At 40.2% G+C, this 72089-nt stretch overlaps 2 protein-coding genes across 2 annotated transcripts; one reads left to right on the top strand and one right to left on the bottom strand.

Moving 5' to 3' along the window:
- Positions 1-750: 750 nt before the first annotated feature.
- LOC147618521 (uncharacterized) lies at positions 751-1258 on the bottom strand. Its single transcript, XM_086775177.1, has 2 exons — positions 1120-1258; positions 751-1040 (listed from the first exon to the last, which is right to left on the bottom strand). The coding sequence occupies exons 1-2, from the start codon at positions 1256-1258 to the stop codon at positions 811-813; spliced, it is 369 nt and encodes a 122-aa protein (XP_086631303.1). The 3' UTR covers positions 751-810.
- Positions 1259-44486: 43228 nt separating this feature from the next.
- LOC147618520 (uncharacterized) lies at positions 44487-47021 on the top strand. The gene is made up of 3 exons (XM_086775176.1): positions 44487-45065; positions 46305-46379; positions 46463-47021. Exons 1-3 carry the CDS (start codon positions 44912-44914, stop codon positions 46816-46818), a joined length of 585 nt encoding a protein of 194 aa, XP_086631302.1. The 5' UTR covers positions 44487-44911; the 3' UTR covers positions 46819-47021.
- The last annotated feature ends 25068 nt before the right edge of the window (positions 47022-72089 follow it).

Here is a 72089-nt window from a genome sequence, read left to right as displayed (position 1 = left end):
GAGAGAGACCACTTGCATAGACATATATATAGAGAGAGAGAGACCACTTGCCATACCATTGTTTCACATACACACACACACACACACAGTCGCTGTGAGAGAGATCACTTGCATAGAGATAGAGAGAGATAGTTAGAGAGACACACACACTCACAGAGAGATAGACAGAGAGAGAGAGAGAAAGAGAGAGAGAGAGAGAGAGAGAGGGGGGTGGGAGAGAGAGACCACTTGCATAGAGAGATAGAGAGAGAGAGAGACCACTTGTCATACCATTGTTTCAGACAAGCACACACACTTAGAGAGAGATAGGGAGGGAGAGAGAGAGAGAGAGAGAGAGAGAGAGAGAGAGAGAGAGAGACCACTTGCTCTATAAGCTCGTTTCATAATGCCATGTCATTGTGTGTGTGTGTGTGTGTGTGTGTGTGTGAGAGAGAGAGAGAGAGAGAGAGAGAGAGAGAGAGAGAGAGAGAGAGAGAGAGAGAGAGAGCACTTGTATAGAAAGACAGACATTGTATATATTTTAGCATTCCCTGATTCTACACATATGCTCACACACTTATAGAGAGATAGACAGAGAGAGAGAGAGAGAGAGAGAGAGAGAGAGAGAGAGAGAGAGAGAGAGAGAGAGAGAGAGAGAGAGAGAGAGAGAGAGAGAGTACATTATGTGAAATATGATTCAATTATATAAATGTTGGTCAAAACAATGATACAATCTTTATTGTTGGAGACTCCCAATAAGTAGTCAATGTAAAGGGAACAACTTCCAAGTAACACTTGTCCTCCCATATCCTTGACTACATAATCTTGTTGCTAAGCTACAACTTTTCGTGCATTAAGATGAGCCTCTTGTGCTTGTAATATCTTTGGAAGCTTAGTTGCATATGCTTCTTTATCTTCTAACACCATCATGTATCGACGCATGTGGCTCCCAACTAATGCAAAAACACCTGTATCTCCTCCGTATTGCACGACAACATCATTTGTTTTAGTGTATTGTTTTAAAATCTGCCATAGGTTATAGTGTCCACATTCCATCCCACCTGCAACAATCAGAGAACATTGAGTTGAAAAAGAAAAAGCATAATCAAAATCAAGTTTGAGAGATTAGGGTGGTATTACCTCTTAATGGTTCTCCATTTACGTCCATTGTCCAATCATTGTTCTCAATTGTATCAAACCATGTGTCTTCTACGGGTCTTGAGATAATGAATGGATGTGGTTTCTTCCATACAATCACTAGCAAAGATCTCACCAACATAGTACCTCTTGTATCACTTAATAATATTAAATACCATTCAATAACACTTTACCGCTCATCATTTACTTTCGCTAATTTACCTTAGCGTGAATTGAAACATTCTTACATAAGCGGTAAATAACTTTATAAGATTATAGCACCAACCACATTTCCCGCTTGGACACCTTCTCCTTCATGTGTGGATGCCAAGGGAGCATCTCTAGGTAGCATCTCGTTGATAGGGTCGTGTCGCGCACGCTTAGGTGCCATCTTTGATTTTTCATCGAAAAAACAAAAAATCAAGGTAAATTAAGCATTATTTTTTATCTAGAGATACCATAAATGCATTACTAAAATTTTCATCTAAAAACCATTAAAAATAGGCCTAAAATGGCCCTATTTCAAAAGTAAAAATTTTCCTATGTGATTTAAAATCATAAAAGTGTTATTCTATGGCTAAATAACACTCCATTATTATCTAACCAAAAAGTAACTTATTTAGCTATCTTCCCCCTTAGAAAATAATTAAAAATATTATTTTTAATACATTTAATATGTAAAAATAAAAGTAATTTTCCATGGGAAAATTACTATGCGTTCATAAAGCCTAGGACCTTTGATTTATATAATTAAATGCATAAGTGAATTAAACATGTAATTATGGCTAATTTCCTAAGAAAATTTCACCATTATTTTACTACTTTTAAACATTAAAGTAATGCAAATATAAAATTTGACATTACTTATGCATAAAGGAGTATCCAAATCTAATTATCATGAAGTTGAAAAAATAATAAGCATAACCAATACATAATCCCAAATAATATAAGAAATTCTTATATTATTTTTATGATAAATAAATAATTAAGCAAAATTTTGGAATTATGCGTGTAAGAGAGTAATCTCATAAGAGAGTAGTATAACATTATGCGTGTAAGAGAGTAGTCTCATAAGAGAGTAGTATAACATGAGCACATAATAAAACAACATAAAATTTATCATAAAAATATAAAAATCAAATAAATCTTACTTACCACGTAAGTATTTCGCTATGTAGGAAAATATTCACAATATTTCCCGCGAGGTGATGGCCTTCCTTCAAGCTTGGGGTAGGATTCAAGCTATGAAAATTTTTAAGTGTGGGGGGGAGGGCCTATTTATAGGATTTTTGGGCTCTTGTGACTAGATTGCCAACTGGGATGACACTGGGCAATGACTGCACAGGTTACTGTAGGAGGTCAAAATGGTGCATTTTTGTGATTAGCCTACTTTTAGAATTGGATTAACTTGTAGCCTACCTTTTGGTAGGATCTTTGACCTCCAGCCTCAGCCTCCTTAGCCACTTTTTCTGACCAATCACATTCAAGTTGCCTTTTTTCTTAATTACATAGCCCCCCTTTTTAATTAACTTTCCCAAGGTAGCCCACTTTGGCCCCTTTGACCAATAGGAAACAGGATAAAGTTGACTTTCCATTTTCCCAGCTTGAGATGCCTCATGGACTCAACCTTGTCCTCTTATCCTCTCACATCCTAAGGTTCATTTATTAAATTAAATGGTACACACTTGAACAAGAATGATTGAAAAAGACCCATCTTTATTTATGTGACAAATCTGTACATGATAAGTTGGGATATATACAAGGCTCAGTAATGGGGACATTACATTCAACCCCCCTTAGAGAGTTCAAGATGTCCTCATCTTGAGAACAAGTAGGGGAAAGAAAGTTGCAAACTCCTTCTAACGATCTTGAGCGACTTTGATATCCTTGTGGTACCAACGGTAGATATTGAATCCAACTTTGATTCTCCCTGCTACAATATGTTCTCAAGATATCTTCTATAACTTGATTGACCTTCTCAGTCTGACCATCAGTCTGGGGATGATAGGCAGTGCTAAAACATAGTTGTGTTCCTAGGGCTTGGAACAATGATGACCAAAATTTTGAGGTAAATTTGGCATCACGATCGCTCACGATCTGCTTTGGTAACCCACGTAACCTAAATATCTCCTTGACAAAAAGTCGAACTATATCCGAGGATTTGAAAGTTGTCTTCACAGGAATTAAGTGTGACACCTTGGTAAGAAGATCCACTATGACCATGATAGAGTCATAGCCTCCTTGGACAGTAGGAAGTCCTCTGACAAAATCCATGCTAATACATTCCCACTTCATCTGAGGAATGTCCAAGGGTTGAAGCTTACTAGGCATCTTAACTCTCTCCGCTTTAATCCTTTGACATTCTAGGCAGCTCTTGACATAGCGAAGAATATCACCCTTTAATCCCTTCCAGTGGTAGCTTCGTCGCACTGCATTAAGCATCTTGGTGTAGCCTGGATGACCGGATGTAGGACTATCACGAGCTTCATAAAAGCTTTCTTCAAGTCCTGATTCCTGGGAACACATAGTCTATCCCTAAATTAGAGACAATCACCGCTAACCAAGTTTCCTTGGTCTAGTGTCTTGACATCTCCGTCCAGAACAAGCTTGTACAAGTCCTGGTATTCCTCATCAAAAATTCCAAATTCCTTCATTGTGGCTAAGATGGGATTATCAGGCAGGCAATGAAATAGCATAGAGAAAAGACTTGCGGCGGCTAAGTCCATCAGCCACTATATTCTCTTTCCCCGGGCGATATGTGATGTCAAATTCAAACTCATGAAGCAGTTCAATCCATCTTCGTTGTCGCATGTTGAGACTTTCTTGAGTGAAAATCCATTTCAAGCTCTTATGATTGGTTACGAGCTGAAATTGGCGACCGAGAAGATAATGCCTCCAAAATTTGAGCGCATGCATGACCGCTAGAAGCTCTAGGTCATGAGTAGTGTAGTTAAGGTCATAAGATCTGAGCTTCTGAGAGCCGATTAAAGCTGGCTGGGGCATTAGTGAGTCCAAAGGACATAACTATAAATTCATAATGCCCATATTGAGTGTTTAAAGCTGTCTTGGGAATATCTCGCTCCTTGATCCTAATTTGGTAGTAGCCTGATCTCAAATCCAACTTTGAGAAGATCTTGGCATCGTGAAGTCGATCCAAGAGTTCATCGATGCGAGGGATAGGATACTTGTTCTTCACTGTGACCAAGTTTAGACCCCTATAGTCTATGCACAGGCAAAGAGTACCATCCTTCTTTTTCTAAGAAAGTACGGGTGCTCCTAAAGGTGAGTTACTAGGCTTTATAAACCCTTGCTCTAGTAGTTGTCTAAGTTGCTCCTTCAGCTCAATAGCCTTGGGAAGAGACATCTTATAGGGCCATCTAGAAACTGGTGAACTTCCTGGGATAACTTCAATCTCATGATCTACCTCCCGTGATGGTGGTAGTTTAGTCAATTCCTCGGGAAATATACCCCAAAATTCACTCAGCCACTCAGGATCATTACCTGGATTTGGATCTTCTACTTTATTCAGCTTGACCACATAGATTTGTAATCCCTTCCGAGCTCCTCTAAGCAAGTTGCTAGCCTTAACTAGACGTACTTTAGGCTTCCCATTCTTCCCCTGAATAAAAACTACATTCCCAAATTTATCTGTGAAGGTCACACTCCCCTCTTTACAATGAATACTGGCATGATTAGCTATGAGCCAACCATTACGAGTATTCCATCGTAGATGCCTAAGGGTAGGGGCCTGAATGAACCACAAGTAGAGTATCCTCCTATCTAAAATTGTAGGTCATCTACTGAGTGACGACAAAATCTCCTTCCCTTTAGCTAGCTCTATCCTCAAGCATTTCTCAAGCATCTTAGCTCCACGCACACATGGCCACCCCCTTTGAGAGATTTTCTAAGTTCTTATCCACCACCTCATGGATAGGCAGGGGCAAACTATATCAGATGTTCCACTCAGGGGCCTTTTCAATAGTTCCTAGCTCATAGTACCCGATAATATAATCACTTATAAAAATCAAGATGGAATCTCCGTTGAAGATCAGCAAGATCAACCAACAGATCCATATAAAAGAGCCATGGACTCATCCATTAAGGACTAGCAAGGTCAGTCAACCAGATCCATGTCCGGTTCTAGAAAACAACTCTTACTCCTCGTTCCAATATCTTCCACGACGCACGTGTGGGTATCTTCGGCGACCCAGAGCTCGAGCATCGTATGCACCCTCTAGGATCCTTCGTAGGTCACCTGCGCTTCACTCATAGGCCGCTTCCTTAGTCCCTCATCCACCGTACCGGAAGCTCACCATTTAAATCGAACTGAGGCTGGTCAAGACCTCGGCCGACCATGCTATGCGAGATGTCCTCCGTTGACTCTCCGTCAGCTGTTGCAACTTTATCAGTTAGGTCTCCACGACCTTAATCACAAGACGGTCAAAATGCTTCCCCAGCATTCTTGACATAAAACAGTCATTTACAAACAAATCATAAATACAGTTTCTATAATGAACTCTCGTCTTTCCACATTATCCCTCATCAGTACACATTACTTATTCCACATTCCATTCATATGTGTACTCATTCTCATCCAATGACATCATTTTCTATCTCATCACCTCAGATTCATTCACATCACATATCATTTATTCACATCCCAATTCACATGTCATCACATCTCATCCATTCACTCATATCGACGTCACATCATTTCACATACACATTCGCATTCATTATTCCACACACATCCATATTTGTACATCCACATCCAAATATCCACATCCGCATTCATACATACATATCCATATCCACATCCATACATCCACATCCACATTCATACATCCACATCCACATCCACACGCATACATCCATTTTCACATCCACATTCATACATCCATATCCACATCCACATTCATACATCCACATCCCCATTCGCATTCATACATTCACATCCACATCTACATTCATACATCCATATCCACATCTACATCCACATTCATAATCCACATCCACATCCACATCCACATCCATACATCCATTTCCACATCCATACATCCATATTCACATCCACATTCATACATCCACATCCACATCCACATCCATACATCCATATTCACATCCACATTCATACATCCACATCCACATCTTCATCCATACATCCATTTCTACATCCACATTCATACATCTACATCCATATCTATATCCATACATCCATTTCTACATCCACATTCATACATCCACATCCACATCTACATCCATACATCCATTTTCACATCCACATTCATACATCCACATCCACATTCATACATCTACATCCATATCTACATCTCATACGCATCTTATCACATCCTGTCACATCTCATACACATCTTATCGCATCCTATCATATCCCATACACATCTTATCACATTAGATACACTTCTTACCTCATCCCATACACATCTTATCACATCCTATCACATCTCATACACATCTTATCGCATCCTATCACATCTCATACACATCTTATCGCATCAGATACACATCTTATCACATCCTATCACATCCCATACACATCTTATCACATTAGATACACTTCTTACCTCATCCCATACACATCTTATCGCATCAGATACACATCTTATCACATCCTATCACATCCCTTTTACATGTTATTACTATTTAATAGCTCCCTAGATTAATACCGATAATAGAACTTTTTCTAAACTTCAGCCACTTGGTTGGTTTAAATTAAAGATTCTTTTCTGACGACTAATTTTCATATTGCTTCTCAATTCTTCAATTGAATTTTATTTCATATTCTTCTTTTTGAATAAAAGAATTCATGGGATTTATAGAAATCAATTCTACCCATATTTCTTCATTTGGTAAAAATAACCATAAATCAAATTTATACTAAAAATTTCTCTTCTTCCCATTTAATTTCTAGGATTCCAATTACCATGGGAATTCCTCTTTTTGCATTTAAATAATTACATTCCAATGTCCTGGGAATTCCTCTTTTCCCATTAAGTATTTCTCATATAATAAATTCATCTAATTTAAAATATCCATTATTTCAATATGTTAGAAATTTCTCTTTGCCCAACTAAATGAGGGAATTCCAAATGTCGTAAGAATTCCTCTTTTGACATTTAAATATTTCTCATAGATAAATAAATTTATTTAAAAAATTTATCTTTGAAATTAAATGAATTATCCCATAATTCCAATATGATAAGAAATTCTCTTTTCTCATCCAATCATGGAATTTCAATTGTAATGGGAATTCCTCTTTTAACATTTAATTATTTCTCATAGATAAATAAATATCTAAAAATTTATTTTTGAAATTAAATGAATTATCCCATAATTCCAATATGATAAGAAATTATCTTTTCTCATCCAATCATGGAATTTCAATTGTAATGGGAATTCCTCTTTTAACATTTAATTATTTTTCATAGATAAATAAATTTATCTAAAAATTTATTTTTGAAATTAAATGAATTATCCCATAATTCCAATATGATAAGAAATTCTCTTTTCTCATCCAATCATGGAATTCCAATTGTAATGGGAATTTCTCTTTTAACATTTAATTATTTCTCATATATAAATAAATTTATCTAGAAATTTATTTTTGAAATTAAATGAATTATTCCATAATTCCAATATGATAAGAAATTCTCTTTTCTCATCCAATCACGGAATTCCAATTGTAATGGGAATTCCTCTTTTAACATTAAATTATTTCTCATAGATGAATAAATTTATCTAAAAATTTATTTTTGAAATTAAATGAATTATCCCATAATTCTAATATGATAAGAAATTCTCTTTTCTCATCCAATCATGGAATTCCAATTGTAATGGGAATTCCTCTTTTAACATTTACTTATTTCTCATAGATAAATCAATTTATCTTAAAATTCATTAATTATGCATAAACTTAAAAATCAATATTTCTATGATTACAATGAGAATCAATCAATTTATCTAGGATGATAATTCCTAGAATATGGTAGGAAGTCCTCTTTTCATACTTTGAATGAAAATATTTTATGTGTAATTTTTACAAAAATTTCATCATAGCTCCGCTGCTATTATTGATAAATCTCAATTTATTCTAAAGGAATGAACTTTAACATTATGGATAAGATTAGAATGATCCCTAATTGGATCATTAACCCATTATGGATTTAATCATAAATTTTCATGAAATAACTAGCTTAAAAGTATAAAAAAGCCACTAATTTGGCCTCCAATTAAACAAGCATAGAATTTATTCTTGGATTAGGGAAAAGCTTCATGAGAAGCTTCATTTGGATTCAGAATAGGTCATGGGAATGACCATTCTTTGAGTGAGAGAGAGAAATTACATAAAAATCATTAAAATTAAGCATAATTAGAAATTTATGCATTTTCTTACTACCATTCATCAATTAACTTCAATAGCATTAAAAATCCATTTCAATTAAGCTTCTCAAGCTTGAGAGGGCTTGAGAAGAGAGAAACATTGAGAAATTATGAAAAAAGATCAAAATTCACACTTTACCTTACAAATTGCTTGATTCTTTGGTCACAGTAGAGGCCCCCAACCCAATCAATTGGTTTAGTATGTTGATGGAGCCACCAATGGAGATTGAAGAAAGAGGAAAGCTCCAATTTCTTCAATTTGGAGAGAATTTTAGAGAATAGTAAAAATTATCATTATTTCAGCATAATTCTGGTATAGTAAAATTCTCCTATTTTTTTCAAAGGACTCAGGTTCTATTTATAGGAGAGGGAGGCTCTAACCAAGACTAACTGATTTCTAGAATTTTCTAGATTTCAGTTTGGTTGAATTTGGACCAGATTTGGACCCAGTTTGGTTACTTTTTGATTCGGTTTGATCTAGGAGAGAGGAGAGATCAAAATATCACATTATTTTTTAGTTTAAAACTCATTCAAGCATGTGAAGTAGGCACCTCCTTGAAGGGACTCCCCTTCCTTACACAAGTGTCAAAATGGAATCATTATACCCAAAATATCTCATTTTTTTAGTAATACTCATAGTTTTTTACTAATAAACCTTGTACATAGTCAACTCTTCATCTTATGTGAACATTTACTCATTTTTGGGTATTTTTCTTTTATAAATTGGATTTATCCCCTCCCCACACATGGATTGATCCTATTGGCCCATAGGAACCTTAATTGCACCATAATCTAAAATTTTCTGAAAATCTAGACCCTTAGACTAAGGTCCTTTATACCCATTTCCAATTAATTCCAATTGCACATTGGAAAGTTCTTTTTGAATTTCTGTTTCAGGGAAATTCATTTTAGACACTAAGAGGATTTTTATATCCAAAAATATCTCAATTTTAGACTATCTCTCTCTAGATATTTTCTCTCTCTAAGTCAAAACAGAGTAAAATAGAATCTTTCTTTTATTTCAGAGAGGGGAATAATTATAAGATCAGAAGGGAAGATTCTTACACCTAAACCCTCAAAAAGCTGGAGGGAGGAATCTTACACTTACTATGGTTTATCACTTCAGAGCATACTTCATTTTTGAGAGGTTTTTATGCAATTGCATTTCATTCACCAATAATGCATAAATTCTTATAGAACTCTTTTGTAAAAAATGACTAGAACACGTGTTATATCAAGAACCTCTATCCTACCCCTTGAAGACATAGAGGCTATGGGTGGTAAATTCCTCTCAGAAAAGGTTACTGCTACCTCAGGGGAGATGATCGGCATCTGCGTCTATACCACACCCACCTACATATCCTGAAGGAGGAGAAGTACAGAAGCACCCTAGTCATCATGGGCTTAGGAAGATTGTTGGATATGCTTCCACTTGGAGTGGATCTTCAGGCTTGCACTGACTTCATAGCCACCTATGATACAAGTTCCCAAATTGGCATCTTTATAAGCCATGATGGGCTAGAGATAGAAGTTCATATAACACAACAGTTAGTAGTAGAGCTGATGCATTATAGATGGATCAAATAGCACCAAAGGTTACCCCAGTCTTGCTTCCTGCATTGAAGACAAATAAGATCATTCCAGAAGGGGCAAAGAAGGGATTCAAATACAATGAGTTTCTTAACAAGGAGTTGGCAGTCATATTGTAAGGCTTTGACTTTCTGACTACATGGACACTTACGGATCATGTCCACCATGTTAGTCATGTAAGAAAAGCCTTGTTTCCAATATGTCTACACAAGTCTTATAGATGGGCTAAAGAAGAAGCAGTCGATGCTCTGCAACCCACATCTACTCACCAGGATCCTCTACTTTTTGGCTTCCATTCCTTACTATAGCCTAACAACAGCTTCCCTCAAGGCATTGCGCGCACCCCAAATTCATCTTGCAGAGATCAAGGAATTACCTTTGGGGCACCCAATAGATGAAGATAAAGAAATAGAAGAAGAACAACAAAGACCAGCCAGCTCCACTGTGGGTGAGAGGCCTCTACCACTTTACGGAGGAACCTCATCAAGAAAATCTAAGTGATGTTGAAAGGCCCCTAGCCCCATAGAAAGGCAAGAGCAACAAAAGGAGGATGACTCCCTGTATGAAATCATAGATGTCTTCCAAGGAACTCTTTACAATCGTAAGCGTCAAGGTGAAGCTTCTAAATACTTCAATTCACTCTCTTGAAAATTATAACATCTGGATGTTTTTCACGAAGAAGGATATCCTGAGAAGGAAAAGGATCCTTCTCAGAGTCCAATTGGTCTTAGTGATGCTCTAATAGTCAGCCAACATATGCTTCTACGAGAATATCAAGAGCATCACATCAGAGAAACAAAAGCATATGTGGACTACAAGAAGATAAACCAGATAATAGGGGAGTATGAAGAGGGATTGAAGGAAGCAGCAAAGCAAAAAGAGCATGCCCAATAAGAGCTGGTAGCTACCCAAGCTGAATTGGAAAAAGCTTTGCAAAAGCTAGAGGATCTCAAAGAGGAAGTCTGTCATGAGCAAGAGCAAAAAGAGGAGCTCACCACCCTAGCCAATCAATTAGGGAATCTGAACAAGGAACTCAAGGATGAGGGGGCCAGGCAAAAGGTTGTGCTTGACTCAATTGTGGAGGAGTGAAAATCTTTGGAAACACAGCTCAGAGACTGTACATCACAGCTTGAGGCATGTAAAAAGGAGAATGCAAGCAAGAATGAAGAAATAGCTCGCCTCAAGGTGTTTACCCCAGAGAAACATGCCCAAGAAGCAATTGATTTTGCAAACCGGTGCCTGACAGTTGTGCTCAATGCACTCAGAGCCATAGGACAACTTTTTTGGGAACCCAAAACGGTGTCACAAACACTGGAGCTAGCACAAGGTAACATCACGGTGGCAATGATGAAATATGCCATCAACATATATGCCTTGGATCAGCTTGTAGAAAACTGAAGATATATGGCAAAGAGACAACCCATGATTTCCAAGGGCTGAATGGTACTACATCCATGCGGTCTTGGAACAAACTCTCCAATGGTTCTAGCAGGTCATTGAAGATGCTGAATTCTATGGCATGAAGCTTTCAAGGAGACCAAGATATTATAAGGAGCTCTTCAAACAACTTGAAAGCATCAGGAGGACCTTAAAAGAGCATGAAGCCTCACAACCCCCTCCACAGGAACCTTATCAAATTGGGGAGTAGGAGTTCGAAATTGGGAAGCACCGAAGCAGGATCAAAGAAACAGAAGGGAAAGCTGGAAGCAAGCGGAATCCTAAAAAGACTTATTTTGTACTTTAAATTTTTTGAAATCCGGTCCCCAATTTTTGCCGGATCTTTGTAATTTCATTATTTCTCGTCAAACCTTGTAATTTATTAAAATCCCAAAGTAGGGGGTTAGAAAATAGGTGTTTTGAGTATCCCGAGAGTGCCAAAACATGTTTGAAATGGCCTAGGGTCATAGTATGGGTGTCCGGACACCTTTTGAGACCCATTTCTCTGTAGACGGTTACTTGGGAAAGAGAAGGCTACTTTTCCCATTTTGGGAAAAGTAGCATTGTTTGGGAAGAGTTCTACTTGAGCCCAACGTGGGAGCATGTGGATGCCCAAGTAGTTGGGTAATTTTACCCATACTAGGGCTCGCGTGAGCTTGCTCTAAGTAGCCCTTCCTTCAGTAGGCTAAAAAATAACTATTTGACAAGCTTCCAAGGAAGAGGACTTTATTGCATTTATGGGCAAGAACTTGTTATATTATAATATGAACTTTTTTGTCCTGCCTTTTGTAAGGTCTTATGTTGGTTACTTATTGGAGAAGTGTCTGTAGTAGTGCCATGCTAGATTTGGGTGCAGGGGTCCTTACACACCACCGTAAAATGTGTACGTTGGCATCCTACTAAACTCCAAAAGTGGAAGAGTTTTGGAAAACTATATTTATGCTCCTTTCCATGTGTCTTATGGTGATCTTGATGTACATGTTTTTTTAATACTATTTATATATTAATGTAAGCTACCAAGGTTTGTATTTTAGGTGCATGGGTCCCTTAGATCTTTTCACATATTCTTATATTCTTATATTGGTAGTTCTCTCTCTCTTCTTTATTTCTCTCTCCCTCTCTCCTTTTAAGTAGGTCTCTGTAGGTGTGCATGCATGGATGTGAGTATATATGTATGTTTGTGTGTGTGTGTGTGTGTACATGATTAATTTTAAGTTGTTTTATAGGCTGCCCCCATAGGGGCTCAAAACTATATACTTGACAAGTTATTGAAGGTTGAAATCTATGTCAAATGTACTTTTTACGTGCTGAGTAGAGTATAAGATCCTAGAGGGTATTAGTCCCCTCCCTCTACATCCACTAGTCACAACAGGTTGACAGGTTATAGGAGCTGAAGACCCTCTACACTTTTCGAAGTGGAGGGTCTATGGGGGCGGCCTCTTACCCTCTCCATTAGATGCTCACTCAAAATGTGAATTGATATCTTCAAAGTTAACATATCCTAAATGTTATTATCTTAAGCTTGTAAACATCTTTTTTATCTCCTTTATACATACACTCAGGGATTATAATTAATATGATCACTAGGATTTTTGGGGTAATAACTCACGTGAACAACTTATTCACATATTCACCTCTTCACATGTGAAAATATTTTAGCCAGTTTTGGTAACCTGGTAACCCACACAAACCCCGTCGGCCATTTCATATCCCCGGCGGGGCCCGTCGGGGATCTCATTTCCTCGGCGGGCCCCATCGGGTCGTCAGGAACCCCGACGAGGTATATTTTATATATATAGGATCCCTAGGAGGCCCTTTAGGGATTCATTTTCTGCACTTAGAGAGAGAGTGAGTGAGCACTTACTAGGTAAAAAGAGAGAGAGGAAGAGAGAGGTGGGTGCATGGTCGTGTATGCGCCAACGTGCATGGTCGTGCATGGTCGTGTATGCGCCAACGTGCATGGTCGTGTATGGTCGTGTAGAGAGAGGAAGAGAGAGGTGGGTGCATGGTCGTGTATGCGCCAACATGCAGTCGCAATGCGCACAGATGTGCATCGGTGCCTGCCATGATCGGTGTGGTGTGTGCGCATAAGGCCATGTGTTAATCATATGGTGCTTATCTTTGGACACTTTGCCGGTAACGTGGTAGGTGAGTGTCCCTTGGTAAGTAATGGCATGCCATTTTGGTACTCATTCGGTAACACGACAAAGGAGTATCACTTTGGTGTTGTCGCCTTTCCTTCCCCTTGTACAATTGTATGGGAATTTGGTCGGTATTAGAGAATGGGGAGATAAGTCGAGCAAGTTTACCAGTCCCAAATTGGTAGAGATCGCTCGAGCGCATATTCCCAATAAAGAGTAAGTGTATTAGTTAATTGCTTCCTCTCTCTTGCATATATCATTTGTGATTTGGTTCACAAGAAAGTGTTTATGATAGTAAGAAGTTTTGAATATATAAACTTTCAACTCTAGAAAATGCAAAGTGGTCGATATTATAGCAAAAGGCGAGGTTGCAATGAAAGAAGAAAACATGCCTCTTTCGGATGCAAAATTTTTTGTATGGTTACGTAGCCATGTGTATTGGTTCTAGTTGACTCAATACACACTCCAACTCTATCATAAGTTTGAGGAAAGCTCACCTGCCCCATCAAAGATTTGCCTCAGCGAGCTGCTCAAGATTTCGATGTGAGTATTGTTGAGGCATTGAAGGAGTTTAGAAAGCTACACTTCGACAAGGCTTTCATTGCTTGGAAAGGGAGAATGCATGCAACACTTGATCCTGAACATCAACCACGCTTGCCATGTACGACAAGGAGACTTTTTTACAGGTACATGACTATTAACTTTTAAATTTCTATATGTCCTATCTATTATATCTCTTGTAATATGCTACAAGTTTTATTGGCAGGTGGTGGAAAAATGGGACTTTCCATAGGATTATGCCACCGGAGCACCCATCCGATGCATGGGTACCTTTTCTTCTAGTAGCAAAGAGAGGGAATAGAGGTGCCAAGAAGGACAAAGGTAAGAAAGTTGTCACAGAGGAAGATGCGTCCCCATCATCATTTGTAGCTGAGAATCAAGGTACATAGAAGAAGAAACGCACCACCAAAAAGAAGAAGAGGGGACGTGTAATGTGGGAGGGCAAGGATGATGAGGAGGATATTGCCCATGAGAGAGAGCATGCATGATCGTGACAAGGATGCTTGTACACGAGAGGAGGATGCTCGTCTTGAGGAGCCCACGCAGACTAATGTGAATGATCAAGAAAACTCTCGAGATGATGATGAAGAGTTGCTTGGTATAAGTAAGTATTATAAAGTGACTTTGCGCTGTTTTTGTTTAGAAAGCTTTGTCTATGTATTGGGATGAACAACCCCCTCAACTTGTTTTTGTATAGACTTTATGCAACAAGATATTGAACCTCTCCACTTGGGCCTACTCTCCAACATAAACTACCTTTGTCTTGCATTACTTGGGAAAAGAAAGCACAAGTATTTATGCATATATGAAAGTACTAGAGAAAACATATGTGTAATTAATGTAGTTACTTAACCTTATATAAATGTTTACAGAAATTTATCTATTTTGCAAAGATTCATGGGATCTTTGACTAGTAGTGGATGCATGGATGCTCATGATAGCATTGGAGGGTTCAAAATGATATGGGCAGATTTTCCCACTGGCCTTGCTCTTTCCAAGCCAGGAAATGCAACTCCTAGTCGGAATGTGTTTGGAGAAGACCTCGTAGAGTCTACATTTGTGCTTGTAGAGCAGAGTATCTTCTTCGGAATGGTACTATGGTGTGCACTCTATGCATAGATCATTTGGGTATGGTGGTGAGAGAAGAAGAGAGTAGCGGGTTTTAGTTGGTGAGGACTTTGTTCTTACATGTATCCAAATTCATGTATTTAAATTCGGAGTATGGTGGACAAGATACGGTAAGTAATTTATGCTTTGTTTAGTAGCATTTAGTAATTAGAGATCTTTGATACTACTAATATAGTAATGTGAATATAATATGGTGCAATAGGTATCTACATTAGTTATCACTTTCTTCACACACAAGTCTATGCTAGCAATGGATGATCGAGAGGCTGGCGATGTTGCAGCGAATCAGGATGGTTTTGAGGCGAACCATGATATCTTGCAAGAGTTAAAACCTAAGGAGGATCCTTTTCCATACACTGTAAATAATGCAGCAAATCCCATTCGGTACATTGTGGACCGTAGTGAGGCTTTTGGAAGGTGAAATCATGTTATAAAGATTATTCGTTGATTTAAAATATGCTTTCCTCATACATATTTTGTTGTAAGTCTCACCCTCTCTTTTTTTGCTTGTTTTCATTCCATAGGTGGTTACTTGGTACCTTCACAAAGAAAGGTGATATTGTGTTGGATTGTTTTGCGGATACAGGGAATCCTGGTAGAGCTTGCAAGGCACTACATCAACATTGTGTCAGTGTGGAGATGGACGAGGAGTGCTTCAATACATGCATATGTCCTATTTTGAATTGTCCAGAGGATGTAGGGAGGCACAAGTTCAAAGGAGCAGTTTCAGAGTTTAAAAAGAAGGAGATTGAAGAGCAGAATCACGAGAACTCTTTTGTATTGGCACAGCAACAACACTATCCTACCCCACTTCATATTCCCATGAGTCCTACCAAGTCTACAGCCTCCTCATGGACACCCGGATTTTCCCATGAGACAAGTCACAGACCTACCTTACGTTCATATCCTCTCCCATCTTGGCAACCACATGTTGATATGGCTAGACCCATGTATCCACCTCCTAGACCCATGTATGGTGTTCCTCACACACAACTTTCTCACTCTCTACCTCCTCACATTCAACCTCGTCAATATTAACCTTCTCAACCCCTACCTTCTCATACCCTTCCTCCTCACATGTGGCGCCCTGTGTGATTTCCTTTTGTACTTCATTATTTTGATTGGCATAATGCAGATTCCTATATTTAGTTGCCTCTCATTGATGTACTATTGAATTTCAAATTTGATGTTCTTGAAAGTCGCTACTTCTTTGAATACCGATTATGTGTCTTTGTCTATTATTTTGGTAGTACAATTACAATATGCAATTCATAGAGACAGAGAGTGAGAGAGAGAGGGGGGGGGGACATATGGTATCATTTTCTTTAAAATGACGTTTGAAGTCAATATTAGGTAATTTGGGAAAAATCTCACATTTTGGGAATCAATTACTCCATATAGTTTTGGACATATATTAAACATACTAACTCCAAATTTGTCGGAGATCATAGATTTAGATTCTACTCTTCAAGATCTTTCCGATGATATGTCACATGAGGGGGTTTTGACAAACTTTTGGACAAGTTCACCATGCTCCCATTTTTCAAATGGGAATGGGATTTTTCCCAAATTATCTAATATGGTGTTTTTGGAAAAAAATAGTAACAAGATATACAAAAAGGAGAAAAGGAAGATAATAATTAGATGAGTGGGATAATAAAAGAAAGATAGAAAAGTATAGTGCTTTGTTTAGGCATTTAGTGCTATAAAAAGAGCATATAATCAAGTAATTTCATTTAGCACACTCTCCATCTCTCAAACAATAATCTTCACTCTCCATCTCCCTCTTCTTAAGCCACAATATTAGACTCCCTTATAATATAACCTCTAACCTTAACTCTTCGTCTCCCTCTCCGTAAGCCACACTGTTAGACTGTCTTATGCCATCTCCATCTCTTTAAGCCACGCTCTCTCTCTCTCTCATTCTACAATCTTAACTCTCCATCTCCTTCTCCTTAAGCCACACTGTAGAAATGAAAATGGTACACTCCAACACTAGAACCACAGTGAATTATTATTAATGTTATTATTTTTTTAAAGAAGATAAATATTGCATTTTAAAACCATGAGTCGTGCAAAAACCATGTACAAAAACCATGGGTAAAAACCAGGTGTAAAAACGATGGGTAAAAACCATGGACAAAAACCTTTTATAAATACACATCTTACAATCAAATTTTCACAAGGTTTGTTACGTCTCTCTCTCTCTCCCTCTCCCTCTCATCACTTTCTTAAACTATTCCTCTTCTTACTACTTTAGTCAAATGGCAGCACGTAGGGATGCCCCTCAAAATGTGCCTGCTACAAGGGAGCCACCAATCTTAACTACAGCGGCCCAGAAGGTGCAACAATCCATAAACCATTGGGTTTATTACATAGGTGTCCAAGCTAAATATAATACAACTCCTACATTCTTAGAGGTACAACAATCCACCCAACGGATGGAGGCTACTCTCAACAATATAGAGACCGTGGATCTTACAACAGTGGATAGCATTGACGACTTCACAATGCTTTCGTATGTCACCATTTCCTTGTGGAGGGATATAGGATATGTGCGAAAAAGAGAGGGAGATGTTCTGAGGGAACATATCAACACTCTTGAAAATGAGTGGAAGACTTTCTTCAAGGAGGAGGCAAGACCGAGTGAACCTGAGGTCATAGATGAACCTGATGATGAGTATATCTTAAACATAATTTATCTCTAATAGCCTATGTATCTTTGCTTTGGCAATGAATTAAGTAGCTTGTATTTTCTAGAAGTATAGCTTTCCTCTCTCTCCCATCCCCTATAACCCTAGCTTGTATCTTTTGGAAGATTTTTATGAATAAAAATGTTAAAGCATGTTTTGTAAGAAATTGTCTAATTATCATGTTGTGGTTGAGTGAATCCTATTCTAAGGATACTCAAATTGTAAATTATATAATGCTACAATATGCACACCTCACTATGAGAGTACACCCTAGTCTATGTTAATAGTATCATCAACATGTGAGGGTTTTTATAGGAATTCACAATTTAAAACCATGAGTGTCAAAACCAGAGGTGTCAAAACCATGTCCTCAAATCCTTGGGTTAAGTTTTGATAGTGGAATCCAAAACCATGGGTGTCAAAACCATGGTCTCAAATCCTTAGGCTAACTTTTCATAGTGGATTTTATGTTTGTACAATTGTAAAGAAAGCGACCTTTGTTCTTGGAGAGAGAGAGAGAGTGTGTGTGTGTGTGTGTGTGTGTGTGCATAAGAGAGTGTATGAATGTTTCACAAAAAAATAATCTTTTGAGAATCTGCTCACCCGATGCCAAAAAAGCACTCGCTAAAAATTACTCGCCAAAAACACACACCCATTGATGCCAATTAACATCAATTGATATATATTTAACATCAATTGATGTCAATTGATGCCAATCGATATCAATTGATGTCACTTGATGTCAATTGATGCCAATCGATATCAATTGATGTCAATCGATGTCAATGGATGTCAATTGATGTCAATTGATGTCAATTAATATCAATTGAAGTCAATTCATATCAATTGACTTCAATTGATATCAATTAATATCAATTGACTTCAATTGACATCAATTGGTGCAAATTGCCATTAATTGATGGCAATTGAATTGACATCAATTGACATCAATTGGTGCCAATTGCCATCAATTGGTGCCAATTGCCATCAATTGGTGCCAATTGTCCTGTCAATTAATGCCAATTGCCATTAATTGATGTCAATTAATGCCAATTGCCATTAATTGATGTCAATTAATGGCAATTGATGTCAATTAACATCAATTGACGTATAATTGATATCAATTGGCATCAATTGTTGATACCAATTGGCATCAATTGTTGTCAATTGCCATCAATTGATGTCAATTGCCATCAATTGGTATCAATTGACATCAATTGGTATCAATTGACATCAATTGGTGCCAATTGGCATTAATTGATATCAATTGATGCCAATTAACATCAATTGTTGTCAATTGGCATCAATTGATGTCAATTGACATTAATTGGTATCAATTCACATCAACTGGTGCCAATTGATATTAATTGACATCAATTGATGCCAATTAATATCAATTGATCTATAATCGACATCAATTGATGCCAATTGATATCAATTAACTTTAATTGATGTATAATTGACATCAATTGATGCCAATTAACTTTAATTGATATATATTTGACATCAATTAACTTTAATTGATGTATATTTGACATCAATTAATATCAATTGGCTTCAATTGATATCAATTGACATTAATTGATATTAAATGATGTCAATTAATATCAATTAATGTATAATGGACATCAATTGATACCAATTGATGTCAATTATTATCAATTGCCATCAATTGATACCAATTGATGTCAATTATCATTAATTAGTATCAATTGTCATTAATTGGTATCAATTGACATCAATTGGTGCCAATTGAGATCAATTAACATCAATTGATGTATAATTGACATCATTTAAATTAATATCAATTTATGTATAATTGATGTGAATTGATGTCAATTAATGCCAATTGACATCAATCGATGTCAATTAATGCCAATTGACATGAATTGATGTCAATTAATGCCAATTAACATCAATCGATGTCAATTATCTTTAATTGATATCTTCAATTAATTATATGCCAATTGATATCAATTATCTTTAATTGATATCAATTGGCATATAATTAATGCCAAATTGACATCAATCGATGTCAATTATCTTTAATTGATATCTTCAATTGGTATCAATTGGTATCAATCGATGTCAATTATCTTTAATTGATGTCAATTAATGCCAATTGACATCAATCGATGTCAATTATTATTAATTGATATCTTCAATTGGTATCAATTGATATCAATTGGCATATAATTGACATTAATTGATATCAATTGATGCCAATTAACTTCAATTGGTGTATTATAATTGATATCAATTGATGCCGATTGACATCAATTGGCTTCAAATGATATTAATTGATGCTAATTAACATCAATTGATGTATATTTGACATTAATTGATGTCAATTGATGCCAATTAACATCACTTCATGCCAATTGATATTGATTGACATCAATTGATGTCGATTGACATTAATTGGTTTCTATTGACATCAATTGGTTTCTATTGACATCAATTGATGTCGATTGACATTAATTGGTTTCTATTGACATCAATTAGTGTCAATTGATATTAGTTGGTATCAATTGACATCAAGATGTAAAAGTTGATGTCAATTGATGTCAATTGGCTTCAATTGATGCCAATTAACATCAATTGATGTATATTTGACCAATTGATGCATAATTGAAATCAATTGATGCACATTGACGTTAATTGATGTCAATTGATATCAAATGATGCCAATTGGCTTCAATTGATATCAATTGACATTAATTGGTGTCAATTGATGCACATTGACGTTAATTGATGTCAATTGATGTCAATTGATGTCAAATGATGCCAATTGGCTTCAATTGATATCAATTAATTGGTGTCAATTGACATCAATTGGTGTTAATTGACATCCATTGACGTATACTCGATGCCAATTAAGATCAATTGATGTATAATCGATGTTAATTAATATCAATTAACTGACATCAATTGGTGTTAATTGATCATCAATTAAAAATGAGTACACACACATATTCATGCATATGTATACACATGCATATGAATGTAGTTCTAGAAAAAAAAGAAGATAGATATTTTTTCTAACTTCTAAAATACTCATTCTTCTACAATTCTAACATGAGAAATGATCTCAAAAGGCCCAAAAACAGTAAAAATGATTGTAAACATGACTATAAAAAAAAGTAAATTTTTTTACTGGTGCGATTTTTGGCGCAAATACCGACGTTATTTCTGGTGCAATTATCGGCACCCTGCAAAAAAAATTAAAAATCAAAACCTGAACCTCATTTGCCTTGTTTTTTACCCTCGTGTGTGCGCGCACACACGCGCACACACACACACACATGCATGCACACATACAAAGAAACACAAATACACACACACACACACACACACATCTTCCTTACCTAATAGGTTTGTGTATGTGTAGGTCTTGTTGAAGCTTGAGGGGCACTCTTCTATTGACGATAGCGATGCAATCTCTCCAATCTATCCGGTACGTCTTCATGTCCTTACCCCTTTTTTGTATTCTCTACACACGTACACATACACACAGATACACACACATCCACACACACAATGCATACACACACACACAATGCATATACACACACGCATACACACCTATACATTCACATATACAAATGCATATGTATATGCATATTCATATACACATGTATATGCACATAGATATGCACATGCACATACACATACACATGCATGTGCACACACACATATATGTATATGCATATTCATATACACATGTATATGCACATGCACATACACATACACATGCATGTGCACACACACATACACATGCATATGCACATACACATGTACATACACACCTACACATGTATATGCATATATACATATAAATGCACATACACATATACATACATGTATGCATACACATGTATATACGCATACATATATCCCAGGGGATTCACTAGTAATAATAATGAGACGTCACCTGCGTGCACCAAAAATGGGAAAGTACCTCCTATAGACCATACCTTATAAAAAATACCTCCCCTCCGGACCAAAACCCCCCTCCCTTACACTCACGTGATACCCATACGGAACTCATGGTGAATCCCCCAGGACACATATATATACACATATACATACACATGCATATATGCATGCACATGCATATGCACACACACATAGACATGCACATGCACATGCACTTCATACACATGCATTAGCGCTTATGCACATGTATTAGCACTAATACATGATGCATTAGTACTTATGTGTATGCATTAGTGCTTATGCTCATGCATGTTACGCTTATGTGTGCATTAACGCTTATACATAAGCATAATGCATTAGTGCTATCCATAAATGCTAATGCATTAGCATTATCCATAAGCGCTTATGCATTATCTCTATGCATAAGCACTAATGCATAAGCGCAATTGCATAGAGCAACATGCATTAGCACTTATGCATAAGCACTATGTATTAACGCTAAATACATTAGTGTTTATACATTAGCGCTAATACATATTGCTCTATGCATTAACGCTTATGAATTTAGCGCTAATACATAAGCATCATGCATAAGCGCTATCCATAAGTGCTAATCCAAAAAGCAACATGCATTAGTGCTAATGCATAAGCACTATGCATTAGCGTTAATGCATAAAGAAACATGCATTAGCGCTTATGCATTTAATACTAATGCATAGCGCTTATGCATAAGCGCTATGCATTAAATCTGATGCATTTACCGCTAATGCATAGCGCTATGCATTAGTGCTAATGCATAAGCATCATGCATTAGAGCTAATGTATATGCATAATGCATTAGCGTTAATGCATAAATGCTTATGCATTAGTGCTAATGCATCAGCACTATGTATTAGCGCCTATGCATTAGCGCTAATGCATTAACGCTATAAGCATTAGAAATTTGCACTATGGCGTGTGCATTAGTGCTAATGCACTTGCATATGCACTAATTCAAATGAATATATGCTAATGCACATGCATTAGCCCTTGCATACACATACACATGCCTATGCATAAACGTTTATGCATAGATGCTTATGTATAAACACTTATGCATAAGCGTCTATGCATAAACACACACATACATGCATACACACACACACACATATGCATACACACACACATACATGCATACACACACATATATGCATACACACATGCACACACATACATATATATGCACACACATGCACACACATACATATATATGCACACAGATACATATATATGCCTCTATTTGGTTGTGTTGCACTTACAAGGTTGACCGATGGGCGCGTATTGGAGCGCTACCTAAGCGGGTATCGATACACAATCAATCGTAAACAAGAGATAAGCACATTTGATCCATATGCACAGTTTGTTTACGCTTGTATGTTTCCGTCATCCATATATATGGGTAAGTGCATATGCAACCACGCCTATGCATAGACAAATTATGCATAAACGCTATGCATAGACGCTTATGAATAAGCGCCTATGCATAAACGCTTATGCATAGACGCTTATGCATAAGCACTTATGCATTAGCGCCTATGCACAAACGCTCTATGTATAGGCGCTATGTGTAGGCGTTAATGCATAAGCGCCTATGCATAAACGCTTATGCATAGATGCTATGCATAAACGCTTATGCATAGATGCTATGCATAAATGCTATGCATAGATACTTATGCATAAGCACCTATGCATAAACGCTATGCATAGACGCTTATGCATAAGCATTAATTGTAAGAATGTAAATAGTCAGAGTTTTATGTCATTTAAATTATTTATTGCTTAAAATAAAAGAGGGATGGTGTATTCCCCTCGCTCCGCTAAAGCGGATGCCTCATTTTTTTGGGTCCCCCTGCTCTCCAAACAAAGGAGGTGCTGGCAAAATTTTTCGGCTAGTCTAATGCCATATACACTTATGCGTAAATGCTATGCATAGACATTAGGAATTAGCCATTAGGCGTTAGTGTTAGCATTAGGCATTAGGCAGTAGCATTATCATTAACGTAAGGCATTAGGCAGTAGCATTATCATTAACGTAAGGCATTAGGCAGTAGGCATTAACGTTAGTGTTAGCATTAGACATTAGGCATTAGCGTTAGCGTTAGCATTAGGCATTAGGCATTAGCATTAGCACGTTAGGCATTAGGAATTAGCATTAGGCATTAGTGTTAGGTATTAGACATTAGCGTTAGGCATTTAAGACATATGCATTAGACATTTATGCATAGCATTTTACCATAACGCTTTGACCATAAAGCTTTAACATAACGCTTCTGACTTTATACATAGCATTTCACCATAACACTTTACCATAACGTTAAGGCATTTAGGTATAGCGTTTGACCATAATGCTTTTACCTTAACACTTCACCATAATGCTTTAATATTTAGGCATAAGACTTTAGCATTTAGGCATTAGGCTTTAGCATGTAGCCATTACACATAACGTTTAGGTATTAGGCTCATACATTAGTTAGACATATGCATTAGCGCTTTAGATATAAGAATTTAGGCATTAAGTGTCAAGTCTAAACTTTTATGTTGCATGTTGGCATGGTATTTAAGGCATAACAATTTAAGCATTAGCATTTTGTCATAGCTGTTATGCATACACATTTAGACATAGTATTTTAACATTTTGGCATCGCTTTAGCATTTTGTCATAGCTTTTATGTATATACATTTAGGCATAATGTTAGTGGATAGCATTTGGACACTAAACATTACCACATATTGTTTACGTAAAAATTAAATATTATACGATAAATTTTATGTAAAATTTATTAAGAATTTATTTTTTGACATTTTTAACATCATAAATGAGCTCAAAAAGGCCAAAAACATTAAAAATGACTGGGCACATGACTGTTTTTTTTAAATGACATCGATAATTACACCAAAAATCGCACCGATAATTGCGCTGAAAAAATAAACTACTGACGCAGTTATCGACGTGATTACCGACGTCGCTTTTGATGCGATTACCGACGTCAATACTGGCGATCTCATACCGGCGTAGATACCGGCACAAATACCGGCGACGGTAAGTTTTCGAGCAAACTCATTTGGCGCCGGTAATCACATCGGTATGATGCCCCGATTCTGTTTGTAGTGAGGAGAGATGAGGCCCAAGTTTTAGGCATTGACTGTGTCTGAGATGAAAACGAAAAGTGTATACAAAACAAAACGTTTCTCTTAAGGGGTGGGGTGTGTGTGAAAAACACACTGTCCCCCACATTAATCTAAAAATATTATATTTCTTCTTTTTTATTAAAACTAAATTTGTGTCTTGTCCCCACATTAATGTAAAAATATAATGCTTCTTTCCTTTTTTCTTAAGTGTGTACAAAACAAAACGTTTCTTTTAAGGGGTGAGGTGTGTATTCTTTGAACACACATCCCCCCTGCTAAGAGAAAGAGAGGATGATCTTTTGTATGTATGAGAGAGAGAGAGAGATCCCTCTAAATGAGCTTCGACAGAGCTTGTAGTGATGACATATATATATATATATATATTCATCCCGATCTTCTAAGGGGCGACGCCCACACAATAAAAAAGCACAAGTGTGCGTGTATGAGAGAGAGAGAAAATAAGAAAGCGAGAGGGATAAAAATAGTAAGAAAAAAGCTTAAAATAGAGGAGTGAGAGAAAAGAGAGAGAAAAAGTGGAAAAAGCAGAGGCTCCTATTAGTTCCACCATTTTTTTTACATGCACCCTACCACCCTCATCTTTATAAGCACATGTACCCCCTTTTTGTAATTGCCAAGCCTTGCCAAGAGACAAAAGGCTATTTGATGGAGATGATGGTAGCTCTACCCTGGCCGACGGACAAAAGGGTTTTGATGATGAGTGTTCATGAGTGGCTGCGCCTTGCCGACGGATAAAAGGCCTTGTTAATGAATTAGATGGAGGTTTTCTTTGTGTATTTGTGTCGTTTTTGATGAGGCCTTGTTTTTTGGTGTTTTGTGGAGTTGGATGATGTGTGTGCGAGGGTTGTGAGCGTGTGTGTGTACCTCTCTCATACTCTCTCTTCTTAATTCAATTGCTTACGGCTGTTTAGCCTATTTACGAAGGGTTTTATGCCCATATACACATATACATCATATGTTTAACTCTTGTAGCTGTTGATGTGCCCGGTTCTTGGGTTTTTCGTTGGTGTGTGTGTGTGTATTGTGGGGTGGATGGATGAGGGTAGAGGTGTTTGATGAGTTTGTGTGGATTGGAGAGCGATTTTGTGTGATCGTGTCCAGCTCACGAATAGCTGGTTGGTGCCCCGTGTGTTGTGTGTGAGTTGATTCCAAGCTGGGAGTGGTCATATAGAGGCATTTACGTTGACTGTTCCCACCCTTACAGCTTTTGGTGCCCCCTGTGTGTTGTGTGTGAGTTGATTCCAAGCTAGGAGTAGTCATATAGAGGCATTTCAAAGTGTTCAAGAGACTTCAAGATGGCGAGACATGAGCTATCAAAGCCCTCCAGCATTTGTGCCTTTGAGAGTGGCAAGTGCAGTGAGAATTGAAGAGGTTCGTGAAGAACCAAAGCGAGTGGAAGTGGTTCAAGAAGTGGCTATTGTGCAGCAAGCAGAGCCGAGGGTTTTACCCTTGCAGATTGAAGCGGCGAAGACTCCAAAGGAAGTGGAACCGGTGGTAGAAAAGAAGTCTTGGAACCCATTAGGGTTGGACATGCATGCAAACAAACGTGGTGAAGCAAGGCCAAAGACTAAGAAAGTGACGAAGGGTATGTTTGAGGTGTCTTTGAGAGGAGCCAAAGAAGAAAAAGGTAGAGCATGTGGTGGAAGTGAAAGAACCGGAAAAACTTGTGGAGCATGTGCCATTGGAAGTTGTGGATAAAGAGGAGGTAGATGAAGCTGTGCATGAAGATGTAGCTACTGAGGAGGCTAAAGCTGAAGAAGAAATGCTTGAGGTGGTGTCAATGGAGAGTTTGACTCCTACGTCGGGAAGTGAAGGCAAAGAAGGTGAAGAGGAAGCTGCTGTTGAGGTCATGGAAGAGGATGTGGATGACAAGAGAGTGGGCAAGCTCTACTTTGAAGAGCCTATGTTGCCGGAGGAACCGCATGTGGATGCTATTCACTTTGAAGAACAGGGAATTGAAGAAACCTTGGAGCCGGATGTGGATGCTGATGCCACTTCGGAGCTATCCAAAGACGAGGATGAAGTCTTGGATGAGGACATGCGTGACGATGTGCATGATGTGCCGTGTGAGCTGCTAGTTGAAAGAGAAGACCGCCATGAGGTGACCATGGAAGACTTTGCGGATTTGGAAGGATCGCTAGCTGAAGACTGGAAAGAGGAATGAAAGGATGTGGATGATAAGGATGCCTTTTGGATGACGGATGACGAGGATAGCGTGGAGAATCTGGAAGACCATGCAATTGGGGAACACTTTTGGACTGAAGACTTGCAGATGGAGTATTAGAGTGCCAATTTGGATGATGATGCCTATATGATGGAGGATGGGATGGGGTTTGTTGAAAATGAAGGTTGGATGCTAGAGGATTTTTGGGATCAAACATTGATGCATATGCTACTAGCGGTGGCTATTGAGAGGGCAGTGCAAGTGGAAAAGGATGATTTTGAAGCGGATTTGGAGCAGTTTTTTTCTTTCAAGGAGGGCTACTCTTTGAAACCGTTTGATCCAGGTGGATACATGCACTCGTTTTGCCTGTGGAAGCGTTCGTTTGAGTGCTTTAGCAGGTTGGTCTTTGATCCAGGAGGAGAGTGGATGATGGAGTGGGCTATACCTTATGGCCCTTTGGTTGATGATCGATTACTGCTGAGCATGAATGCTCTAGCAGGCTAGAGGGTGGGCAAACTATGTGGTGTTTTTTTTCAATAAGCTTTTGCAGCTTTGCAAGCACGCAGGAGCATGGACGTAGGCATTTGTATATATGCATGGTGTGTGCATGTAGTTAAATAAGCCCCCCTTAGGTGGCAAGAGCAGCAGCTATGATGGATGTGCAAGCATGTGCTGAAATAGAGGTGAAAGGGAGCAAGTAACAGGTGAGAAAGGTGCACTTTTGGTGCCTTGATAGCAGAAGGCTGGGATGTAGGAAGTAGGTGAACAAAGGCTCTTAAATGTACTTGGATGTGCTGGATACACGCTGCTGAAGATGACTCGTGGATTGGATATGCCAGTAGAAAGTTATGGTGTCCAGAAGGTGTGCACTTTTCATCCGGGGAGGTTGCAGGTGATAAAGGGTCATTTTGGAGTGGATGTTTGATGAGCTGTAAGAGTGGGAAGTGATGGTACCCAGGTGCCTGGATGTATCTGGGAATGTGGTCTACAGGCTTGTGAAAACGGTGTCTCAATTGCATGTGTGAGCAGGGAGATATGGACTCACCAGCTGGAGCCCTTGTGAAGGTGTACAGGAGGTTCAAATTTTTTATAAGTGCAAGAAGCGGGATGGTAAATGTTGGTTTTGGTCGCTTTGGACGGAGGCCTTAGAAGTGGAATGAAGATGCAAGGAGTGTATGGAATATTTCCAGGTATACAGGCTACAAGGCTATCCAGTTGGTTTTTCAATTGAAGTCACAAGCAAGGAGTACCAGTAGGTTAAAGGGGAGCAGTTTGGAAGGTGCACAATTGATTTTTTTGAAGATTGAATCTTATCAGAGGACACTTCGGGCATGGAGTTTGGAGCATCAAATGGATCCATGAGATGGAGCGGAGGCTATGGAGTATTGACGGACAGGTGGACAAGAAGCCTATCAACTTTGTTTGGCTATTGGTAGTCCTGGGAGCAAGTAGCAGAGGAAGAAAAAGTGCTCTGCACTTAGTTTTTTCAAAGGAGGAAAGTTTTTTTTGAGCTTGTTGTGTGGAGAGTCCTCAATAGGCTGACACGTGGAAGGGGAAGTGGCTTGATTAATGCCACATTTGGGAAATTGAACGTGGGCATAACTTCATATATAAAAAATTGGGGCCATTCTCCCTCTGAGCCCACAATTGCGGCGGTGAGTCTGCGGGGGCGGACTGATGTGTGCGCACGAAATTGACGATTTCGTGCACCTTATGCTTGGAGAGAGAGACGCCATAAGACTCACCACAGACGTGAGCTTGGAGAGAGCTCTGTGTGCGCACGAAATTGACGGATGCCGCGTACCTTAACTGCAGCAGTAGACGGTGGCGCCGCCATAAGACTCACCACAGACGTGAGCTTGGAGAGAGCTCTGTGTGCGCACGAAATTGACGGATGCCGCGTACCTTAACTGCAGCAGTAGACGGTGGCGGGCTGGCGCTTTCTACGGTGGAGAAGACGGCGCTGCAGAGCTGACGGACACGGACGGAGCTGTGGCAGGGGAAGTGGCAGCAGTAGACGGTGGCGGGCTGGCGCTTTCTACGGTGGAGAAGACGGCGCTGCAAAGCTGACGGACACGGACGGAGCTGTGGCAGGGGAAGTGGCAGCAGTAGACGGTGGCGGGCTGGCGCTTTCTACGGTGGAGAAGACGGCGCTGCAGAGCTGACGGACACGGACGGAGCTGTGGCAGGGGAAGACTGCGGTGAGTCTGCGGGGAGAGAACTCTGTGTGCGCACGAAATTGACGGATGCCGCGTACCTTAACTGCAGCAGTAGACGGTGGCGGGCTGGCGCTTTCTACGGTGGAGAAGACGGCGCTGCAGAGCTGACGGACACGGACGGAGCTGTGGCAGGGGAAGTGGCAGCAGTAGACGGTGGCGGGCTGGCGCTTTCTACGGTGGAGAAGACGGCGCTGCAGAGCTGACGGACACGGACGGAGCTGTGGCAGGGGAAGACTGCGGTGAGTCTGCGGGGAGAGAACTCTGTGTGCGCACGAAATTGACGGATGCCGCGTACCTTAACTGCAGCAGTAGACGGTGGCGGGCTGGCGCTTTCTACGGTGGAGAAGACGGCGCTGCAGAGCTGACGGACACGGACGGAGCTGTTGGCAGGGGAAGTGGCAGCAGTAGACGGTGGCGGGCTGGCGCTTTCTACGGTGGAGAAGACGGCGCTGCAGAGCTGACGGACACGGACGGAGCTGTGGCAGGGGAAGTGGCTTGATTAACGCCACATTTGGGAAATTGCGATGAGTCTGCGGGGCGGACTGATGTGTGCGCACGATATTGACGATTCCGTGCACCTCATGCTTGGAGAGATAGACGCCGCCATAAGATCAGCTGTGGCAGGGGAAGTGGCTTGATTAATGTGGCTTGATTAATGCCACATTTGGGAAATTGAACGTGGGCATGACTCCATATATAAAAAATTGGGGCCGTGCTCTCTCCAAGCCCACAACTGCGGTGAGTCTGCGGGGCGGACTGATGTGTGCGCACGAAATTGACGATTCCGTGCACCCTATGCTTGGAGAGATAGACGCCGTCTTAAGACTCACCACAGACGTTAGCTTGGAGAGAGCTCTGTGTGCGCACGAAATTGACGATGCCGCACACCTTATGCTGCAGTAGACGGTGGCGGGCTGGCGCTACGGTGGAGAAGACGGCGCTGCAGAGCTGATGGACACGGACGGAGCTGCGCAGGGCTGAGATGAAGGAGGAGATGGACAACTTGGAGCAGGTGGAGCTCGAAGTGAAGAAGATGAAGATTATGATAGAGCCCCTGGGGGGGTCGGCGATTTCACTGACCCCTAGGGGGGGTGTTCACCCGAGAGAATAAGGGGAGGGCTCTTTGGGCTCTTAAGAACAAGGGGGGGGTTCCCACCCAGCGAATTAAAAAGAAGCCCTAAGGGCCAGTTCACACAGCAGGCCGCGGCTGTCCGGCCCAATAAAAAATCATCCCGATCTTCTAAGGGGCGACGCCCACACAATAAAAAAGGACAAGTGTGCGTGTATGAGAGAGAGAGAATAAGAAGAATAAAAATAGCAAGAAAAAATCTTAAAATAGAGGAGTGAGAGAAAAGAGAGAGAAAAAGCAGAGGCTCCTATTAGTTCCACCATTTTTTTTGCATGCGCCCTACCACCCTCATCTTTATAAGCACATGTACCCCCTTTTTGTAATTGCCAAGCCTTGCCAAGAGACAAAAGGCTATTTGATGGAGATGATGGTAGCTCTACCCTGGCCGACGGACAAAAGGATTTTGATGATGAGTGTTCATGAGTGGCTCCGCCTTGCCGACGGATAAAAGGCCTTATTCATGAATGAATTAGATGGAGGTTTTCTTTGCATATTTGTGTCGTTTTTGATGCGTAGGCCGTTGAGGCCCTGTTTTCTGGTGTTTTGTGGAGTTGGATGATGTGTGTGCGAGGGTTGTGAGCGTGTGTGTACCTCTCTCATACTCTCTCTTCTTAATTCAATTGCTTACGACTGTTTAGCCTATTTACGAAGGGTTTTATGCCCATATACACAAATACATCATATGTTTAACTCTTGTAGCTATTGATGTGCCCGTTCTTGGGTTTTTTGTTGGTGTGTGTGTGTATTGTGGGGTGGATGGATGAGGGTAGAGGTGTTTGATGAGTTTGTGTGGATTGGAGAGCGGTTTTGTGTGATCGTGTCCAGCTCACGAATAGCTGGTTGGTGCCCCCTGTGTGTTGTGTGTGAGTTGATTCCAAGCTAGGAGTGGTCATATAGAGGCATTTACGTTGATTGTTCCCACCCTTACAACGGAAACCCCAATATTTCTATGTTATTAGTTTCTTAACGTCCGGAGGCAAACGGGGTAAGTATTCATTCACGAAGTGCTCATTATAAACTTCCTCCTCCTCGATCAGCGAGTTACTGAACTCCAAGAGCCAAGGATCCATTGCTTCAAGGTGAACATGACGAAAAATTAGACTCTTTTTTTAAATTTTTTTTAACTTTGAAATAAGGTAAAAGCTAATTTACATTTTCCTTTCCAAGGTAAAAAGTGGAACAAAAGCTGACAAGAGATATTATCCTTAACAAAATTTACATTGGGGAACCCCAAGACCCTTCAGGGTTTGGTTCCTCGCTCTCCACGCCCCACCCGTCATCCCAATTAGATGCCCCAGCTCCCCAAACAGTTTGCTCAATATAACGATTTTGCCGGGGATCGTCGAGCGGGTTGTAATCTGGCCTTGGATTCCAACTAGGATAGAAATGGGTGGTATAAGGCCAACAATCAGGTGGTAAAGGAAGGTTGGAAGAGGGGTTGGGAGAAGGAGGTGGAGCTCTGGGTGTGTCGGTCGACTCCAAAATCGCCCAATACTCCTCGTCAAAGGAGTATGGTAAATCTCCAAGCGCCCGGATGATGGTTCCCACAGTCTCTATATGTGACTGGCGATGGTACACTGCTTGACCTCCCCAAACCCGGAGGCGCTCCTCTCTCACAGGAATCAATACAGCCTCCCCAGGCGTACACATAGGTGGATGAAATTAATATCTTCTGCCCGGCTCTGCTCATCTTCGAACGTGATGCAGTCTATAAAGAGGACTATGTCCTCCACCCAAACAGCGTAGGATCCCGCCGTTCGATTGAGGATGACATGTTGAGGTCTTCAGGCAAACTGGTGATGACGTCGTGTAATCCGTCCATCTAAAAATACCTTCATCCCGTTCATTTCCATGAGCCCAAAAGGGAAAAGACGAAACAGGTTTTTGGAATGAAAACAGATTTACATCTTAATTCCTTCCCGCCCTTAGGCTCAGGTGAACCCAGTTTACCTTCACGGACCTACGGGCATATGTGATGTAAAACCTACTTCCTCCTTAGTTGGTGTCGTGGATAGATCCTTTGCTTCTACGGGTTTGCGTCTAAAGAACGCTGCTGTCTCCTTGAGGAGAATTTTCATGTTTTCGTTTCCTTAAGAGATGCAACATCGGACTATGTATGGTGCCTAACCTCATTTCTTTTTTTTTTTGTTTTGTTTCCTTTGCTATGAGCTAAAGGCTCCTAATTCCTCTGATGGTTAAATACTAGGATGGGAATGTAGAAATGACCTATATCTTATGCACAAATGCGAACATAATGCTAAGCCTAGGCTGCACGACGTGGATTTTCTTTTAAAGGACGTCAGTCTTGTGAACTGAAGGTACTTTAGTGCTCCTCAGTGGGGGCATCAATTATGTGCGTGAGAAAAATTGTGCAGGGCGGCCAGACAATCATCCAGCCACACAAAGCTCACTGCAAGTGGACTTACTCGAGGACCCAATCAAGACAAGGGGGCACCACCTAACCGATATGTGGGTTAGGACACCAAAGTGAAGTGCGATACCAAAGGACCTTCCTTAAACTAAATATTCCTACCATAAAACACTAGGACAAGAGAGACCGCTAACCATAGATAAACCATGCAGATAAAATGACCATTGTAACCTTGCAAAGCAAACACTACTTATATAAGCACAACATAGGAGCAAAGGAATTATTACATATTTTATTTGTGTTTTTTAACCCTGGTAAAATTATGTTAGATGGGTGGCATATAGATTGAGTGAGAGAGAGAGAGAGAGACAGTGCCTTCATGCTAAATGACAAACCCCTAGTGCTAGAGTCTCCCTCATGACAACTATGTATTATGGGGCGAACCAAACACGTTTACACATGTTCAAGGCTCGAAGCCTTCTTCCATAGACGGTCATAAGAGGAACTCTTTGTGCAAACCTAAAGGGCGCATAAGTGGTTGCAAAACATAGATAACATATCCTACACTTACAATGAATTCTGCAAGATTCAAACCCTTTACATGCCAACTATTAGTTGTTGACAAACACTTTTCATATAAATTATGAAAACCACTAATGATTTTAATCAAACGTATCATTTGTCGCACAACACCACCGCATCTACAAAATAATTACCAAATAAAAGAATGCACACATAGAGATGCTATACGCAAAAAAAAAGGTAAACCTTAAGATGCGGGGAAGATCATGTCGATCTTCGTGTTGAAAGAGAGACTGTGGTCGTCGCTAAGTACAGCGGGTGGTTGAAAGGAGAACACTTGGGAGAGAAAATTACAACCAAGGGGGGGTGACGAGGCTGCATTCCCGCATTGGGCGGCCCTCTTTGACACAAATCCCACATTTCTACGCTTTGTTGTACCTTGATGGGCGGCCATCAAGGCTTTATTTATGCAATGGAGGGTTAAGGGTGGGACCCCCCATTGCTAAACCTGCTAAAAACTACGAAATATGTAGGGCCTGTGGCCGTATGTATGCGTAGATGCACATATGTGCATCAACATGAGCAAACATGATGATGATATTAATTTATAATGTGAAGATACATGGATGACAAGAGGTTACTCATACATAGATGAAAAGTGCTATGCCATCATGCAATGCCCAATCATCATTGTTGCTAAACATATATATTGGTCTCCATATGAGGGTAATGACCATATGCATACATATGTTATATGTATCCATAAGTACGCCCATGTGGAACTCTTGTACATGTGTATATGTATATGTATATATATATATATATATATATTATTTTATTTTATTTTTTGTTTATAGCATAGACATACGGCTTATATGCCTAAATATAGCTTCATATGTATGTGTTTTATATAATTTAAGCATACATAGCTATGTATATTTATGTAATGTCATGTGTGTATTGAACATTTTATATATATGTATATAAATATATTTGGTGTGATGCATATATGCATGTGAGTGTGGCTTACACAAATGTCATTATGTGTTATATATGCATATATATTGATAAACATATATATATATATATATATATATATATATATATGCATATATATTGATAAACATATATATATATATATATATATATATATATATATATATGCATATATATTGATAAACATATATATATATATGCATATATATTGATAAACATATATATATATATATATATATATATATATATATATATATATGCATGTGTAGTGAGATATATATTTATTTTGTTATGTCTTTTATAATGTAAAGTGGGGAGGTGTGCGTGGATGTGTATATGTATGCATTTTACACACCTTATATATACAGGTGTGTGTGTGAGTGTGTAGATATATGCCATTTATATATATATATATATATATATATATATTGGGCATAGGGCTTGCATGAGTAATTCGAAAAAATAAAAATAAAAGGATGTATTAATCAATAATATGCACTTCAAGATATATATGTGTGTACACATATATTTGTATTAAGATATAATAATTAATGTATGTGTGTGCATCATGTATTTGTGTATTTATTAAAAATAAAAAATGATAAATTATATATATAATGTTTATACATATGCGTTTTAAATAAATGCTTATACATGTGTATATTTTGTTTAAAGCAAAATATAGATATTTAAATTATGTATAAACATATGAGAGGTATAGGCAAATACATATGAGTGCGGTATTTTAAAGCAAGATTATAGATATATATATATGTGTGTACGGGTATATGGATGTGTGACGGGAAAAAAAATATAGTGTGTATGTGTGTATAGGGCTTAGAGGGCGAGTGTGGGTGCGTGACTATGTGAGAAAGAGTGTGTGTGAGTGGGCAAACATGCCAAGTGTGGTAAGGAGAAAGGTGGGAACGGGGCCCAAAATGGGCACCTTAAACATTTTGCAAACCATAATAAAAACTTTCTCTGTTCTGTTTTTTTTTCTTTTTTTTCCCTTTCCTGCAGAGCACCGCGCGAGGGAGGAAGGCAAGGGTGTGAGAGAGAGGAAGTGTGCGGGCGAGAGGGGGCAGACACGCATGCCAATTGTGGCGTTGTTTCAACGGTGTTTCAACGGGCGGCAGAGAGCAAGAGAGAGGGAGAGAGAGGGAGAGCAAGCGTGCGTGCTCTGCTTCAGAAGCGAGAGAGAGAGAGAGCGCGTAGTGATGGGCTGCTGTTGGCCGTGGGCAGTGAACAAGAGAGAGAGTATATGCTATGCCTGCGGTGCTGGTCAAAGAACACGAGAGCAAGGGAGAGAGAAAATGGCTTGTATGCCTGGTCGACAGCAGACGAAAAGGGAGAGTGAGAGCACGAGTCAAACGGGGGCGCCTGCTGGTCAGCATACGGCGAGGAGGGCGCCGCTCTGTTGCAGCGGGAGAGAAGGGGGGGGGGGGGGGGGGGGGGGGGGGGGGGGCGATGGGGTAAGGTGGGCGCCTGCCCCGTGCGTCGCCGAGACTAAGAAAGAGAGGGGCCTGACGTGGCCTGGCCCCTCCATTGAAACTATTTTCTTCTTTTATTTTCCTAAGGGTGGGGAGGCTACCCTTGAGGGTGGTTCCCACCCTCCTCTAAGGTAGGCCATCGAGCACTTGCCGCGCCTTTGAAACAGCATCACACATGGCATACATATCCAATACAACATTGTACTGTACAATATCATTCTGCAACAACCCTGCCTTGCAACCTCGTCATGAATATGTTTCCTCTTTGTCAACTGTTTGGATCCTGGCACATGCTTTTAAGATGCATGCGTAGGCTACCGCTTTGGGAAGGATGCCACCACGCTGAATTTGTACAAAACAATCTAAAGCATTTTGCCATGTCCCTCCCGGCCCCCGGGCATATCCTGCTATTAATGCAGTCCATGTGACAACATTGTTGCTGCTCCTATACATGTCGAGTAACACTTTTGGCCTTTCCAAGCTCACCATACTTTGTACATGATCACTAGAACATGTGAGCACCTTTGAAGCAAACCCTTATGCACAAGATTATTGTGTATGCTGATGCCTCTAACAAGATCATTGCTTTGGGTACAAGCCTTGATCGAGGACACAAAAGCATCTATTTGAGTGCATGATCACTAAAACATGTGAGCACCTTTGAAGCAAAACCCTGCCGCCTCAGCACCTGAGTCCGACCTCTAGAAACATGAGGAACGCTCTATAGCTACACGGTGGAAAAAGGGTTTCATCTACAAACCAAGCATCCCATTCATAAACCAAAAGCATGAATAACATCAAGCAGTTATGGGCTACATGCTAAGACGGCAACAGATCAAAAATGTTGAATCAAGACGAGAAACGCGTGTCCCATCAGGAGAGGCCAAATGAAGGTATGGTGTGCACATCCTGATTCCCCACATTTGTTTAAGTCTAAGCATGTTCTCACTGCAGAGTTTCATCAAACAAAAAGTGCAGAAGAGATCAAACATGCACTTTGGAGATTTGGACAGATCTAGTGGATCTATACCTTCTGTGAATCCAACTGATAGTTTAGGGTATAAAAATCAAGTGGTGCCTGCATACCATAGATCCCAAGCACCTTAGGCATGAACGCAGGAAGTGAAGCATGGAAAGTTTCAAGTAGACGGGTCTCAAAGTGGGTGCACCACAGATTTGGCTTAGCCTCATCTTTGAAATGTACCACTGGGGATGCTGAAACATGTTTGGCATAGGGGAATCATGAGGAACACAAGGGCATCATCAGAAATTGCAAAAATGGCATCTTGATAAGACATGCATGTCCCATGAAACGAGTCTTCTGGGCATGTAACAGGTGAACTGAAGGCATGAAGGGAAGCCGTAGGCACACAGAGCACTAATCCAAAGAGCCTGCATCAAAAGGAAACTCAACTCCCGCATCTGGCAACACAGCATAAGACATGCATGCCCCATCATGGGACATCCATATCAATTCACATCCCAGAGCAGCAGTAGCAAATGAAGGAAAGCCACAGGGTGCATGGAGCACTAATCCATGGAGCCTGCATCAAAAGGAAACTTAACTCCTGCATCCGGCAACACAGCATAAGACATGCATGCCCCTCTCATGATACTCTTGTGGTTGATGAAGACTATGTCTCTACTTATGGGTTGTTTTGATGAGTTGCCTATGGCTACTTATGATGATGTGAATGCTTTTGGTGATTTTTATTATCACTTGGATATTCATGATGCCAATATAGATTCCTCTCATGTCAAGGAAGATTTCATTTGTGAGGATGAGTTGGACGAAATTGAAGACTATGTCTCCTCTTATGGCTTGTTTGATGAGCTGTCACAGATCCTCCAAGGTCCCACTTTTATGTAGAGGGTATTTGTTCAAACTTTATGGAAGAAAAGGAAGACTATGAGTTCCTCAAAAATTCTGATATGATGGTTGATCATGTACCTCTTATGTTTGATCTTGAGATCTCAACAAAAAATAAAGGATCTATGGTTAAGTAGTGGTCGACAAGTCATGATACATGCCACATTATTTTTAAGCCAAAACCCACAATGTAAATATTTTCCACATGTAATTTCATACAACTGTAAGTGGTAAATGGGCTCAACGAGAGTTCCAAGGTGTAAGTCACAATGCCATAGTGGTAAGTGAGCTCTTAGTTTATGCCTAGGTGTGTATTTTAGTACAATGGGCATCTTAGTTGTGAATGGGCATGGCCAATAAATCCTAGGTATAAAAGACACTTTGTAGAGAGTGAACATCATTCTTTGGGTGCTAATTCTTGGAGTGCGTTCTTTTAGGAAGAGCTTAGTGAAGAAGATAATGGAGACTCTTGAGCTTTCCATGGGTAACTATGTAGAGAGCTATAATTTCTAATGTAAGAGCTTACTTCTTCTCTATAACGATTCTCATATTCTGTGATTATATGTTGCCATATATAGGCAGTGATGTGTGTGAACACACTTAGGACCGTTGGGGCACTTTTTCCCCACTAGGAGGTTTTTTCCCCTGTGCATTGTATATACGCCCATCATTCTAGGGCTACCTTATCTTTGTATTTGCACACTAAGTAATACTACTTCCTGTGTTGTGTGCTCTTGAGCTTAGTCTTCTTCTTCAAGCTTTGTGTGTGCATTTCTGCACCCTAATTCCAACAATTGGTATCAAAGCAGGCATCGGCTCCCCGGGCAGCATCGCCAGCATCCTCCGACTCGCATTCTCCGATTGAGGTGAGCTTTCACGAGCGCGTACAGGTTGCTATACTCTGCAGGAAAGCTCGTAGGGCTTATGTAATCTCAAAAATCCCATTTGAGGTCGTTTCGGGCTTCATTTTTGCTACAGAAGGTCTGCACGGTAGTTTTTGTCATCTTGTACAGAAATTCAAACAGAGCAATTTTCTACAAAATAGGCATACGTAGTCTATTGTGGTCTGTGCACATAGCACGTGTTGTTTTTCAGTATTAACTTCATTACAGGCAGCTTCTACATTAGTTTCAGTCACCGACCATGGCTAATAATGGAGATCACTATGATGTCACTCTCTATCAGCAGCAAGCTGTTGGGTGCCTTATTTATGTACGCATTATGAGGCCAAATATTCACTTTGTAGTCTCACAGGTGAGCAGATTTATGCATAGCCCAGGGTCTAAGCACTGGTAGGCAGTTAAGCGGATCTTTCGCTACTTGAGTGGCACTATACATCTTGGGTTGTTTTATCCTAAGGGGGGATCATTGCCGCTAGATTTGCATGCTTTTTCGGACTCAGATTGGGCTGGTTGCTATGACACTCGTGTGTCCACAAGTGGTTTTTGCTTCATGCTTGGGAACTCATGCATATCATGGTTGAGCAAGAAGCAGCTTACTATGGCTACTTCTAGTTTTAAAGCTAAGTACATGGCAGATTTCACAGCTACAGTTGAGTATGTTTGGCTCAGACACCTTATAGAGCTGATTTGGGTGTTGGACAGGAGACTGCCACCACCATCTACACTGACACGCAGAGCACATTGGTTGCAAGAAATCCACTTTTCCATGCTCACACAAATCACATTGAGGTGCATTATCACTATGTCACAGAGAGACTCTCAGCAGGAGGGATCATCTTGGCTTATGTGCCAACACAGGACAACCTCGCCGATCTTTTCACAAAGGCTCTTTCTCGTGAGAAGTTAGAATCTTTCCACAAATCTTTGGGCTTGCTTCCCTTTGTGGATTGGTCACACTTCATAGTTCTTGGCACTTCCCTGTACATTGAGTTCTAGCTCTTGTTCACCGCATCACTCCCAGGGGGGATTTGTTGATATGATATGGCAGTGATGTGTGTGAACACACTTAGGACCGTCGGGGCACTTTTTCCCTCACTAGGAGGTTTTTCCCCCCGTGCCATTGTATATATGCCCATCATCATTCTAAGGCATCTTTATCTTTGTACTTGCACACTAAGTAATACTACTTTTGTGTTGTGTGCTCTTCAACTTCTTCTTCTCCAAGCTTTGTGTGCATTTCTACAACCCTAAATCCAACACTGATTAACAAAACACTACATGTGCATCTTTATGCCAAGAAGCATAAAAGCTTTAATGAGTGCGGCCTTGATGCTATGAATTACGATGATTACTTTTAGATTGATGGTGAGTCTAGCCAAGGTAGTCACAAAGTTAAGAAACAACACCCTGAAAAGAACTTTGACACTAGTGCTGCATCGGTCAAAGAGGTAAATCCAGATGAAGTGACAGAACTAGTGTTGAGAGGATGGGACAATTGTATCATCCTCTATCCAGACTGATGTATGCTCAACCCGCTGCCGCAAGGGCTGCACATATGTGGGAAATGTGGAGGAGAACATAAGACAGAACAATGAACTATGTACCCTACTAGAAACCCTCCTCCAGGATTGTGATGTGATGCTTATTGATGGAATTACACTCATGTAACCAAAGATTGTAATCACACATGACACATGCAGTAAGAAAAAGCATATGCTAACCCACAATAGCTCATACCGCTGAGTGGAAATGTAGAGAGAGCATTAGTTCGTATGTAGACAGGTAGCCAAGTATAAGCCAGCAGGCCTTTGTTGTTGGGGCATAACCTCCTACAACTGGCACTACATGTTTTAGGTATGTGGGAGTAAAAAAGTTGAACCAAGAATGAAATTAGTGAGCACTCAACATCATTCTCATGAGGAGAAGCAACCTCTAATTGATTTCACCTTGGAAGTACCTGTTATGCAATCTGAGACACTAGGCTATACAAGCGAGGACATAAATTAGATATTGTATTTAGTGAACCAAGCACAATAACAATAGACCCAATAGAGAACTTATCATGAGCAACAACAACCCCAACGGAGAGTTCACCAAGTGCAACAATTGATATAGAGTTTCAAGTGTTGTGGTGGCGATCGCTATGCGAGAGATTGTCCCAACGAGAAATCACCATCTGGACAAAGCTAGTCTATGCCTATGCAATTTCCTTCAATACCAAGCTATTGCAAGGATTGTTCAATCCCTCACCTTGTGAAATATTATCCAGCACAACCAGTCTCAGGAGTGGCAATGTTTTAGGGAAAACAATGCTTAACTTTTTGAATGTGACAGCTCAGACATCAAAGACTCAAATAGATACTCAAGTAGTTCCATTGAGACTTATATCTAGAGCTCAAACTAGAAACATTGAAATATAGATGGAGGAAATTGGAGCAAGCTTAAAGCTAAATAAGAGTGAGGATGAGAAGAAGACTACTTAAAAAAGGAGATGTAGACTTAGGAAGAGAAAATCAAGCAGCAAGAAATTTGCAAAAAGCTCTAGGCCTTATATAATAAGTATTTATGGAGAAATTGAATCCAGAGAGGAAGATCCAACATATGTATGTGGAAAACGACATTATGATCTCAGAAGTGAGCACTAGTGGATCAATCTTAGTGGAAAAGGTTAATGAGCCATTTGATGCCATTCGAAAGTCTTATAACAATCACATTACGATAATGATGGAGATCCCAAAGAAATTACAAGACTATCCCAACCCACCTGAGGACAAGATAAACCTAGCTATTCATCATCAGTAAAAGATTCCAAATACCCAAGAAATGTTGGAGGGACCACCAAAAACTATCTTGCGAGGACTAACTCCTCTCAAATCATCACTTGAGTCAATTCATGAGGAGGGACCACCAAAAACTATCTCGTGAGGATTAACTCCTCTCAAATCATCACTTGAGTCAATTTGTGAGGTTACCTCGAGTATATAATGCAAAAGTGAACCAACTACTCATCCTATGGGCAATGAGTCTTAGTGAGAGCAAGAGACCATAGAGCTGGAGCTGCATTAGATATTTTTGACAATCGTGGACTTTGGAGATGAAATTCTTGAGATAGAAAAAATGATAGCTCAAGAGATGTGGGAGGTAGTGTAATCTTCTTCTACTAAATTGCCACCCTTCTCCATTGTAACCTTCACTGAAAATAATCCCTTTGAAGGTGAAGCTAGCTCAGTATATAATGAACAATGATTTGAGGATTCGTTTCCTAGTAATGAACGTTAAGAACATTGCTATCCTATATCAGAGAATATGAGCTAAATTCACTTGTCTTGAAGATTCCTTCAATATGGAGTGCTCGATGATAGAAAGAGTGTGACACACATAAAATCTACATGCACTGATGTTCGCTCCAGTAACTTGCACACTCCCATTGACTAAACTTTTGAAGATCAAACTAGAACTATGGGAACATGGTGCTAATTGCCTAACTAATCATGGACTATGAATAAAAAATTGATCTAGAGGATGCGCTAAATTCAAGGACTATACTTTGACAAAAAAGCGTTCAAACACAAGGCCCAATTAATCAAGCGGGTAAACACAATGAATACAATGAGGATAATACTACCTTGCCTATTACAATCAATAGTATAACTTTGGTTTCTATTCTTGATAGCAATGTAGGAGTAGGGATTGCAACAGAGGTCATATGGGAAGCCTATGAAAAACCGACCATAAGAGGAACAAGAATAAATCTACATCTTGCATACAAAAGTCTAGAACAACCAATATGCATATTAGAAAATGCAAAGATAAAGCTATGTGGCCTAGAGTACATGCATACTTTTGCCATTGTTGATGTTGGAGAGACCACCAATTACAAGGTGATTCTAGGACGTTCATTTATGCGATAGTTCTAAATGATCCAGGATTGGGATTATAACTACTTGAACCTTAGGAATGAGGGTGTTATATCCGGGGTCAACTTGAGGAATCATGAACAGAGGGATGTAAATCATTCTCCAATGGAAGATTTTGACTCAGCTTCCTCTAAAGACATCGAGAAGGTTATTAGTGGCATAGGTACCAGACTTTGGATTTGGGGGGCTCTCTGTCGATTTGAAAATATGAGACGTGAAGAGAGTGTGATAGAAAGGAGTGTTAGAGATGATGCATACATTCCTCTACCATTTCCTAAACATTTGATTGAATATCAAGAATGGATATATGTACCTACCACATTGACTACCTCTGCACTTCCTAAGTAAAGAAAATTTTATGATCCTAATGCATATGCCATTATTTCCAGACAAATACTAACAATTTGTCACAAAGATGAGGAGTCAAGATTTGACTATGATATCTCTATAGAAGAGTATTATGAAATGGGCTGTAATCCCTATGCCACTAAGACTCATTAGACAATAATATAGGAAAATATTCTTGTGCAAAAAAATGGTGATGATGAGAGGTAAATTAGGAATGTTTTTCCATGAACACATTCTTGCCAAATAGAATGCGATGGAATCCAAATGGAAGATCGTGCCATGACAACCATGTTATGAATGAAGTGTGCAAGCAGAGCATGTGTGTGTGTGTGTGTGTGTGTGTGTGTGTGCACAAAGATGGAGATGAAGAAGGAGAAAAGAGACACAAGATGTATGGACTTGCCACAATGTTGGCTAGGGTTTGTGAGTCCTTATTATTATATAGTAGAAAGAATAGGTCAATGTTAATGTCTAACCGCCTTGTATGGCTGGACTAGCACATTGGGGTTTGCACCCCAACAAACTCTTACTTAAAGGACAATGTGCCTTTAAGTCTAGGGTGGCTATGTATATATCTACATACGGGTGAAAGCATGAATAGGTGGAAAGCTATATGTGTGATATAGCCCAATTTCATAGTAAATTTTTGGTAAACTTAAGGGCTTGCTATATTGCATGAATAAAGAGGAAATTGCATTTCTTTAAAGAACTTGTTTTAAAGGGTTTGTCTATATTAAATTTTTAAAAGGGAATATTGTTTAAAAAGGGAATATGAAGAATAACTTTAAAATGTGAAAGTAGTGGGTTGTTTCAAAACGTATATGCCCACTACTCATTACTCAGTGGCTATTGTGTTTCCCAATTTTCTACTCTGTTCCTCAATTTTCTCTTCCTTGCAGGGTAGGACCTTCATCCACCCTGCTTTGTTTTTGTGAAAGAGCTACATAGTCCCTCCATCAAGGTAAGCTGCAACTTGTGGGTGTGCATGCATGTTTGTGGGTGTGCTTGCATCTTTATCCTTCTAAACATAGAGAGAGAGAGAGAGAGAGAGAGAGAGAGAGAGAGAGAGAAATACTGACAATCACCTATGTGTGTGTGTGTGTGTAGAGAGAGAGAGATTATGACAATCATCTGCCACAAAGGTGTGTGTGTCTGAGAGAGAGAGAGAGAGAGAGAGATTTTTGGGTGTAGTGGGATGCTATGTGCTTTATAGCACAACCCCATGTATTTGTTGTATGCATGTTTGTGGTATATTGTGTAGAAAACCACCTTGAGAGTGTTTTTTGTATTTCTTATGCTTCATACACCCTTTCATTGGAATATAATAAGAACTGCTTTTCTAGTTTGTTAACAAAAATAGAGAGAGAGAGAGAGAGAGAGAGAGAGAGAGAGCCATGATTGTTCGATGATTTTCCTATTCCATGTGCAGCAAGATGGTGAAGACATCTTCCTCCAGGCAGGTTCTTGAAGCCAACACCAGCATCATAAAGAATGTGTGCCCACCTCAACAACTAAAGTTTTGCCGCTCTGCCCAAGAATTTCACGATGAGCACGGTCTCTCTATGGTCGGTGTTGATCCTCGAACATTGTCCGAGAAAAATGATATTTTGGACAAAGAGTGGGAAGCAGTGTTCTTATGCCCTAAACTTGTTCAGGGAAGCAACAAGAAGGTGAAGGCGTACCATGTAAGACCAGAGTTTGCAGAGAAACTCATGCATCAACACTGGGACGTGTACCAAGAGGGCCCTTTTATTTATGAAGTAGGCCAACTGTTTGCCAAAGCCTTCGCAAATGGAGAATTGTCCAACTGCTACAACAGGTCCAAACCAAGAAGTTTATAGAATTGCTTGGGCTCTCTTTGCAGAGAAAGCAATGATCAACTCAGAGCAAAGAGATCATATTGGAAAAAAGTGTGAGAAGTGGGAAGATCATATGAGTGGTAGAGGTAAACATTCCAGAACCACTGTTACCTCTCTACTATATGCTATATAGCACAATCCCATGTTTGTGCTATATTCTACACAATGCAACACATAGCAGCCAGACAATGTGCTATATAGACCATTGTATAATATTATTGTCTACTATGTACAATATTACTGTCTACTATGTGCTATATAGCAAAACCCCATGTTTATGCTTTATTTTACACAGTATTAATGTATGCACAATATCATTTTTTTCTATGTGCTATATAGCATAAGTTTTTCACATTGTGTAGAATACAACACAAACATGGGGTTATGCTATATAGCACATTATCACATAGCAGTTTTACTATGCTATATAGCACAAGCCTTTCACACTGTGTGAAAAATAGCACAATGCAAACTGATTTTTGATAGATAGCACAACCCTATGAAATATGCTATATAGCACACATAGCACTTACACACTATCATTTTACTTCATGACATGGAATTTGTGCAATCTAGCATTGTCTGCTATGTGTTGTGCTATATAGCACATATCTTTAATGTGTGGAATATAGCACAAGTCTTTAACTATGCATTCTAGCTTTGTGCTATATAGCATTAATTATGTTTGGTTTGTAGTACAGAGCATACTCTATCTTTCTTTTGCTATATAGCAGATATCTAGAGGCGGTCTAGGTATGCAGACATAATTTGTATTCTATTTGTTCTTTTTTCAGACATTACTTTTACAGAAACAGAGATTGAGTTTGAGAGAGAATTTGCACACCCAAATTTTTGTGGTGTAATGGAGATTACATCGGAGAATTCAGGGCTTAATGTATTCAAGCCTCTCCCTCCATCTATGCTTGATGGTTATAGTAGCAAACAGAGTGCCAATTGGGGGTTTTTATAATTGTGTAGGATGTGGTTTTCCCTTTGATGCTACTATCCTGGATGCATTTTCCCTACCTTGTCGTCATGTGTACCATATGTTGTGCTTTGCACATGTTTGTAGAGACTATGGCTACTGTGTTGCAGTTGACTGCAACGAGCCTATTCATGCTAGAGCAAAGGTAATGCTTGGTCTAAATATTAGCTCAGCAAAAAAATAACCAAGTGTCGATAAGTTTAGAATCTGACATACTGAACCACTACTCAAGAAATATCTATATATGGCATCTAATACATTGGTTTACAGGTACAAAAACTAAAACATATGACATACTCAAGAAATATCTATATATGGCATCTAATACATTGGTTTACAGGTACAAAAACTAAAACATATGACTTTGTGCAACCAGTTAGGGAAGCAAAAGAGAACATCTCTATGCAAGCCACAGGTAAGTCTAATACATAGTACTATGTATGTGATCTTTGGATTAGTATCAAAGATTGCAATTGAGACTGAATTGACAATTTGCAGAGCCATACTCACATGTTGGCCCAATAAGAATGGCTGATTCAGCAACGAAGGCTGATTCAACAACGAAGGTCGACCCAATTACTCTAGGGTTACAGAGGGCAAGTGAAGCAGAGTCTACGCTAGGCAGTCATGTGCCTGAGCTGATTGTAGAGGTGGTGATCAGCATGTCCAAGCCAATAGCATCACTGGTGCAACCATCGCCAGTAGGAAAGAGACTGCACTCAACACAAGATGATTCAACATCACCAATGGTGCGTAGGGCGAGTGGAGCGGGATCAACACACATGACTGAATTGGAAGAGACTTTGGTTGAGCTACATGCCAATGCAGTAAAAAGAACACCATCTCCAAGATAGAAGAAGGCAATGCCAAAGCGAACACGATCAACCCCTAAAAGCCTAGGTACTGATCTCTTAGATGTACCCCTTAGTTCCCTAGATGTACCCCTTAGTCATTTTATGAAGAAAAAAAAATATGCCAAGCAAAAATTGTATTCCCTAGGCATCTGAAAGAAGCTAATTAAAAGCTGGTGCATTCCATTGCAATGCTATATTGTACCCCTGCCACCTTTGGCAAAGTTTTTGGAATTTAATTATTCATCTCTCTCTTTTATCCTTTTATCAAACACTTTCGTAAACACTTGTGCACAGTATTACACAAATCATTGTTAAAGTTTAGTAATTACATTTTATTTGTTTTGTATAGTTAATTCAACTGTTGAAAGCAAGAGAACCTGCACAAGAATAACACACACAACAAAATTCAAAGGGGATGCTACAGTTGTGGGGCAGAGAGATGATGTGTAGGATTATGGTGGCACTGGTCCAGTTGATGTGCAGTGTGGGTTAGGACAGGGAAAGCAAATGTTTTTTCTCATGAGCATACTAATGTTGCAAAAGGTGTGTCTGGTAACAATGCAGCTATTGAAACATGCCCTGACACAGTAACCATCGAAGACGTTTCAAAAGGTGATGTGCAATCTGATGCTATAATCAGTGACACATGTGTTGACACAGTAACCATTAAAGGTGTTTCAAAAGGTGATGCACGATCTGATGCTATAGTCAGTGACACATTTGTTGACATAGTAACCATTGAAGACGTTTCAAAAAGTGATGCGCGATCTGATGCTATAATCAGTGACACTTGTGTTGACACAAATATGTGTGATGGGGATGCTAGAAGTGGGGTTGTAAATGCCAATGCTAGGGCTTTTGTGCATGGTGATGCTACAATGGCTGACACAAATGCCAATGTTGGAGATGACACATGTGTTGACACAAATGCCAATGTTGGAGATGATGCTAATCTTGATACTACTACTAGTGTTGATCGACAGCCCATAGTTGGAGGTGCTGCAAGTGGTGGGGCTCTAGCTGAAATGGTCAATGTTGATAGTACTAGATATACTTTAACTACCAATGTCGAGAATGCATGTATGCTCAACAATGCTAATGCACATGCCAATGTTGATACTACTGCAAGCGTTGATGGACAACCCGTAGTTGGCGATGCTACAAGTGGTGGGGTTCTAGCTGAAATGGTCAATGTTGATATTACCAGAGATGCTTTAACTGCCAATGCCTTTTGTGCATGTATGCTCAACAATGCTGATGCACATGCCAATGTTGATACTACTGCAAGCGTTGATGGACAGCCCATAGTTGGCGATGCTGCAAGTGGTGGGGTTCTAGATGAAATGTTCAATGTTGATATTATTGGATATGCTGTAACTGCCAATGCCTTTTGTGCATGTAAGGTTGACAATGCTGATGCACATGCCAATGTTGATATACACTGCAAGCGTTGATGGACAGTCCATAGTTGGCGATGCTGCAAGTGGTGGGGTTCTCAATGTGATGCCTTTGCAAATTATTGTGCCACCTTTGGTCTCAAGTAAAAAATGTGTGATCCCTGACCTAAATGGGCTATTGTTAAAAAGATACAGGATTACATACCCTGGAGGAAATGCAAGGGGATGGGTGAGAAGTGACATAAATAGACTATATAATGTCTTCACCCCCCCAAGGGTCAAGGGAAAAGGACATTTTCAATATGTTGTGAGACCGGATGCGCTTCACTTTATTGTAGGCTATGGACATAATTTCAAAGTTACGTTATGGAGTAGTTGCACAAAGGAAAATTTAAATGCAGCCATTAATGCATATTGGCCAGAATTGAACCGAGGTTTTGGAGAGACGGAAAACTCTCTCACTTGTAGCAAGAGTAGCATGATCCACGTGTAGCTCAATCCAATGGGATTTGCATCCCTTTCGGAGCTAGGGATTCAACCCGTACCGGTGCACAAAAGCTTATTCACAAATGGAGAGAATGCTAAGAATACTACTACCATTGACATAGACTTAACACACACACAAGCTCAATCTTGCCATAACTCATTCACTCATCATCCCACTCATTCATGCATCCAATACAAGAAGAAAGCTAAGCTAATGCATACACAAGCTCAAAGCATACTTCATTCTCAAGCACTTACTTCCCTAGCATGCACACAAACCTTGAAGCTATCAACAAAGAAACATGCACACTAGAGAATAGACATGAGAAGAGAGACAAACATCAACTCATTGCATTGAATTAAAAAAGAACATTGCTCATACAATAATGTAGATGGGGAGAGAGAAGAGCTTGCACCTCTATGGAAAAAAGAGGGAGAGCTAGTCTCAAGAGAGCTCAAACATGAGTTTAGCCCAATGTGTCCATAAGCTCTCAAATAAGCCACTTTTTATAAAAAAACTCTAAAACTCCCAAAACTTCCCATGTAGGATTATTCTTAAACCCACTCCCACACTCATCTATAACTTGGAACTCTTTACAAGAGCCCTAAATAAGCTCGTCACGCAACACTCTCCCCTTCCTATTTTGCGCACGTCCTCGAGCGCGGTAGAAGCAAAAGCTGCAAAAAACAATGGATACAAGTAAAGCCTTTTATTGAAAAAAAAAACCAGCAATAACAATCTCACACGTGAGCATACAAGTGAAAGGCTGATTAGAGTTTTAAAGAGACTTGCTAAAAGAGGTGAGTAAAGACTAGTCAAAGTGAGACTAAGTGGTAGATAGTGCTATGCAAAGGCAAGTGTGCTTGCACACCACAGGTTATGACCGTAGTCTCAATGTCCTACAAGTATTTAAGTTATTCCTAAGTGGCAAACCTACTCCTAAATATGAGCAATGGTGGCAAACCTACTCCTAAATATGAGCAATGGTGATTGGACAACTTTTTTTTTGGGTGTGTGTGTAAAAGATGATAAAGAGGAAGGTTCCATCCCAATGAGACCCAAGCAATGGCCAAGAGACCTCCACCAAGAGAATCTAAAGGCCGCTAAGTATCTCAAGGGTGACAGACCCTTTTCTTTCTGTTTGACATAAGGAGTACCCCATGAAGATGAGGGCATTGGTCTCGAAGGCCCATAATGTACCCTAGAGTCCTACCAGCATCTATCAAGGCGATAGAGTCCTTGAAGGTTTTTTCTTAATCTTTTAGACGTCAGTGTTCACCCTATGGAAACCAAGGCATCGGCCCCAAGGTGCTAAGACAACCCCAGGTCCTACCAAGCATTTCACATGGCTGTAGACACGTCATGTCTCGATTCACTTGTATATATTTTTTAGGGCATGATTTTGTAAATTTTTTATGAATCCTAGCACCTAGCCCATATCTAAGAGGTAGCTACCACTAGGGATAACTAATATACTTCGAGAGCATAAGAACTTGGCATACTCCGTTGGTATATATCCTACACCATCTTCAAATAGAAATATCTTCTACTAAGTCCTCTAAGAATCTAGAAATCACTCATCACATTTTAACAACTAATTTAAAACTTAAACCAGCCAATTGTGTGTGAACATGCAAACAATGTATCCAAAATTTAAAAGCACATAAAGAACAAAAGATTATGATTTGAATACACCTGTTGTAGTGCCGTTGATGTTGTGCAGATTGCTTCTCTTTGCTCTTTGTAGGCATTGCATGTCTCCCTCCTTTCTAATTTGTGTGCACGGTAGGTGGACTATTGGGGCGTGTTTGTATGCTCTTGTTTAGCTGAGATCTCTGCAAAATATTTATTAATAAACAAGAAAAGAAAAGAAAGGAATAAAATTTGTTATTGTGCTAATCACCGAATATAGCCGAGGGAAAAAACCCAGTGGGAGAAAAGTGCCCTGGCTTGTTGATCTTATTGTGAAGTCGATGAGCTTACCCTTGCACTGGTGGTGGATCCGTGTCCACTTCTGTTGGAAAGATGGTATTAATCACTTCAAGATGCAAGGACAACCCTGTACAAAAATCGACCTCTGGAGAAGGTGGTAGAGGAAGGAGTGCTTCCTCGCTAAAATATTGTATTGGTTCTATGGGAAGGTTAAGCAAACAATTCCGATTTTGGAACTGCTCAATGTCGGTACTCATAGTGATCCAAAATTGACATGTTGAGGCTTGGGGAAGGAGGGCTTGCAAGATAGGTGGTTGCAAGTCATTTATGCATGTATCCCTCCATTGTTGTGCTTGAACCTCCTCAGGTAATCTACGTTGATTTGGTCCTCTCTCTGGTATTCTCACATTAAGAAGGTTATGGCGTTGGGGTATTCTCACATTAAGAAGGTTATGGCGTTGGGGTGTAATTCCCACAATTTGTTTCATTAAGCCCATGCCATATCGTCGAAAGTAAGAGCGGCATATCCAACAAATGTGTGAAGCTTCTCCTAATACGAGTCGTGCACACTCTTGACAATGTGGAAATGGGTGATGCTGTTGATAGAATAAAGTGACAAAGTGATGCCCACAGCAATTTTCACCTAAGGGAGCATAAAAGTACCTAGAATGAGTTTGAAAAGGAGGAGCACTATAACCCCCGCGATGTTCAGGTTGAGTACTATCAAGGTCAATGCATGGTGGAGATGTATCTCACCAAGTATCCATCAGGAGGTATCTGGTCGTAGAACAATGAAATTTAGAAACACTCATATCCATCATTACAATCCCAATCAAAAACATTGTACATAAGATCATCTCAAAAAGAACACAATCCTCTAAAGGCATAAGAAACCACATTAGTAAATGTGAGACTATTCAAACATTGATCTACCAAAGAGCTTCAATTGTAGTGTTAATGCCTTATCTTTGGTTTTGGGTATATCCTTCTTAAGAGGTAGGAAGGTTAGCAATTGTCGAGGAATTGAGCAAGATAAGAGGATTTAGGCATTAAAGTGCTAGAATCTATGCTCAAAGGAGACTCATGTAAAGTTGGATTTGTCTTAAGTACACAAGTTGATGGTGGAATTGTGTAACAAGGAGAAATTGGGACAACTGGTGATTCAATATATGTTTTGGGAAGATCAACACAAGGAGATTTGTAGGTGCTATCACAACCACCTATCCTATCTTGAAGAGGATGTGTTGATTTCCTTTGCACCCACTGATATGGAAAACCAAGGGTGGCTTTTGGAATCTTATTGATACACTTTTTACCTCTAGCAAACCATGGCATTTAGGAAGCCAAAGTGCTGTTGCACCCTCATAATAGCCTTGTGCTTTAAGAACATGCTTTGGGACCCAACGAGTAACAATCTGAGGTTTAGGCTTGGAAAAGATGTGCTTTTTAGGAGGCTTAGCAACTAGGCTAGATGGTACAAGTTTGTACGCATCTTTGGGTAGCCAAATTGATAATTCCTTCTTGCCTGGCCTTCTTTGAGCAGTGACTAGAGTAGTTGGAACATGCCAGCCATGGCCCTCACTTGAGGACTCATCGATTATCCACATCATTTGTGTTGGAGCTTCAAGAGCAGATTTTGAAAGTGGGTTGTGTAAGGTAGAAACACCACCCTTTTGACATGATAAAGCTCGTGGAGTAGCAGATCCCAATACGCAATCAGAATCAATTTGCAATTTGAAATGTCTATTCTTCCAATCTAATGAACAATTGGTAGCACTTAACCATGATCGACCGAGAACAGCCTCTTGCCACATAAAAGGGAACTGACATCTGGTGATCCTGAATGGACATCATAATGGCACATTTTTCCTCTATAGGGTTATCTTCACCTGAGAAGCTTCGTAAGTCAATAGGAATGTGCACAAGTGTTGGTTGTCCCCCAAGGCTATCCATGTGTCAAACGAGAGAACATTATAATCTGCACTAGAGTCAATTAAGGCAGAGACAAAGTAGGTAGTCTCATGAAGATGAAGACACACTTGAATATTGAAAGGATCGACATATTGTTCATCAGTAGAGCCAACTGTAAGACCAACATAGAAGCCTTGCGATGCTCCTTGGCTTTTGCAACTCTAGCTTTAGCCTCTTCTTAAGCCTGATGTTTAAGTAGGTCATGTGCTTCTTTCCGTGTGTGTGCAGCATGCATTTGTTGAAGCATGGCTTCAATTAATGGTTCATTGTATTTCTTGAGACGACTTCCATTAATGAAGTTAGGCATTTGCTCACCTTCTAATGTCTCTAAATGCACTGCACCACTTGGAGTAAGCTCATTAATCACAAACGGTCCTAGGCCACGTTTCTTGAGCTTTCTCTTACGCTTCTTAAGTGTGTACAAGAGCACAAGGTCCCCTTTTTTAAATCGGCCAGTTGTTACATTTCTATCATACCATTGCTTTTGTCTCCTCTTTTCGGCATACATCCCCATTACCGCCAATAAGTGGGTCTCATCAAGCTTTTCAAATTCATCAATGCATTGTGAAAGCTCATGACCAGTCCAGTCCAATTGTTTAGCAACTCGTAGAGTAGGTACAAGAAATTCAATGGGAAAAATTGCATCTAGCCCAAAAGCAAGCTCAAATGGGGTTGTGCCCACAGATGTTTTATAGGCTGTCCTATATGCCCAAAGAACTGAGTGCAACTTTTGCTCCCAATCAGTTCTATGTTCCTCAACAATCTTTGTGAGTGCTGTGCAGAGAATCTTGTTAGTACTCTCAGGTAGTCCATTGGTCTGGGGATGATAGGGTGCAGAACGCTTGTGAATTACCATAAATTCTTGAAGCAAAAACTCTATGACCTCATTCATAAAGTGCACACCTTGATCACTAACGATTTCAATAGGTAAGCCATAGCATGTAAACACGTACTCATACAAGAACTTGGCTATGGTTCTAGCATCATTTTTAACTGTAGCCTTTGCCTCTACCCATTTGGTCAAATAGTCAGTTTGCGACTATAATATATTCGGCATGCGTGTGACGAGCTGGAGGTTTAATGGGACCGACAAAATCAATACCCCATTTTGCAAAAGCACGTGTGCTTAACATAGGCCGCAATGGCATATTGTCCTTTGTGATGGGAGGTTTGGTCCTTTGACAATCGTCACAACGTTTTACATATTCTTCGGCATCCATTTGTAAGGTTGGCCACCAAAGCCCAGACCACCTAATCAACTTAGCTGTGGTATTGCCCGAAAAGTGTCCACCCCCAACACTTGCATGTGCATGAGTCAAGATTTTCACAAGTAGTCAGCTTTATATACACACATGCGTAAGTTGCCATCCTTGCCCCTCTTGTAGAGTTGGCCCTCTATCAGCATATAGTTTGCCGCTTCAACTTCAATAGCATGCTTTCGATGTTTAGGAATTTTTTGATCAATATGACCATGCTGAAGATAGTCCACAATATACTTACTCCAACTTGGTGTAGTTGAAATTTGGAATAATGTGACATTATGAATTGGCTGTTGAATTTGACATCAAGCACAGTTACGAACAAATTTTTCAGCATTCGCATGCATGGTAGGCCACCATTGTCCATCTTGAGATATACGTCGCACACAAGTAGTAGCTGATGCATGGATTCCACCGATACCCGCATGTGCCCATTCCAAGATCTCCTCATATTGGTCAGGGTTAGGTATAAGCCGCAACACTCCATCATTACCCTGACGATATAATCTTCCTGAGATTAACTTGAATGGTCGCCATAGGTCCACATTAGGACCCGCTAGTTGTATCTGCCCACTTGTAAAATTTCTAAGATGGATTCAGACCATTTAGGAGCTGTCTCTACAAGGAAAAGTGTTGAATCTAACATATCATCATCCACACCCACATGAGCTTCGCCAGAGGTGATTCGAGACAAATGATCTACCCTAAGATGAGTTGTTCCTTTTCGGACTGCCACTTCAAAATCAAACTCAAGAAGGATGATAAACCACCTCACAATCCTTCCAGTTGTACAGGACTTATTCACCAAATATAGCAATGCTTGATGGTCCACAAAAAATATGAATTTGTTTGTCAAAAGGTAATGGCGAAACTTTTTCATTGTATATATCATAGACAAACCATCTCTTTCTGTTGTAGTATAATTCTTCTCAGCATTATTCAACTGTCGACTAGCATATGAGATTGGGAAATTCTTATTATGTTCTCCCGATTGAGCCAAAATACATCCAATTGCAAAGTTTGAAGCATCAATATGGACATGAAAGATTTGGTTCCAATCTGGTGCCCGTAAGATGGGTGCAGTCACTAATGCTTGCTTAAACTTTTCAAAGGATTCCTCACACTCATCAGTCCAATTAAACTTTACAAGAAGAGCATATAATGGTCTAGCTAGCATACATGTAGATGAATCGACGATAATAGCCACTATGTCCCATGAATTACCCCTTTAGGGTTGATAGGCTGAGGTAACGAGACAATGACATCAATTTTATCCATATCTGTTGAAATCCCATTATGAGAAATAATATGGCCCAAAATTTTCCCTTGTCTTACCATGAATTTGCACTTGTCAGGATTCAAGCATATACGATAAACTTGACACTTTTGAAACACAAGTCTGAGGGGTTCTATATGATCATCACGCTCTTGTGAGTGAACACATAAATCATCCATGAAGATCTCAAAAAATTCCTAAGGTACTCCTTGAATACATGACTCATTAACCGCTGAAAGGTTGCTGGTGCATTTGTTAGACCAAATGGCATAACACGATAGGCAAAGATGCCATCTTCAGTAGTAGCAAAGGCTGTCTTGTGTTGATCCTTTGGATCAATTGACACTTGATTGTAACCGGAGAATCCATCCAAGAAACTATATGCCTTTTTCCCTACAACTCGTTCCAAAACATGATCAGTGATTGGAAGTGGGTAATGATCACGTACAGTAGCTGCATTTACCTTCTTGAGGTTTACACATACTCGAAGTTTTCCATTTTTCTTGGGCACCACTACAATAGGGGAGACCCATTCAGTGTGTTCAATCTCATAGATAAATTCTGCCTCTAAGAGCTTGTCTATTTCTTCTTTTATCTTTTGTGCGAAATTCTCATTGTAAGTACAAGGACGTTGCTTGGAAGGCTTTGCATCCTCTCGGAATGGAATTGTATACTGACATATGCTTGGATCAACTCCTTTGAGGTCTTTATAACTCCAAGCAAAAACATCGCGATACTCCTTTATTGTTTGAATTAATAACTTCTCCTCATCTAAGGACAAGTCTGTGGCAATCCACACATAGCAAGGCTCTTCTCCTGGCTTAAAGATATCAATTTTTTTGCATCTTTTGGACCATCATATGAAACACCTGGCATGCTTGGTTTTTGTCGCATGGGCTGTTGAAGAACAATCTTCCGATCTTGAAGAGTGTACTGTGTGAAGTTGGGGGGAACATTGAAACCTTGTTCTTGTCTACTTGAGTGATCACTAATTGAAGACCATGCGGTTTTGAGCTCTCCTTTGCAATCTTGCATCAGATTTTTTTGTTCAACCGTTATCTTTGCACTTTCGACATTCTCTTTTGAATCGGTTTTAGACTTGAGTTTTGGTTTTTGTTTCTTCGTTTTTTTACGATTTTTGCTAACAGTTTTTAGCTTTTCTCCTGGTTGGAATCCATCTGATCGTTTTACTTGGTCTTGTACTATCTTGTGCTTGGACATAGTATAGATATCCATTCTTTCCTGAGAAGTGAGGTGGTGGTCTAGAGTGTTCACTCTTAAACTCCTCCTTTTCTTTTTGTAGTCTCTCACGTCGTTCCCTCTCATCTTGTTTATGGATTCTCTTGTGGCTCTTACAGCATTTACGTTTAGGTAGGCTTCGAGGGATCTCTACTTGAACCTCCCTTCCTCTCAAGAGTAGGCATGCCTTTCCTAACTCTTCCTCAGGAATTATCACATCATTATCAAAATCAGAGTCCCATCCATCTTCCTTATCAGCATCATTAGCAGATTCGAGTGTTAAATCCTCCACTAAGACTTCTTCTACATGCAGTGCTATTGTGGATGCATCCCCATAGTACAAAACATCTAGAAGGTCACGTGGTTATACCATTTGTATAGGAATAATGTCATATCCATTTGAGTCACAAAATTGAATTGGCTTAGGTAAAGCACATGTCGATAATGTTGCAAGGACATGACTCCATTCTAGTGGATCAATTAAGTGCTCAGGGAAGGGTTGTGGAATGTATGCCTCATCTGATACACTTCGATTACCCTTAAGTCTCTCAGTGTTGAAATCCCTACATGAGGCTCCACACATCCACAGATCTTCTCGCCCATCTGACAATGTAACTCTTGAGCCCTCAGATGAAGCAGAATCAAACTCATCTATTGGAGACCTTGTTACATCACGATATGAGTGATTCTTTAGATTGACCCTTGTGATGATAGAATCATGTCGGAGGTACAAATAATTGTATCCCCAATCTTGAATCATTTGAAATTGTCGCATGAATGGTCTACCCAATATCACTTCATAGTTTGGATGTTTTCCAAAATCCACTACTGCAAAGGTGTGCTCATATTCAATCCCACGTGGTGACCAATATGTTCTCAAGCAGCCCAAGGGGATGTTCTAAGCTTCCATCTGCTAGCTGCAAGCGCATCCTGGTACTCCTAATAGCTAGTTTGCCCCACTTTTCCCAAATGGACCTTGTCACAATGCCCACTCCTGTACCACTATCAAGTATTGCAGTTGAAGCTACTTTTCGCACTTCTAATGGGAGGGTAGCATTTCCCTGATCGTCCTCACAAAATTTTCCTACTTTGTTGATTGGAACTGGCATAACATGCTTTGTCTCAGGGTGTATAGTACAATGATGGTGACCCTTTTGTAGCAATACCTACTCTGACAAACATGTGGCGATATCATTTTACAACTCAGGTCGAAGCTTTATCAAATCAAGCAAAGGTAAGGTACAAGCCATTGGTGCTGACAAAATAGCTTGCACGATACCCATATCCATCTCCTTTATCAACCTTCTATGCATGGAGGGTATCCTCAAGGTTTGAGAACAGTTCTCATATTCTCCCAAATATGATGGTAAGGTTTTCATTGTATGCATACTTCTAGGAGAAACAATTGTTTGAACTTCCTCCTGGATGCTTGGGCGTCTAAAGTTATTTTCTGTGCTCCTGGTAAAATCTACCTCAGAGAATGGAGGTGAAATAATAGAGGACATATTCTCATTAACTTTCTCATGAACTACTGCCCACATCTCATTTGCCATGTCCTCGTTAGCATCAATAACTTCATCATTGCATGGGAAGGCAAGGCTAGGTGGTGGCAGAATACCTTCTTTCAATGGGGTGGCAATTGGTGCAGACTTCTCGCTATGAGCTTGTGAGATGAGCTCACTTTTCATTTCCCGACTTGATGACACTTCTGGTATGGTTTCTAATGTTGGCTTAAGAGAGGTTGGGCCCTGAGGGATAGGTGGAGGTGGTCCCTCAAGTATTGATTGAGCTTCCCTAATGAGTTGTTGATGTACAGCGAGATTGATCTTCTCCTCACGAGGGTTTGGGTATTCTTGAAGCTTCTTGGGTAGCTGAGATAAAGCTGTAATGCGACTTCTATGAGCATCAATGATGGCATCTAGAGTCTCGTTCACCTTATCCACAAAAACAGAACCCCCAGAACTATCCTCAGTCATACTAGCCTCATCTTGTTTAGCACTAGGCCCAGGTTGAGGTTGATGCTCCTCATGCACTTCTTGGGATGTAAAAGCTTGATCCCTCATGTTTTGCTTAGAGACTTTTTGAGAACTAGTGGATGCACTTTTAGTTTGCTTGTTACGGTTCTTTTTCCTTCTAGTGGTCCTTTTTCTATTGGAATGTAGGGTCTTGTCCACTAGATTTGCCTTTGCATCCCTAGTTCGAGGTGTCTCATCAGTCTGCATTTCGGCATTTCGTGTCTGTGATCTAGCCACGACTCTTAGTGGCATGACATCCTCATTCTCTGATGAAGGTGGCGATGGAACTGTCCCTACAAGGTTGATTGAGACCTTTGGTTAAGAGGTGCCTTCCTCATGTGGTTTCAGCAAATAATCCTTTGGGAAGTGTTCTACATAACACCCTAGACAAAATCTTTCAATTGGTGGAAACTGTGATACTGTTGTATTGGATCGAGATGCTTGCCTTGAGCAATGTGGACAATCACGAGCCCAATGGGGTTCTCCGCACTCATAACAGGGGCCCATTAGTTTGGCTTCTACTTTCCTTTGCTGCCATTGACCTAAGGGGCTTGGAGTCCTAGGTTGGTAGCCGCCTAGCAACATCAAAGAATTTTGTTCCCGTGGTTGAGCCTCCAGTGCTTGGCTTGGATATGCGGGACTTTCAAAGAGATTTTCCTTGGATGAACATGATGCATATTCCTCCTCCACATAGCCTGGGTTTACCAAGTCTCTACACATATTTGAATTGTCGTAGTCAACAACCCTCACAGGAGCAGTCCCAGGAGCAGGAGGTTGAGCTCCAAGTACAGGTCGTACTTGCTCTTGTGCCATCGGTGGCTTACGTTCAAAATTAGTAAACTGTTGATGCATTTGTGGAGTCACTTCACCCCTTTGCTGCTCACGCTCCTGTCTCATTCTTGCAATGCGAGTACATTCCTGTGTGGTGTGGGTAAAGTTCCAAGCACATGCCTGGCACCACTTCTTTGTGGGTTGGTTTGTGACTAGAGGAGAAAAGGTATTACATTCTTCGGTTTTATGGTTACCGCCACATGCTCCACAAAGATGAGGACCTGTAGGTAGTACACTCCTCATTCGCTGCTGCTGTTGTTGTGGCTGCATGGGTGGGTGATAGGTTTGTCCCAATCTCTTTAGTACTAGGTTAGCTATTTGGTCTGGATTTACTAGCGCACTAGACCCTGAACTTTGGTCATCACCCCACTGATCTCTAGGTTTCACCTCAGGGCCAGAACCATCTTGGAGTTTGAAGTTATCTGTGAAATCCATAGCATCATGGCAACACTCATTGAAATTTGTATGCTTCTTTGCATAGAGATGTGTATGCAGTGTTGAATTTTTGAGTCCTTTTAAGAAGAGAGAAATTAATCGACTCTGGGTGGGCTTCTTATCTTTTGGGCAACGATTAATGTACTGCTTCATCCTATTTACACAATCTCTAACACTCTCAGTCTCGCCTTGCTTGAAAGAGTAGATGTTTGCTACCGTGTCATGTTGAATCCCCATCAAGGAAAAAGCAGCAATGAAACTCTCTTCCAAAACTCGTAAAGAAGATTTGTCTGAAGCCTCTAGTACCTGAAACCAAGCAAGGGCCTTTCCCTCAAGAGTGAGCCCAAATCCTTCAATTTGCGTATGCTTGTCAGTCACTTGCTCAGCTCGAACTGCTTGCCTAAATGCTGCTACATGGTCATATGGATCTCCCGACCCTTCGTACTTCTTTACCAGTTTCTGAAGAGTTGATGGCCTTACTTGTCTTGAATACTCATCATAGGACCTACGGCCTCTCACTCTCAGTGGGAATTGTTCCTCTCTTTGGTAAGATGGTCCACATGCATCCCAAATTGGTGTGGGTCCCCTATTACCTACCTCACCAACCCCCTCCAAAGATCTTGTTACCCGCATTTCAGGAGGTGCATTTATGGGAGGCTGAGTTGGCTCCCCTACCCTCCGATTGTCATAGTGACAGAAATGTTATTGTGGTGTGATCTGTGGGTCGCACTTTTGGTGTAGGATAATATCTTGGTGTTAGAGTTGGGCTACTTGCAGTGGTCCACTTTGATGTTGAGGGTCCTCTCTAGTGAACTCTCTTAGGGGAGGAGCAACAGTTTCTCCAAGAAAGGCTGTCTCTCCTGGTTTAGCTGTATTTGTTGAGAACACTTCCATGAATAATGGTTGTCCTTTCCATTTGAGCTCCCGAATCTCCTTCCAATCTAAGGCTCGGTATTCATTGGCCCATTTATCAACGATTCGGTTCATGTGTCCTGCAAGCTTCTCGACTACCACCCCAAGTCCTAGAGGAAGATCTAGCTCTGGCAATCTAGTTGTGGCATAATATCCTTCTAAAGAGTCCTTATAGACTTCTTGAAGTGGGTCATCCTGAAAGACCTTTGGAATTTGTCGTATAAACTCCCATTGGTTCTCAGCCCCCTGATCCATTTTGCTCTTGCCTTTCCTATCCCTTTCCAAATTTAGATCTACAAGAAGTAAATCATCTATGGATGGCTTTGAGGACTGGGCATTGGAGGGTCCTGGCATGTCCGGCTCAATGAGCCAATCATCTCTAGACTCCCTTGCTCTGGAAAGCTTTGATAAGTCTAAGAACTCGCTTTTAGAGAGCTTCCCTAATTTGTCTACATTCTCTGGATGATAGGTGACTTCGTAGCGAACACCATCTCCACCCATGTACATGTTACCCTGGTCATTGACTAGAGGTGCTCTATCAAGCTCTGAGAAAAAGTCTGCGATCTTAACAAGATACCGTTGTTGTGGATCCCTAAAGATCTCATCTCCTTGAGCATTCGTGTAGACATATTGAAGTCTCACATTGAGTGGTAACCCCATAGTGTCGGCTTCAAATGGATTAAAAGATCTTGTGGGTGTCCTATTTGGGGCTAAGGGATAACTATTTGACGGCCCAAGATTGTCCATGGACAATGAGCTAGTTGTTCTGGAAAGGGTATCAGATTGGGATTCGAAAAAGGTTTCAGCAATATCTGCCAAATTTTCTACCGGTTGGGTCCCACTTTCCTGCGTAGATACTCTAGAAGGTGCCCTAGGCCCTATGGCAGTGTCTATATGATGTCCCGACAGCAAGTGCATAAGGTCAAATTTTTTTTGGTTTTTTTTGTTTTATATATATATATATATATATATATATATATATATATATTAAACCTACCTAACCACTAAATGCAACTAACATGAATATGTGTGTAACTATCTATCCTATTTTTTTATTTTTTTATTTTTATTTTATTTTTATTTTTTACTAATTACATAAAAATACTAATTATGCACAAAATTATAAAAATTTAAAAAAATGGTAAGTTACACTAATTATGCCAAAAAATTACAAAAATTTTAAAAAATAAAAAATTACAGAATATGCAAAGAATATGGACTCATAAAAAAATACATAATTTATAAATTTTTTATTTTTTTAATTTTTTTCTTTTCTTTTTTTAAAAAAATTATTTTTATTATTTTATTGTTTTATTGTTTTTCTTTTTTTATTTTTTTAAAAAATGCAAATAACATGAAAATTAATAAAAAAATAAAAAATAAAAAAATAAAAAAAAGAAAAAATACTAACCCCTTTTTTTTCCTTATCGTGTCCGGATCGTGCGCCCTCTCCGCACGTGCTTCCTCGTCGCTTTCATCTGCTACTACTACAGCCAGCTGTCTCTCCCTTCACAGCCAGCTGCCTTCACACTGGCCTGCAGCTTCGCAGTTGCTTCAATGCCGGCCAATTGGCTGAAGCCTTCCTTCTTCGCTCGCCTTCTTTTCCACTTGTCCGCATCTGCTTCTCAGCTGGTGCAGGTGCCTGCGCTTCTTCGCTTCCTCCTTGCTACAGCCACTGCCTACAGCCGGCCACTTCCTCTTCTACGGCCAACCCTTCAGCACCCCGCCTCCCCTCTACTCTTTCTTCTGCAGCCACCGCTTTCGCTTTCTTTTGCTTTCGTCTCGCTGACGCCGCTGCGCCCCGCCGACCACCTTAGTCTTACGCCTTCTACACCGGCCTCTCCTCGCCTTCCACACGGCCTCCTACGGCAAGCTCACCACCGCCCTTCTCGCCTCTGCTCTGCAGTCGCCTTCGAACCAGTCAGCCAACAGCCGCCTAGCCCTACGCCACCTTCGCAACCGCCCTTCTCGCCTCTGCTCTGCAGCAGCTGCCTTCGAACCAGTCAGCCAATAGCCGCTTAGCCCTATGCCACCTTCGCAACTGCCGCTCTCTTTCCACGTTGACGCCCGGCCGGCCTTCGTCTCCTACGTTGGCCACTCTACAGCAGCAGCCGCCTTGGCTTCTTCTTTCTCTTCGCCGCCTCACAGCTGCAGCAGTCGCCTTACCACCTTGCGGCCAGCGCCACTCACCGTCTGAGTCGCCTGGGCCTTCTTCACTTTTTTTATTATTTTTTACTAATTACATGTTAGCGAAAAGCATGAAAGCATGAAATGACAAAAAACAATGAAGGTAAGCCTAATGAACGGTACTTGAAAAAGCATAAAAGCAATAAAACATAAAAAACAATGCGAGAGAAACCTCAACCGCTCAATGGGTTTTTCTTATACTAACCTTATCCACTCACACCGGGATCGCACACCCGAACTTAACCTAATCACTCAATGGTTTTGCAACCAAAAGAGAAAATAGTGGTGGTTTACACACACTCTCAACCGGATTTGAGTCTTCTCCCCAGCAGCGGCGCCAATGGAGAGACGGAAAACTCTCTCACTTGTAGCAAGAGTAGCATGATCCATGTGTAGCTCAATCCAATGGGATTTGCATCCCTTTCGGAGCTAGGGATTCAACCCGTACCGGTGCACAAAAGCTTATCCACAAATGGAGAGAATGCTAAGAATACTACTACCATTGACATAGACTTAACACACACACAAGCTCAATCTTGCCATAACTCATTCACTCATCAGACCACTCATTCATGCATCCAATACAAGAAGAAAGCTAAGCTAATGCATACACAAGCTCAAAGCATACTTCATTCTCAAGCACTTACTTCCCTAGCATGCACACAAACCTTGAAGCTATCAACAAAGAAACATGCACACTAGAGAATAGACATGAGAAGAGAGACAAACATCAACTCATTGCATTGAATTAAAAAAGAACATTGCTCATACAATAATGTAGATGGGGAGAGAGAAGAGCTTGCACCTCTATGGAAAAAAGAGGGAGAGCTAGTTTCAAGAGAGCTCAAACATGAGTTTAGTCCAATGTGTCCATAAGCTCTTAAATGAGCCACTTTTTATAAAAAAAACTCTAAAACTCCCAAATCTTCCCATGTGGGATTATTCTTAAGCCCACTCCCACACTCATCTACAACTTGGAACTCTTTACAAGAGCCCTAAATAAGCTCATCACGCAACAGGTTTCTTTATTGATGTCATTTCACATGATAGGTGTAGACAAGCTAGTTTTTCTCTAGTTGATTTGCCTGGGACCACTTCAGCAAACGGATACTAAGCCCATATTTTTGAAGTGTTTACGAGACTTTTGGCTCTATTTTTTAGAGTTTAATGCGAGCAACACTTTGCTTGTGGATGATACACGCTACAAGAACATGCTAAACCCATGGCAGTGTTGCATATGTCCTCCATCTTCTGATTCCTGAGGATGATGATCAAGACCCCAATTATCTCACTGTCACTTTACTCCCTTGGCTGGCAAGATGGAGTGTCTCTGAAAATCCCAGCCAATATGCAATCAAGAATATGTTGTACAACCCCAACGACACCTTGTCCAGCAGTGTGATTGAGTATCACAATAGCTTTAAAAAACCAAGGACCATGAAGCTTTGAAAGAACTTATGATGTATTAGGGTTGTGGATATACATATAGGTATCAGGGTTGTCAGAATTCCCATACGAATCAACTTTTATCATACAGCTCATAAGGCTGGTATCATACAATGTCGAATTATCATTTTTTTTGGGTGATATATTTGTGGTAGTGTTTTAACTTTGCTGACTCTAATTTTCTATGTTTTTTAAAAGAAACCATATTTTATGGTATCCCACATTCTAGTTATGCAAATTTATCTAATTTTGAATGTAAGTGTGCTGAAGGTGAGCAAGTGTGCTCAAGGCAGATTGATAGCCTACTTGTGTATATTTCTATGCTAAAATTATGGTATGCTACACAGGTATGGTATGGTTATGCAGGTATGGTATGTTATGCAAGTATGGTATGGTATGGAAAAGAGCATGTAGGTGCATGTTTAATCTTATGTTATGGAGCAATTGCTCAAAAGAGAATTTAGACGCGGTGTTGTCTGCTTGTTTTCTAGATATGGCATTAGATACCTTTATTGACAAGTATGCATACAACATGTGCAAGATAGCTTCCTTCACTCTAAAGGATGTCCCAGGTGTGCCTAGGTCACCTGACAGGGAGAAATTACCCTTAAACAGTGGTATATAGCAGAGATGCGACAAACATGACCTGCATTTGGGCTATATTATAGTAGAGATGTGACATACATGACTTGCATGTACACTAACTCATTTGGGATATATTATAGCAGAGATGTGATAGACATGGCCTGCATGTACACTAACTCATTTATGCTAAAATATAGTACAGATGCTAGTTATATTGTTGTCCTGTTCGGCAACCATGTCAAACATTTAAGTCATGACTACACCTACGTGACAGACATGACCTGCATGTACACTAACTCATTTATGCTATATGCTATATCCTATATGCTAAATGCTATATAGCACAGATCTGTAAAATATAGCACAGATGGTATCTATATTGTTGTCCTGTTTGGCAACCATGTCAAACATTTAAGTCATGACTACACCTATGTGACAGACATGACCTGCATGTACACTAACTCATTTATGCTATATGCTATATAGCACAGATCTGTAAAATATAGTACAGATAGCCCTTAGTATGCCAATTGACCTTGTCGGCTTCCCCTTTGAAACCCTAGTGCTAGATAGTTTTGACCACTGCTTCCTTAATAAAGGTGAAAGTTCTAAGAGTTGTGGAAAACTTATGTCCATCACCTAAATCTTTCACCAAACTGTACGACTCATGGCCTTGCCCTAACGGGAAATCTCCTATGGTAATCTTCCATCATGGCTTAATCTTCCTTGATTTCTTATGTCTCTTACTCGAATCTCCTACTTCCTTCTTGGGCTCCCTAGGCTCTCTAGGGGTCTCCTCTTGCTCATCTGAATCGTCATGATTATAGCTTCCCTAGGTCCTCTTTACTGCAGGCATTACCTCGATCTCCTTCTTCTTTTCCTTGGGTAGAATCTTGTCCACGCAAACCTCCGCCAAGGGCGGCGGTGGTGGAACTGGGTTTGGTGGGACGGGTGGTACAACTGCTATTGGCTGTGCTTGGGGTGGCCTAGCCATAAGAGGGGGTCTTGGGTACATTCCCCTGGGCATGGGCCCACCTTGATCTCTCCTAGGATATGGAAAATTGTGCATTCTGTGCCCGTCCTCTCCGCAATTATAACAATGATACCCTTGATTTTGTCTATGCTGTCCTCTACTGTTTCCCTCCCTAGGTGGATTTAGTCTTTGAATTAGATTTAACATAAGGTGTTCTATTTGGCGCCTAAGTCTAGCCAAGGTATCTTCTTGTAAGTTTCCCATAGGAGGTGAAACCTATTGAGTTGGGATGGTTTGACCCTCGTGCATACCCTCTTCTCTAATTCTCTCCCTAGTCTCTACTTCCTTTTTTGCTTGATAGGTGAGCTTCCTCTCCTTGTCTCTTTCTATGCCAAGTGTCTCCTCAAATGAGGGTGGAAATTTTGCTTCTACTTCTCTCTCAACAGGGCATAAAGGCCAGCTATAAATCTATCCCGCTTAAAGAAAGCGGGGGCCACCACTCCCTCTGCTAAGGATCGGGTCCATCGCGTCCATAGCTCCTGAAATTTTGACTCATAGTGAGCAAAATCTGAGAGACTCAACTGTCAATGTTGAAGGAGTAACTTCCATACCCCTTCGAGAGTATCCCCCCTTCCGAACCGAACTAAGAAAGTCTGTGTGAGGACATCCCAATCCTCCCTAATGGCTAGGGAAAAACTATTATACCACACCTATGCCTCTTCCTTCAGCACAAGAGGGAAGCACAAGAGGGAAAGCCCTAAGCTTCACCTCATTGGAATCCCTAGATATACCATCTCCAAGTTTTCCAAGAATTCTCTCGCATTTTGGTATGTTCGCCCAAGGAAATTTGGGAAACTTACGGCCATAGTGTTGCCAAGCTCACTAAACAACTCAATAGATGGATTAGTACAATATGAAAATGTAGACATCAAATGTTATCCTGTAGTTAATTGTAGGCAAAATGAAACGTGCTATCGATGCATTTATAGCCACTAAAGAGGACTCACCAAACAAATGTCGAATACGTTGTTGAAACAAGAATTTGGTGCTAGTAACAATATGAATGGATTGCCTAGATGTGGGACAAAATGGGGTACTCAAAGGATGACGTCTTTGGTCCATACATGTTAAAGAAATGCAATCTTTTTTCTTTTTTTTTTCTTTTTTCTTTTTGGAAAGGTTACAAAAATGCTTGAAATGGAATGGATACAACAAAAACTAACCTACGTGCTCCTCGTCTTCCTCAATCAAAACATGAGTGAAATTAGGGCAAACAAGAGGTGTTGGGACATGCATGCGAGCTCCTATGTTGCGTGGAATTGGACCTTTGTAAATGAGTGGATCAACTAATGCTCAGCTATGCCCTCTCAGCTAGGGAAAAATATGTGGACTTTATGAACCAAGGGTCACAGAGGCCTGGAAAGTATTTGTGTGGGATTGAGTTGAGCTTTGCTTGTCTATCAATGTGTCCAAGTATTTGGTGACTTGTGTACGTTACATGTGGTATCAGAGTAGTATTTCTGACCTTCGATAAAACCTAATTGTATGTGGATTTTGACCTTGGGAAATTTTGTTGGTGGTTCATAAGATGGAGACTTGGAACCGTATACCAAGTTTCTCATATTCCACTTGATGTTTCAAAGTGCATCTGATTCACCAGGCTATAAGGTACGTAACCGGATGATGCGCATAGCCAACAAGCTACCATATCACTATTACAATGGATAATTTTACAGATGAACACATCGAGATTATTGGGATCAAGGAGAATACTTTGTAATTGATACAGACCAGTTGACAACCCTTAAACAAAACCTAAAGAGGATGAAAATTGCAGAAAAGCTAAAGGTTATTCATATATATTGGTTCCAGAGAACAAAGAAGCTCAAATCATTATTGACGGCAAGTCGATTTCTTAGGACAAGTAGGTCTATGATCGAGCAACAAAGATCCTTCATCCTCACCGTGTTGTATTTAGAGATCTTCCACTCCCAAGAATCCAATGATTTCCTTTTGAGTATTGGGTATTGGAGAGTAGCTTAGGAGCACCCTTTTATACTGATCTTTTTATCAGGTAACATTTTTCCAAGGAGGTTTTGGGCGAATACTTTTTGTAAAGGGGTTCAAAGTCAAATATATGTATATATATTTTGAGATGAATAAAGATGAGTGTTTTTCCTAAGAATTTTTCTCTGAGTATTCCTTGAGTAGTTTTGAACTAAGAAGTTAAATGAGCAGTATGTAAGCATAAGTCTTCATAATAAATAAGCCGTGAGAATCTCTAAAATGTTCGTATGTGCTTAGATGCCAATAAATCCAGCTGTGATTACTACCGGAGTATACATCGAGATCAAAGAGAAGAAGCTCTCATTAAAGTAGGCCCAACCACCCTCATTCAATGGAGAAGGTCCAAAACTTGAGTAAGATGCAAAAGTTTGGGTTGAGGCCATGTCAAACTACTTCTCAACTGTTGGAACTACACCCACAAACCAATCCCCAGTGGGCCTAACTGCACACCTTATGATGCTCTTTGCACTCACCAAATCTGAGGGCAAATGGAGGAAGTTACCTGTGTAGCCCTGCGGCGCTGTGCTGAGGCTCCCACCTGCTCTGATACAAGTTGTGAGAGCTGTGCGGTGCGTGGTGTGTGCGCGAAAAAGGAGATGACAACACAAGGTTTTGTGGTGCCCTAGCTCACAATGTATGAGCCACACCTTATTGCTCTATCACTAAAAGAATGAGTATAGAGTGTACACATGTATTAGGGTTAGTGAGTTAGATGGGCGGGCGGCCACTTTGGCCTTTACCCCAACATGGCCTTGGGAGCACTGTTCTTCCCTTGAACCAAAATATCCCAATTTTGCTTATTTCTGTAAGTCAATGTTCCATTGGCACAATGGATACTAGCTGAGTTTGCTGTGAGCCAATCCATTCCCAATATCCCATCATACATTCCTATGGGTAAGGTTCTAAAGAATGCAGAAGTAGGATTTCCCCCCAATTTGAAGTTTAAATTCCCTACAGCATAACGAGATAGAACTTTCTTCCCATTTGCTAATAACTCAACCACTAAAGGTTTGATTTTAATCTGATTCAGGCCCAATTTCCTCAAACATCTAGGGGATAGAAAAGAGAGTGCTACCATAATCAATGAGAAGTTGAAACTCGGTACCTTGATGATTTGCGGGAGTTTGAATCACTGCAAACTGTTGACGAGCCCATGGATTATTAATGGCCGCATGTAAAGTGACCCTTTCATAAGCTTCATTCTCCAGGGTTGGTTCAACAATGGCTTGGGCATGTGCAACCCGGCCTCTTCCTCTTCCTTGGGCTCTGGCTACTCTTCCACGGCCTCTGCCTTGGCCTCCACCACGTCCCCCATTTCGTCCGCCTTGGGGATTCTGCACAGCTCATTCGCTCGGCATTAGGGGCATTGCCAATTGCTACAACCTATCTTGCGAGTCTAGGACATCGATTTTTACTGATAATGGCCTAGCTCATTGCATTCGAAACATCTTACATTTTCCATAGACCGATTCACAACATTTGCTGCTCTTGCTTGCATTCTGGGAGGTTGTCTGAAAAAGGTTTGACGGTTGTTCTGTTTACCTCCAGTATTCACAGTGGCATTCGTCCGTCTTCAATTATTTTGAAGCCTTACTTACAAGTGTCTTAGCACGGATTAGAGCATCGTGCAGAGTTGTAGACCTCATTGCCTCAAGCCTAGTAATAATATTCCTCCAAGGTTGAAGTCTGCCGGACGTAAATCAAAGAATTCATTCATCTTTAAGGCTCTGTGGGCAGGAGGAAGGTATCTCTCTTCTTCACATCTTCCCATTCTTGCACATTCTCGTTAACTCCAGCATCCTTGCAATGCTACTTCCACCACATTTTTGCATCATCGACCAGCTTAAACATGCCCAACATGGCACGATTTCCATCAAAAGTATGAGCTGTGTTAAAATAGTGGTCCATGGATTCGATCCATACCTCAGCGTCTCTCTCAACGTATTTCCCTTCACCCTTGAAGGTAGGATGTTGCATCTACTTGAGGAGAGGCTTCTTCTCCTGAGCTTCCGAATAGAGAGCCATATTCTGATAAAAATGATTTCATCGATTGATACTGTATATTATTTCACTTAAAATTTTTAAATACCATAGAGCAATGAGTCAAGACAAATTTCCATAAAATATCTAACTTATTTATATACAAAATCCAAGCTGAAGCATACTACTTAGCATTACAAATATCTATACATCTTCATCATCCGTAGAAACCTCTGGATGATCATCATTGTATCGATGGAATTTACAAGCCTTTATTTTTCTAAACTTAGGAGGATCTCCTATTGGTTCCAAGATATGATATTAAAAGAGAATCCCTGCACCAGAATTCCTGCATGTAGCATCTCCATCCTTCACGTAGGTAAGGATGTGGTGGTCCTGTTAGAGTATCTAGGACAGACACCATTGATTCACGAAATGCCAAAGAAGAAGACTTCCATGCTGCCAGAAACATAATCTGGAAAATCATAAACTTTGAGAATTCCTCATGGGAATTTTCCTAGGCAAGGAAATTAATTTTTGATTAGAATTTTAACTTGACGAATCAATACACACTTCATATAGAGACACAGAGAAGTAGGCAACTGATCACTTTATTCAAATATTTACAAGCTACCAGACATTTCTGGTTTAGCCTTATACAAAATCTCAAATATATTCATCCTCTACATCAATGTCAGGATGATCATCTATATAACAGTAGTATTCACATGCTTTGACCTTTTTGAATGTAGGAGGATATTTTTTTGGTTCCAACACACGATACACTCTCAGGAGTGCTAGAAGATCTTTGGTAATAGTAGTTGGCATAGCTCTTCTCCCAAAGATAGCAATACGGTCCCGCAATAAAACCGTGAGTACCTACTCATATACCCAGCAATTCAGAGAAACTTCTTTCCCAGCGTTAGTTATCTTTTTAGCCAAATCTGTCGCCCAGAAAGTAAAGATAGGAATAATTTTTAGGCTCTCAGCCCACTTTATTCGACGACGTAAGTCTAGATCAACATGCTCGACCACATTTGCCCTAATGAAAAAATAATATACATCCTGATACCACCAGTTTATATAAAACCATCGGGAAGAAACTGGATCTAACTTGGGTAACACTAAGGAGTTCAAAATGCTCATCATTTTCTCGCAGAACTCAAGTGATGGTGAATCACAGGTTGTCAGGAACATAGTTTGAAATAGGACAAACTTTAGATAAGGGTCCATTTCACCCTGAAATCAATCCAAGAAACCATTTTTCCTTAAGACAGATAACACAATCACTTTATGTATAAATAAATTTTCAATTCAATTTCAATTATGCTTGGTAGCTTTTTGCCTTCCAAGTACCATAATTACATATAGCAGCTACCCGCCACATCAATCTTCAACAGTTACTCACTGTTCCAATATGTAGCAGTTACCCACTATGTTCAAAAACATTGCAGATTTCCATTCATGAAAACAAAGCACTTACTTACTGCAACAACCATAGCAGTTACCTAATGTATTAAGAAAACAGTTTATGAGAATCGAGTAATTTGACCATGCTCTGATACCACCTGTGATGTCCCCAACCCGATTGGTTAGAGAACATTTGATGGATACTAAGATAATCTTGAAATCCAGTGGACGACACTCGGTCCTCGCGTCGATTTTGAAGATACGAGCCAAAGGAGTCTAATCCTAGTTCCATCTAATTTTCTAGCATAGTCTCCTAGAGCCCATATTCGTCTACTTCCCATCTACGCATTTGCTCATGCATCACAGGCACGGGGTCGCAGAGGTACTTCACCTTAATCAAAGATCAACTCGGCTCCCCGAGGCTCAAAGCTGATTTTTGGTTAAGGTGACACCCTTGGTTCAAAGTTGGATCTCGACTCCCCGAGGCGGCGAGATCCGTCTATCCCCCAAGGTGTGGTTACTTACTTCTACTGTTTCCTAGTTATAAATTATTTGTGGAAGCCACGCGACTGATCGCGTCCACCCAACCATAGATAGCTACCGTCAGGGTAGTCTACCTCCCGCTTCCCGTGTTCTAATCCATTTGCGTTATCTAATTACAACCACATTGTTGAACACAGAAAGACAAGTTCCTTAATTATTTTCCAACACTTTGTTTGTTAAACAACCCTTCAATCAGATCCTTTCCAAACAGTGGAATACATTTCTTTCACTTTAACATAGCAACACTTGAATAAAACAATTGTTGTTTATATACATTTCATCCAGAGCCCCACCGATTGAACGTCTTTATTTACAATCACTTGTTG

The sequence above is a fragment of the Cibotium barometz genome, chromosome 35, assembly GCF_041138505.1.
Source record: "Cibotium barometz isolate CiBa-2024 chromosome 35, ASM4113850v1, whole genome shotgun sequence".
Lineage (NCBI taxonomy): Eukaryota > Viridiplantae > Streptophyta > Polypodiopsida > Cyatheales > Cibotiaceae > Cibotium > Cibotium barometz.
This window is presented reverse-complemented; position numbering and strand designations above follow the sequence as displayed.

Excerpts from the sequence above, each read along its gene's own strand:
- LOC147618521 (XM_086775177.1), bottom strand. The coding sequence starts at position 1,258 with ATGTTGGTGAGATCTTTGCTAGTGATTGTATGGAAGAAACCACATCCA. Across the intron at positions 1,041-1,119 it reads AAATGGAGAACCATTAAGAG|GTGGGATGGAATGTGGACAC; the intron begins GTAATACCACCC and ends TGATTGTTGCAG.
- LOC147618520 (XM_086775176.1), top strand. The coding sequence starts at position 44,912 with ATGGAGAATTGTCCAACTGCTACAACAGGTCCAAACCAAGAAGTTTAT. Across the intron at positions 45,066-46,304 it reads AGATCATATGAGTGGTAGAG|GTACAAAAACTAAAACATAT; the intron begins GTAAACATTCCA and ends ATTGGTTTACAG. Across the intron at positions 46,380-46,462 it reads CATCTCTATGCAAGCCACAG|AGCCATACTCACATGTTGGC; the intron begins GTAAGTCTAATA and ends GACAATTTGCAG.